General features: G+C 36.5%; 4 protein-coding genes and 1 pseudogene across 6 annotated transcripts in view; 3 read left to right on the forward strand and 2 right to left on the reverse strand.

Annotated features, from left to right (window-relative positions):
• Window positions 1-6,646: 6,646 nt before the first annotated feature.
• Window positions 6,647-14,618, forward strand: LOC107795766 (uncharacterized). Its single transcript, XM_016618449.2, has 5 exons — window positions 6,647-7,876; window positions 8,806-8,842; window positions 12,571-12,807; window positions 12,892-12,939; window positions 13,819-14,618. The coding sequence occupies exons 1-5, from the start codon at window positions 7,581-7,583 to the stop codon at window positions 14,218-14,220; spliced, it is 1,020 nt and encodes a 339-aa protein (XP_016473935.2). The 5' UTR covers window positions 6,647-7,580; the 3' UTR covers window positions 14,221-14,618.
• Window positions 14,619-16,500: 1,882 nt separating this feature from the next.
• On the forward strand, window positions 16,501-19,773 carry LOC107795769 (LEAF RUST 10 DISEASE-RESISTANCE LOCUS RECEPTOR-LIKE PROTEIN KINASE-like 2.1; annotated as a pseudogene).
• Window positions 19,774-19,784: 11 nt separating this feature from the next.
• Window positions 19,785-33,614, reverse strand: LOC107795767 (chloroplastic group IIA intron splicing facilitator CRS1, chloroplastic-like). Of its 2 annotated transcripts, XM_016618450.2 has the most exons (10): window positions 32,584-33,614; window positions 31,734-32,214; window positions 25,431-25,561; window positions 23,340-23,678; window positions 23,103-23,259; window positions 22,328-22,617; window positions 22,182-22,241; window positions 21,709-22,008; window positions 20,517-20,613; window positions 19,785-20,448 (listed from the first exon to the last, which is right to left on the reverse strand). In XM_016618450.2, exons 1-8 carry the CDS (start codon window positions 33,454-33,456, stop codon window positions 21,949-21,951), a joined length of 2,391 nt encoding a protein of 796 aa, XP_016473936.2. In that variant the 5' UTR covers window positions 33,457-33,614; the 3' UTR covers window positions 19,785-20,448; window positions 20,517-20,613; window positions 21,709-21,948. The 2 variants fall into 2 exon arrangements, with proteins under 2 accessions (XP_016473936.2, XP_016473937.2); XM_016618451.2 differs by lacking the exons at window positions 19,785-20,448; window positions 20,517-20,613 and having other exon boundaries at window positions 21,869-22,008; window positions 22,186-22,241.
• Window positions 33,615-34,496: 882 nt separating this feature from the next.
• On the reverse strand, window positions 34,497-37,744 carry LOC107795770 (delta(7)-sterol-C5(6)-desaturase-like). The gene is made up of 3 exons (XM_016618453.2): window positions 37,309-37,744; window positions 36,475-36,780; window positions 34,497-35,122 (listed from the first exon to the last, which is right to left on the reverse strand). Exons 1-3 carry the CDS (start codon window positions 37,523-37,525, stop codon window positions 34,830-34,832), a joined length of 816 nt encoding a protein of 271 aa, XP_016473939.1. The 5' UTR covers window positions 37,526-37,744; the 3' UTR covers window positions 34,497-34,829.
• A 34,105-nt stretch (window positions 37,745-71,849) lies between these two features.
• Window positions 71,850-72,089, forward strand: part of LOC107825869 (uncharacterized) — a 3,564-nt gene continuing 3,324 nt past the window's right edge. For both annotated transcript variants that reach the window (XM_016652787.2, XM_016652788.2), the window contains exon 1: window positions 71,850-72,057. In XM_016652787.2, the coding sequence (XP_016508273.1) occupies window positions 71,947-72,057 (111 nt within the window). In that variant the 5' untranslated portion in view covers window positions 71,850-71,946. The remainder of the gene's footprint in view (window positions 72,058-72,089) is intronic.

The following is a 72,089-nucleotide window of genomic DNA, read 5'->3' on the forward strand; positions in this document are numbered from 1 at the left end:
ATTCCTGTATTCCTTCTAAATATTTTAAACTGAAAACATCAAAATTGGATACATTCAACATTCTCATGTGTGTATTACTTTAGTGCTTACAGTTTAATAAAATAGCAGCTTGTCAAATATTCTAGGTGATTATATTCTTACCAAGTAAAGAAATGGTTATAATTCAATTATGTATCATTCTCTTCATCACGTTCATTATAGTGAGTAGTTAAGCATTATTCTCTTGATTATTCGGAGCTGTCGAGAGGACTTAATTGCTATGGCTAGCTAAGTTGCGCGGCGTAGTGTTTCTTTGCGTACAAGAAAAACATTTTTAACTTTTTGACGTCTTTCGAAGTTTCAATCATACGGGCACTACTTCTTTACCTGAAAAAAGTAGTAGTACTATATTTCTTGGGTCTCTTTTCCTTTTGATTTTCGTCTTATTGTGAAAGACTTAACCACCTCTTCCTGTCTTCCATCCGATTTCCTTTTCAACTCCGTACATACTACCATTACGTTGGCAGAGCACAAAAACAAAAATGTTATAAAATAAAGACCGTAAAGTAAAGACAAGTATAGAGAGAAATTGTTATATTATTCGAATTCAAACTGATGTACATAATAAACTGAAATTTCTTCTATTTATAGAAGAAAGGAAGCTGATGTGTAAGCTGCTACTATACCAGATATGGATAATCTTCTACTGAGAGCAATGTTTATCCATAACGGAGTACTGAAAGGATAAGTTTATTATACCCGATATGGATAATCTTCTACCGGGGGTAATGTTTATCCATAACTGGGTACTGAAAGGATAAGCTTATTATACCCGGTATGGATAATTTTCTACAGGGGGTAATATTTATCCATAACCGGGTACCGAAGTGATAAGCTTCTATTTCCAATAGAGTACTAAATAGATAAGCATATTTACGGTGGAGTCTCATATGGATAAGCTTCTTCAAGAAGCTTATTTACAACGGAGTACTAAATGAACATCCATAATATAATATATTTATAACACTCCCCCTTGGATGTTCATTAAAATATAATGTGCCTCATTAAAACCTTACTAGGAAAAACTACGTGGGAAAAAATCCCAGTAAAGGAAAAAGAGTACACATATTTAGTAAGACGCATTGCTAGGTGCCTCATTAAAAACCTTATAAGGAAAACCCCATGGGGAAAAACCTTAGAAAGGGAAAAAGAGTGCATCGCGTATTTTACTCCTCCTGATGAAAACCTTGTTTCAAATATTTGAGTCTCCGCATTCCAATCTTGTATACCATCTTCTCAAAAGTTGAAGTTGGCAAAGATTTAGTGAATAAATCTGCTGGATTATCACTTGAAAGGATTTGTTGCACATCAATGTCACCACTTTTCTGAAGATCGTATGTGTAGAATAATTTTGGTGAAATGTGCTTCGTTCTATCTCCTTTTATAAATCCTCCCTTCAATTGGGCTATGCATGCAACATTGTCTTCGTATAAAATTGTGGGTCTTTTCTCACATTCCAAATCACATTTTTCTCGAATAAAATAAATTATTGATCTCAACCATTCACATTCCCTACTTGCTTCATGAATAGTTATTATCTCAGCGTGATTTGAAGAAGTAGCAACAATAGATTGCTTTGTAGAGCGCCATGATATGATAGTACCTCCATATGTAAATACGTAGCCGGTTTGAGATCGAGCTTTATGGGGATCAGATAAATAACCTGCATCTGCATAACCAACAAGGTCTGCACTATCTTTATTAGCATAAAACAAACCCATATCAAGAGCTCCCTTTAAATATCGCAATATATGCTTAATCCCGTTCCAATGTCTCCGTGTAGGAGAAGAACTATATCTTGCTAGTAAATTAACAGAAAATGCTATGTCAGGCCTTGTAGCATTAGCAAGATACATTAGTGCACCAATTGCACTGAGATAGGGTACTTCGGGACCAAGGAGTTCCTCGTCCTCTTTTGGAGGTCGGAACAAATCCTTATTCACTTCAAGTGATCGAACAACCATTGGTGTACTCAATGGGTGCGCTTTGTCCATGTAAAAACGTTTTAAGACCCTTTTTGTATAGGTAGATTGATGGATAAAGATCACGTCTGCTAAATGTTCAATTTGCATACCAAGACAAAGTTTTGTCTTTCCAAGATCTTTCATCTCAAATTCTTTCTTAAGATATTCAATTGCCTTTTGGAGCTCTTATGGAGTTCCAACAAGATTTATGTCATCAACATAAACAACAAGTATAACAAAATTTGATGCCATTTTCTTTATAAAAATACATGGACAAATAACATTATTTATGTAACCTTCTTTCAGCAAATATTCACTAAGGCGATTATACCACATGCGCCCAGATTGCTTTAAACCGCACAAAGATCTTTGTAATCTGATTGAATACATTTCCTGAGATTTTGCTTCAGGGATTTTCATATAAATTTCATTATCAAGTGAACCGTACAGATAAGCTGTAACTACATCCATTAGATGTATTTCAAGCTTTTCATGTAGTGCTAAACTGATGAGATATCGAAATGTTATGGCATCCATAACAGGTGAATATGTTTCATCAAAATCGACTTCAGGTCGTTGTGAGAATCCTTGTGCAACAAGGCGAGCTTTGTATCTTTCAACTTCATTTTTATCATTCCCTTTTCGCACAAAAACCCATTTATGACCAACTGGTTTTATACCAGCAGGTGTTTGGACTACTGGTCCAAAGACCTCTCTTTTAGCAAGTGACTTCAATTCCGATTGAATTGCCTCTTGCCATTTTGGCCAATCAGATCTTTGTCGACATTCTTCGACAGATCGAGGTTCAAGATCCTCACTATCTTGCATAATATTAAGTGCAACATTATATGCAAAAATATTATCCACCACTATTTCAGATCGATTTAAATTAATCTCATCACCGATCGAACTTATTAAAAGTTCCTCACTCACATGAGCTTCGGGTTCATTGATTTCTTCAGGAATCTCAGAACTAATCAGATTTTGGGTCTCTTCAGGAGATCCCTTCATAGTATCGTTTTGATCATTTGTCGATTTTCTTTTTCGAGGATTTCGATCCTTAGAACCCAAAGGCCTACCACGCTTCAGGCGTGCTTTAGGTTCACTATCTCTCATGCTAGTAGATGGTCCTACTGGGACATCAATTCGGATAGGCACATTCTCTGCTGGGATATGTGACTTAGTTATCCTTTTCAAATCAGTAAATGCGTCTGACATTTGATTTGCTATATTCTGTAAATGGATGATCTTCTGGACCTCCTGATTACATATAGGGGTACGGAGTGAGATAATGATGAAATTTTCCACACAATTTCTCTTTTGATTTCCTTTTTCTCTCCCCCTAATTGTGGAAAATTTGTTTCATCAAACCGACAATCTGCAAATTGAGCAGTAAACAAATCTCCTGTCAATGGTTCAAGATAGTGAATAATAGAGGGTGATTCAAACCCAACATATATTTCTATCCTTCTCTGTGGTCCCATCTTACTGCGCTGTGGTGGTGTTACTGGCACATATACAGCACATCCGAAAATTCGTAGATGGGCAATATTTGGTTCATGACCAAAAACTAATTGTGACAGAGAATATTTATTATAATGTGTCGGTCTGAGACGGATAAGTGATGCTGCATGCAAGATAGCATGGCCCCAAGCAGTAGTGGACAATTTTGTTTTCATAAGTAGTGGTCTTGCTATCAATTGCAGGCGTTTAATAAATGACTCTGCAAGGCCATTTTGAGTATGAACATAAGCTACAGGATGTTCAACTTTTATCCCAACGGATAGACAATAATCATCAAAAGCTTGAGATGAGAATTCTCCAGCATTATCAAGGCGAATAGCCTTTATAGGATAATCTGGGAATTGTGCCCTTAATCGAATTATTTGGGCTAATAGCTTTGCAAACGCCAGGTTGCGAGATGATAGTAGGCACACATGAGACCATCTTGAAGATGCATCTATTAGGACCATAAAATATCTAAACAACCCACTTGGTGGGTGTATAGGTCCACATATATCCCCATGTATACGCTCTCAAAAGGTAGGAGATTCAATACCAACCTTCATTGGTGATGGTCTAGTGATCATTTTTCCTTGATAACAAGCATCGCAAGAAAATTCGTCATTTGTAAGAATCTTCAAGTTCTTTAATGGATGCCCACTCGAATTTTCAGCAATTCGTCTCATCATTATTGATCCGAGATGGCCCAAACGACCATGCCAAAGCACAAAAGTATTTGAATTCGTAAACTTCTGGTTTACGATAGAGTGTGCTTCAATTGTACTAATTTTTGAATAGTATAAGCCAGAAGATAAAGTTGGTAACTTTTCTACAATACATTTCTGGTCAGAAATATTCTTTGTAATATAAAGATATTCCCCGTTCATTTCATCTATTGTCTCAACATGATACCCATTTCGGCGGATATCTATAAAACTCAACAAGTTTCTTCGGGACTTGGAGGAGAACAATGCATTGTCTATAATAAGTTTTGTTCTCTTAGACAGAAATATTATGGCTCTTCCAGAGCCTTCAATCAAACTTATATTACCAGAAATTGTTGAAACATTTGCTTTTTCCTTATGCAAATAAGAAAAGTATTTCTGATCATTAAATATGACATGAGTTGTTCCACTATCAATAACACAAATATCTTCATGATTTGTCTTTGATCCAAACATAATTTGAGGGTTATCCATATTCTTCAAAATAACATAAATAAAATATATTATAGTAAACATCATTATCAAAGCATAACTTTTATTTATGTACAACAATTACATAACCATACTATCTATTACAAACAATAAAAATTAAATATTTACATTTCTATAGATTCACTACAGATTACATGACTTGTTTCTCCTTCTGGGAGTGCAAAGTAATCAGCTACATCCAAATGCATGAGGTCTAAATTATCTTCAGAAATAAAATTTGCTTCAACATTTTTCTCTGTCTTCTTCAGGGAGGCTTGATAAAGCTCAACCAGGTGCTTTGGCGTACGACATGTACGTGACCAGTGCCCTTTTCCTCCACATCTATAGCATGCATTTTCTGCATTTGGCGCTTGCACCGCTTCATGCTTTTGTTCCTTCCTTTTTCACTGCTGGTGGTGATGAGGCTTCTTTGGTGCATTATTATTACCATGATTGAGGTTTCTTCCCCGACCACGGCCATGACCACGACTGGGGCCACGACCTCTTCCACATTTAGCTTGGTGGAAGTTCGTCTCATTCACTTCAGGGAATGGACAAGAACCAATAGGTCGGCTTTTATGATTTTTCATTAATAGCTCATTATGTTGCTCTGCTATAAGAAGATGTGAGATAAGTTCAGAATACATTTTAAATCCCATCTCTCGATATTGCTGCTGCAGGGGCATATTCGAGGCATGAAAAGTGGTGAAAGTTTTCTCCAACATATCATGATCAGTAATATTATCATCACATAATTTCAATTGGGAAATAATTCTGAACATAGCAGAATTATACTCACTGATAAATTTAAAATCTTGTAGCCTTAGATGAGTCCAATCATAACGTGCCTGTGGAAGAACGACCATCTTCAGGTGGTCATATCTATCTTTCAAATTATTCCACAGTATGACTGGATCTTTAATAGTGAGATATTCCATTTTCAGGCCCTCATCAAGATGATGGCGTAGAAATATCATTGCTTTGGCACGGTCTTGGTTTGATGCCTGATTTTTATCCTTGATGGTGTCTGCCAGACCCATCGCATCAAGCACCCAAGATATGTAGCTTTTGCCCGATATATCCAGGGCTACAAATTCAAGTTTAGAAAGATTTGACATTATTTAGGAAAAGAAAGTTCTTACCTCTAATACTTTCAAAGTATTTGCTCGAGATGTCAGAGTCTCGTGCTGATAACGTGTTATAAAATAGACTGTAAAGTAAAGACAAGTATAGAGAGAAACTGTTATATTATTCGAATTCAAATTGATGTACATTTTGAACTGAAATCCCTTCTATTTATAGAAGAAAGAAAGCTGATGTGTAAGGTGCTACTATACCAGATATGGATAATCTTCTACTGAGAGCAAATGTTTATCCATAACGGAGTACTAAAAGGATAAACTTATTATACCCGATATGGATAATCTTCTACCGGGGGTAATGTTTATCCATAACTGGGTACTAAAAGGATAAGCTTATTATACCCGGTATGGATAATCTTCTACCGGGGGTAATATTTATCTATAACTGGGTACCCAATAGAGTACTAAATAGATAAACATATTTACGGTGGAGTCCCATATAGATAAGCTTCTTCAAGAAGCTTATTTACAACGGAGTACTAAATGAACATCCATAATATAATATATTTATAACAAAAAGGTATTTTAGGTACTGCTTTTTTCATTTGACTGACTGTTTTAACTTTAACTTGATGACGCAAAAAATGGGAAAGAAAATGTCAAATTATCTGAAAAAGTGTACAGATGGGATTATATTGACGTGTTCCATTAACTCTCTCTCATTCTTCTGTTTGACCTAATCGGACAATCTTGATAATTGATGCTCTCCAATTTAATAGTAATGCTTACGTTAGCCCTTTGTCATTCCCTCGGCTAGCAATTAGTGCAAAATTAAAAACAAGAAAGGAAAGAAAAGACTTTTATCGTACAACATTTTCTCTTTGGCTGGATCTTCCAACTTGCCGCACCTGTCTCATGCTTTTGGTCCGAACATTGGCAAGAATAACAACCTTCAATGCATATTCCTACCGAGATTTTAGCCCCTTTTTTTCCTTAAAAAATGCTTTTTCCTAACAAGTATCAACATTTCTCTTTCTTTCTCGTTTTAGCCAGCTGCAAACATGTCTATGATGTGTATAAAACGTGAGGAATATATAATATTTGGCTTTGGAAATCGACTATATTCTCGTCACAGTGGTTGGTACACCTTGTTACAATGTTTTGGGTTATCTTGAACTGTCTCTTTTTTTGTTTAAACATTCGGTGTTTGAAATTTACTATCCAGACTAATTTAAATTGCATTGCATAAATTTGTTGAAGAAATAAACGTGTCAAGTTTTCCACCTCAACAATCCAAAAACTCAAACTCAAGACTTCTAATTAAGGAGTAAAATCCTACCACACCATCTATTTTGAAGTTGTTGAAGTTACATAGGACCATTTCTACTTCGTGTATTTGTACAATGGTTAAAATAATCAAAGCTTCGTTACCTTCTTCTGTGGTTGGTAAACTATTTATGCTTTTGTTTGAATAACTGATTTTAAAAAAATGCAATTTATGATTTTTTGGACAGAATGTAGTACAGTATATTCTGGCACCCATAGCTATGAATGACTTTAAGGTCTTACATACTATAAAAAGTAGCCGTCAGTATTTTGTCGACATTTCACACACAAAAAACACACACTAAAAAAAACAAATCCGAAAACTCCAACGTTCTACAATATCCCTCTCCCATCTCTCCAACAACTTTCAATTTTCTACGCGCCTCCCTTATCCTCCACGCGCCGCCCTGAAGAAGAAGATAAGAAAAAGTGAGTTGCTTTTATGATTGGTGTAGTAGCATTTAGTTAAAATGGGGGGAGTGACTTCTTCTATCGCCGCTAAGTTCGCCTTCTTCCCACCAAATCCGCCGTCCTACACGGTGGTCGCCGACGACGGTCATCTCAGCATACCTGAGGTAGCGAGGAGGGATGAGGTAGACGTATTGAAACTTCGTACTCGCCGTGGAAATGAAATCGCGGCCGTTCATGTGAAGCATCCAAAGGCATCCGCTACTATGTTGTACTCTCATGGTAATGCGGCTGACTTGGGTCAGATGTTTGAACTCTTTGTTGAATTGAGCCTCCGTCTACGTGTCAATATCATCGGGTAATTAGAGCTTCCATTTTTAGCAGAATAATATCTGCCAATTAAGTACCTTTTTTTTTTCAAAATTTTTATCTAGTTTGTTTTCTCTTTTATTTTTGCTATCTGATCTTAAGCTAAAGTTTATCTCTTTTTTTTTTCGGATTTCTATTTCTATTTTGACTTTTTTTAGTTCTAATTTTCTGGAATCCAACTATTGGAAATACAGCTTGTGCAGTAACTGAGATGTTGTTCCATCTGTGGATCACTTTTTTCTTGAATAAGGATGAACTTAGGAATTATATGAATATGAAAGAAAAATACTTAAGTTTTGGAGCCAAGCACAGGCGGAGCTAGGATTTGAGACTTATGGCTTTTGATTTCTAAATCTTTTAAGTTATTATGTTCTAAATTAATAATTTGTACATATTCAATAAATTTCTTAAGACAAATACATGGTTCATAGTCGGTTCAGCCAAACCCGTAGGTTCTACTTTCCCTCCGCCTTTGGAGCCAAGGCATTTAATTGAGTACTAATAAGGAATCTAAGTAAAACAACATCATCAATTGTGAATTTTGTTGAGATGTAATAGCATTGAAGAAAGTTTGAGGAATTTTTTTGTTTTAATCTATCGTGCATGCTACGGTCAAACACGTATCTGGAACATATTTTCATGGGTATTCAATGTCTCAATCAGTATTGATGCTCTTTGCAGAGAATCTGGAATATAAGCACGGGTCTTCCTGATATCTTTTTGAGGAAGATACTCAGTAAAATGTTATGTTCAACAAAATTTTATTGATGAATCTCTCTCTCTCTCTCTCTCTCTAGTTTTATTTTAGTAACCATTTCTTGTGCTTCAATTCTTTTCTCTTGAATGTCAAATTAAATAGTAGGATTGTCTTTTGATGTCTCAGACTCTCCTGACTTTCTCATATGGTTTCTTGTTTAGGTATGATTACTCTGGATACGGACAGTCAAGTGGAAAGGTTAGATACCTGCTTCCTTGGTCATATAATTGACAGCTTCTTGTTTTCATTGTTCATAAACAAAGCTGGGACAAAGAGAAAAAACTTACTGCCTTCACCTGTTTCAGTTTGTTGCTTGTTTAATGACATGATTAGCAGGAAGAATATGTCAGCTGTTGTGAAAACTCACTTTTTCGACCAGCTCTAGAACTTGCATTGATACTTGTTATTGGAGGAGTGTGATAGTAGAACTTTAATTTTTACCTTTTTGGACTTTTAGTTCGGATTGGGTAGTGTGAAGGAGATAATAGAAGGACCCGTCGAACATAGTTCCGTCCTTCCAGGTCTTCCTGAGTCAAAATTTTCCCATTCAATAGCACACTTCTCGCTGAGCAGCCCCTCGATTTCCACTTAGTGCAAGGGAGACAGAGCAAGGGGATAAGTTCTTCCAACTGCTGAGTTTGCTATAAAAACGATGTAAATCGGCTTATGTTAAGTAAGGGGGAAGGCTAGCAAAGCTTTGGTTTAAGGTCCACTTGGTTATTAAATTTTCATGAAGATTAAAAGTTAAATGCTGCCAAGATATGGTATAAGTCAGCCTTCATTCTCGTCCCCAAGCTATGTAATTGTTGTACTAGTGTTGATTTATAAGTAGGCATTTCATATTTACTAAATTCTTCCGCAACTCTCATGTAAAGATTGAAGGATTTCTTTCTTAAATTTTTCGGTTTTACACTTTCTGTAGATTTCTTATTTATCAAAAGAAACAGTAAAAAAATTGGTAGAATATGTTGATAACATCTTAAATTTACATGTATATTTCATTGAGACACTCAAACTAAAACAGTTCCAATTGAGCACCCGAACACATGATAAAATGTTTCTATTCGACACTTGTTAGGAAGATTTTGGGAAAATGGCTCTTGTTTTTTTTTTAACGGAGCGGCTCTTTTGTTTAACGGAGTGGGAGTTTGTTTTTAATTAATTGAGTTTTTTTAACTGGCTTGTCTTATTATTGTTTATTATAGCTAAGGATTATATCTGATGTGTATAATTAAAAGACATGGCATATTTTTAGTGGTTAACTTTTCCGCGTAATGGGCGGTTGAGAACACCCGCATAAGCTTTTACGTTTGACCTGAAAGTGTCCAAACACTTTATCATGTGTTCAAGTGCTCAATTGAAACATGTCTTAGTTCAAGGGTCTAAATGGAATATACTGACAAGTTTAAGGGATGGTCAATGTATTCCGCCAAAAGAATTTCTCTAGATTCCTTACATGAAATTGTAGCCTTAAAGCCCATGCAACAACAACAACATCCCCAGTATAATCGCACATAGTGGGGTTTGGAGAGGGTAGTGTGTACGCAGACCTTACGCCTACCTTGTGGAGGTAGAGATGTTGTTTCCAATAGACCCTCGACTCAGGAAGCATAAGCACCACAATAGTAAAGAAGAAAAACAAGACGGGACAACACCGAGAAGCCATGTAAAAGTAGCATAAATAACAACAAGATAGTAAGATGATTGAAATGCAAAAAACGACAGGTAGTCAAAGAAACCTAATACCAACCAAATGCGAGAGTTCGTACTAATACTACCGATATGAATAATCTAGACTACCTAACATATTATCCTAATCCTTGACCTCCACACCTTCCTATCAAGGATCATGTCCTCGGTCAGCTGTAGCTGCGCCATGTCATGCCTAATCACCTCACCCCAACTCTTCTTCGGCCTACCTCTACCTCTCCTAAGGCCTTCCAATGTCAACCCCATACACCTCCTTACCGGAGCGTCTGTGCTTCTCCTCCTCACATGTCCAAACCATCTAAGCCTTGCTTTTCGTGTCCTCAATAGGGGCCACACCCACCTTGTTCCCGAATAATTTCATTCCTAATTCTATCTAACCTAGTGTGCCCGCACATCCATCTCAACATCCTCATATCTGCTACCTTCATCTTCTGGACATGGGAGCCTAAAGCCCATGGATGATGTCAATTTTATATCACCTCCCCTTCAGGCCTCAGATTAATCATTTGACACCATTTGTCACCCATATTGCTACATGGTCTTAAACTTTGAACTCCTAAGATTCTCTGAAGCTAAATCTTACGTTAGAGAACAAATTACTTCTCTTCTATACTTGCCCCGGTAATTTGACACTGGCAGCTTGGACAAAGATATATGGTAATATTGCCGAGGCAAATCAGTCTTCAACTGATGCTAATAATGCAGAAGAATCTTTTCCCAACCATAAGTTTGGAGGTTACCTATGTTGCTAGTGGGAGGTAGCAAGTATTCTGTGGAATTAGTCGAGATGTGGGTAAGCTGATCCGGAAACCACTATTATCACATCAAAAAAAAGGGTTTGGAGGTTACCTATACTGTATAATTAGAGATAGGTTTTCATCTATTTGACAACACCAGAAAGTCCATTTAGTATGGATATTGCTTGGGGCTTTGGTGATGTAGGAATAACCATAAAGACAATGGTTTTCTTTTCTGCGCTTGCAAATATACAAGGACTGTTCTGTACCTTCTTAGCAAGAACATACTAACATTGATTATTTAAGGTAGCATTGATTAGTCAGCAGTTATTTTAGAACACATCAAGTTCTTTCAGCACCACCTCATATGCTACCTAACCTTTAGCTTAGTTTCTCCTTTGTCATAACAACCACAAGTTGAAGCACCTTCTTACCAAATTAGTTTACGTAGTTGGGCCTGTGAAATCATCTGGACCCTGCAATGCACTTTTTGTGCTTAACTGCTAGTTTTGTTGTCTTAAAAGGGTAAAAGTCTCCTCCTTTGTTCCTCGAAAGGAATGCGCAAGGAGTAGTATTGGCAATGGACTTGTGTTTAGTCAGTAACCCTCTCTCTAATGACTAATCTCTGACCAGTAACTGCTCTATTACAGAAGCTGTTTGACATTGGCTGTCAATCAACTCTTAAACGCTTTAACGTACTTTTTTGAAATTCTCAGGGAAGAGTTCTCTTACCCCATTTGTACAATGACAATGATGTATCATTTAGTGAAACTTCCATGACAATCCGTTTCTAGAAAATCTTTTAGGCCTAACCCTCTTCATTAAATCCATTACCCATATATGAGTGAAATATTCTTCTGTTTTTTGCATCTTCTTCTGTGCTTACCAGTGCCTCTGTCGTGTGTGATATGTTGCAAAACGTATCAGATGTCTTGATTTTCTTACCAGATTTCGGTAGACCTTTCAGTAAACTTTTTGTTGCCCATTAAGTATTTTTTTGAGGGGATATTAATATTGCTTACCATCTATATCAAATGATAAGGTGAAAGACTTATGCCTTACCAAAGTTCAGATGATGGTGGAAGAGCTAAGGCCATTGTGGTTTCACCAATTTGGGTTGTACATTCTTAAAATTTATTCATGGGTTCCAAACCTGAATAAATTCTTTGCTTTTTACCCCATTTCTGTTTCTAGATGCTGGCAACCATCTAGGTGATTTGGGCATGTGAAACTTTCATTAAAATGTTGTTTTGGGCATTAAAACTTGTTTTTTTTTTCTTTATGTAATTTTTTGGCTTAATGTCATTAACAAATTTGTAAGAGACCTTGCACAGATATATAAGAAAGTTTCAGTTTGAAGTCTTGCATTTCTCATTCATTGCCTTTACTGGGAAATCGCGCGGGTTTCATATGAGTCTATTCTCTTGTTTGCTGACCACTGTTTAAATATATGATGAAATTATCCTTTCTCTGAAGCAGCCATCTGAATGTAATACGTACGCGGACATTGATGCAGTATATAAATGCCTAAAGGAGCAATATGGGGTCAAAGATGAACAGCTAATACTCTATGGTCAATCTGTCGGCAGTGGCCCAACCATTGATCTTGCATCACGAGTACCCAATTTACGAGCTGTTGTCTTACATAGTCCAATATTGTCCGGTGTAAGAGTTTTGTACCCTGTCAAGCGGACATATTGGTTTGACATTTACAAGGTGAAATACTCTCAATGGTTATCAGTAATTATTTTTCCATCTCCACATATAACATCCGATTTTGTTATTCCAATTTATTTTCAGAATGTTGACAAGATTTGTGCGGTGAATTGTCCTGTTCTGGTCATTCATGTAAGCTTTCCTTCTTTCAAATGTTTAATCCCTCTATTCTATAATTTTGAATCTCTTTCAAATTCAATATACTTACAAAGACCTTGCAGTGGAGGTTGGTCTGGGGAAGGTGGTGGGGAAGCTATTCTTTTACTGGTTAATACAATTACTGTAGACCTTTCCGCGTTTATACCGCCCAAAGGTTCTGCCTGTCTTGTGCGTTCAAGAATTAGTAGATAATTTCTAAATGAATAGAAGACTCTCAATTGATTGGTCAGTGTCATAAGGTTGTATAAATGTTCAGTGCAAAAGGCATGTAGCGGGACCACAGGATCTGATCTAGTAGGAGCTTGCCTGTTGGATCCCTGTGAACTGAGTTTGCAATAGGAAGTCCCGAAGAACTTTTACATGTGTGACATAAATTCTTCTGTTGATTATTGGAAATGTGAATAACCTGGTTTTGGATTAATAACAAATACTTATCATTTTTTTTTTTTGGGGGGTGGGGGGAGGGGGGCTCTTTGAGTGGGGGTGGATGCACTTCAACCTCAGCTAACGCTGATCATGTCGATAAGTTGCTAGAGTGTACTTTTCACAATCCAATAGGTTCTTAATTTCTGTTGACCGAAAGGATCAGCTGATGAATCTAGCCTACAGCTGATGGAACTATTTTTCTGGCAAACCTAATCTAATGAAAGACTTTTTATAGGGTAATGCATTCCCAGCATATCAAGTCAACTTTTCCACAAGGTTTCGTTCTGCATCAAGGATAGAATCTGATCCTACAGTGACTTGTTTTCGTGGTCACTCATCTGAACATAACCTTTTAGTAGTTTTCCCTGCAAGCTTCCCATCACTTTGAACCTTTTACTCAAGGGATTTTAACATTTACATGTATAGGGAACAGCTGATGAAGTTGTTGATTGCTCCCATGGAAAACAGCTGTGGGAGCTATGCAAGGAAAAATATGAACCTTTGTGGATAAATGGAGGTGGGCATTGCAATCTTGAACTTTACCCAGAGTACATCAAACATCTAAAGAAATTTGTTATTGGTCTTGGCAAACCAAAGCCTGCCGCTAATGGCTCCCAAAAAGCATCAACAGAGTCTGACAACCAGAGTAAACCTGCCGAAACTGTCGCCACAGACACATTTGACCTGAAAACTGATCCTCCTGAAATTTCAAGGAACAGTTTGGACAGTCGACTTGAAAAGACTAAGAAGTCAAACAAACCCGAGAAGTCTCGGATGAGCACAGATCGTGTTGACAGGTTCAGGAGAAGAAAGGGATTAGTGTGGTAATTCCTTAAATACACAGGGAAAATACCTTTAATTAATCATCAGTAACCCGCCCAAGAAGGTAACGTGTGCCTGTTTATGCAACAAGGGATGAGCCTCTAACTGCAGTCACTGTGAGTGTAATTGTAGCTGTAAATGGTTGAGTTATCTGTGTCATCAAGAGATGAAGTGGTGACGGAAAAATAAGGTAAGTAATGCATCCCTTTTTCCCATGTAAAATCAAATGTGACATTTTGACATGAAAAGCTTGTAGTTTTATTCTCTTATGAGCTTCCATACTTGTATATTTGCAAAAGGCTATGCAAGATGCGCAACTGTAAGTGGCATAAACTCCTGGATGCCTCATCACCAGTGAGTAACTGTTGGCTATGGAAACTCGTTCCATAATTTCATCACAGTCTCCTCTGAACTCTCTCAAATATTAGCTGTGACTTTTTAACTACTGTCGCTGGAATTATCTCAAAATTAGCTGCGTCATATTTTTCTTGCTTTTCTCCTAAAGCTGTATTGTATTGAGGTCGGAATTTGCTTCTGGTCCTGACTATCCTACCAATGCCACTTTTCTGTCATCTCCGAGGACTCTCCTATGGTATTAACATGATAATTAAAAGGCTTATGATATAAAAGAATAAGAAAATATATTCCATAGAAATACAGCTTGGAATATTTTTAGTGTGTCGCTGGACATCCTTTAAAAGTAGGTCATTGATTAAGTTTCCAACTATAAGCATTTTAGCTCCCTGCCCCTGGTAATTCTGTTTGCCTAAGGTTACCTTAAAAGTTGAAAAGGCACAGGTGTGAAAGTAGTTCATTCTATTCCACCTCGATCTTCATTACTGCCGATAGTCTAATGAATCACAATCATAGAAGGAGAGCCGGTGGAGCTGGCCATGGTTCAATGCGCGTGGAAAATTTGTTTAGAAGTTTGGACAAGCTAATCTTATCTCTTTTGGTGGCCACCTAAATTTTTGAATGAGTCATATTGAGTAAGAAAGCTGGAGAGAATATATTTGGTACTTATAATTTGTCGCATAATTTAATTTTCAAGAAAATGTTCCCTTCAGAAAAATCGTGTTATGGTTTTGGTTGTTTAAATTGTAAAGTTGTTATGTATATCATCAAATAGGAGAAAACAACTTACTCGCGGCCATTCTTGCCTATATCACCAATTACCATCGTCAGCCTCGATCGCAGCGTTTACTACGATTAAGAACGTACATCCAAGTGAATACAGAAAATGAGTGAGAAAATTATCTTTTATGCCGTGGAAAATAATGTTCTCGCCATAACAAACACGGTTTGACATCAAGTTCAGAAAAGTAAAACAAGTCAATTTTTCTGGGTGCCAACATTTAATGGTGCATGCATCGACTTAGGGTCACAGAGGAATCTTCCTAACAGTGCTCTTAATATGGAAAAAGTCGAGTGAAAGCAGCGTAGTCAAGGTGGAAGCAGAACATCCGCTGTCTTCATTTGGCGAGGGGGAATAGCAAGTTTTAAGACAGAAAAGAAGAAAAAAGACTTGAACAGAGCTTCCTCTAAAACGATGTGGTCAAATCTCCACTCAACTGTTATCCAGTTTATCATTCTAGGCCTTCTTCATATGCCCATATCGCTTTGTCAAGATGACGAGCGATTCAGAAGTTGTAGTGAGTAGAGCCGTCAATATGGGCCGGGCCGGGCTAGCCCAACCCAGCTTACGTGGGCTTTAGCAATTGACGGGCTGGGCTAGGTTAGCCTGCCGTTTTGATGGGCCTTATAATGGTCAGCCCACCCCAGCCCTATGCGGGCCCCCACGGGCCGGCCCATTATTTTAAAAAATATAATTTTATATTTTTTTCTTTAAGTTCTTACTTAAAAAAAGATAATTATTTAAAAGTTAAAAAATATCTTATTGAAAAAAATTAGCAAAACTTAATAACTTTTTACATTGTTCGAATATATCACAATAAACACTAAAAAAAGTAAAAGACAAGACTACATTTAATTCACTAAAAGTCAAAACTCAAAACAAACTATTCAAGAGAACGTTGATGATGCTTGTGAGATATCCAACACATCATCTTCATCAAACACATTTGAATCCGCTTGTGACAAGGTTGTCTTGACATCTTCACTTTCATCTACTTCTACGCTAAAATGGTGTCGTTTGTCAAATATTATTGCTATGTGTTGACCAAAGAATGACAAAATAAAGCACCCCATCTTTTCCTTTGAATTTTACATCTCATCTTCCTAATTGAATTTGGTGTTCTTCCAAACCTTTATATCTTCCTCTTCTCTGCCCCTTAGTTCCTCATCTCCTCCCCACCTCCTCTATCTCTTTTCTAGACGAGAAGATCGTAGAACTGGGTAAAGCTTTTCTACACTATTTCTAGTTGGTAACTCTCTTTCTAGATGCTAATTCCTTTAATCAGACAGAAATGCATCAACAACTCCATCCATACTTTTTGCTCTTTAGTACCTTAATCTTTGTCTTGATCAAAATACCGGGGTTGTTCTGTCAAGATGACGAGCGATTCAGAATGTGTAGTGAGCCAATTCTCTGTGGCGACATCGAAATAAAGTACCCTTTCTGGGGAGGTGGTAGACCAGAGTACTGTGGTCATCCAAGTTTCGAGATCAAGTGCGAGAGTAACATCCCGAATATTGCTATTAAATCAACAGCATACAAAGTGATAGCGATCGATACTCCTACTCGAATACTAACCTTGGCTAGAGATGATTTACTGAGTAATATTTGTTTGGACAACCCTGAGAACGCCTCCTTGGATTTTAACATTTTCAGCTATATTTCCACTGACCAGAATATTACTCTGCACTATATTGAAACGCTATGATATTGAAACGCTATGCGGACAGTGCGACAAGTCAGGTGGAAGATGTGGATCCAACCCAGATTCCGCAGCCTTTGCTTGCCATTGTGCCACGGGTACTCATGCTTTCAACTGCACCGACGCACAAAATCAAGATGGCGGTAATCTCTTTTCTCTACTATTCCCTCATGATTTTACTAGATTCGATGGATTACTTTGAGTGCTTAAGGTTAAATGGCATTGATACATAGGTAAGTTATCCGTATCAGTTTTCGTAGTTTGAAAACCATTAGTTTTCGATGGATTATGATTAAAACTAGGAAAATTGACTATGCTTCGATAGATTACTTTTCAATTTTCTACCACATGAACTAGAAAATTCACATACTTAAGATGAATCTGCTTTACTATATCCACAATCCTCCTCTAAACTAAATTCGGCATTTCATAAGCAGTCGATCTCCAAGGGCTTGTGAAGATATCCACAACTTGATCTTATGACTTCATAAACTCGTGCTCAATTTCTTTCTTGGATCTTTCTCTGCCTCATTCATGTACAGTCTTTGACGAGAGTCGCATTTTTCATCTTTCTTTCTTGAGGAACCCTTTGCTTGGAAAACAGATTCTTGTTTCGATTTAGTCTTCATGGACTTGCAAAGATCGAGCAGTTTATTAGTGGTCGTGGTGTCAGAGTCCTTCAACTCTTGTAACACGAGAAAGCAAAAGTTCAGGTACCTCTCCAGGATTGTGAATGACAAGCGATTCACCAATTACCTTGTATTTGGCTTTCACCAATTTCTTCCTCGATCGAGCTTTTCCTTCATTTTTGTAAGAAAAATAATCTGGCTTTAATAGTGTAATCACTGTCAATTTAATTTTACAAAGCCATTGAAATTTGAGTTGATATAGTATTTATAATATCTCCAGGACTTATCTCTTCATGAGAAGCACCTATTAAAGAAAAATAATCACCCAAATGCACAATCTTGACCATTAATAATATAGTCAAATTCCAATTTCCCTCCAAAACATGCTTCAAAATATTCAAACTATATAAGACAAAGAAGTGTTTTTCTACCTTTCTTTATTTTTCCAATGAGGGACAAAACAACCTCTTTGATAGGTTTTTGTATATCACTCTTCTCAAATACGTTCATCAAACACTAATTAATCTACCAATTTTCCCTTCTGTGGTTTCTCTGAAGGAAAACACCTTTTACTCCATTTTGAAACCCTGACACAGTTCCTTTGAGTTGTTCATTCATGATAGTCCTTTGTAGTTGTGCTCAGTATAAATCTCTCTCCGAAGAATTGATATTTTCAGCCATGAAACGAATCATGACTTCCTCAAATTTTTCCACCTCTTGCAGATTCTGGGAAAAGGTTCAGCATTTCCAGCAAACTTGCTATAGGTAAAGTATCCCAGTGCATTCCCTTAAATTTGCTCTTCTGCATTTGCACTTGACACACTTAACTTATTACCGTTAACTATTTGCAGGTGGCTCAGTTAGTATCACAGGGATGATCCTACTATCAGTTTCAGCGATCTATTACCTCAGAAGTCGACGCACGAATTGTAAGCCACTGATTTGCTGGAAGACCGAATCAGAAGATAACAAAATTGAAGAATTCATGAGAAGCTACGGATCTCATGCTCCGAAGCTGTACAACTATTTGGATCTAAAGAAAATAACACACACATTCAGCCACAAAATAGGACAGGGAGGTTTTGGTCAAGTATACAAAGGAAAGCTACCCGATGGTCGCAAGGTAGCTGTAAAGGTGCTGACAGAAACTAATGGTGATGGAGAAGAATACATAAATGAAGTTGCCAGTATAAGTAGAACTTCCCATGTTAACATAGTTGGGCTTTTGGGATTTTGTTACCAAAGGAATAAGAGAGCCTTAATTTATGAATATGTGTCCAATGGTTCATTGGACAAATTCCTCAACAATGGACCATCTGGCACAACTTGTCCCTTGGAATGGACAACATTGTACAGAATTGCAGTTGGCATTGCTCGAGGTTTGGAATATTTACATCGAGGTTGTAACACAAGAATAGTGCACTTTGATATAAAACCTCATAACATTCTTTTGGACCAGGATTTCTGCCCTAAAATATCTGATTTTGGCCTTTCTAAATTGTGTGAGAGAAAGGAGAGTATCCTATCAATGTTGGGTGCCAGAGGAACTGCTGGTTATATTGCTCCAGAAGTGTTCTCTAGAACGTTTGGAAATGTCTCTCACAAATCAGATGTCTATAGCTACGGAATGCTGGTTCTTGAGATGGTTGGAGTGAGAAACAATGTTAAAGTGAGCCAAACTAGTGAAGTATACTTTCCAGATTGGATCTATGAACATCTCGATCTGGGGAAGGACCTAGGTCTACAAGGTATCATGAACGAAGCAGATGAAGAAATGGCAAGGAAGATGATGTTAGTTGGCTTGTGGTGCATTCAGATTAAGCCGTCAGATCGACCAGCAATTGAGAAGGCAGCAGAAATGCTGGAGGGAAACCTTCACTCCCTACAAATTCCACCAAAACCTTTCTTGTTTTCTTCAACAAAATCCATCCCAGAGTCGTTTGCCTCCACATCCACATCCACAACAGCCTATGGAAAGGAGGCTTCAGTTCTGGAGTCAAATATCTCTTCTGAGTAAAAAAGCTTGATGCAAGCTTGTTATATTTTACTCTACTCAAATTCAAGTAATTGAGAAAGGAAGCGGGATATCTGGTTCCCTGAATCAGAAAACTAGCTTCAATGCATTAATAAAGTTATTGCCAACTTTCACCAAACAAAGAGGACATAAACTTCACTTTAGTTAATCTAGTGTCATACAATGCATGTGAAAAGGTAATGATGCCTAAGGTTGGTATCCAAATTATATGTACCATCGAGCAGCCACAACCTGACCACACATTTCCCACTAAATTACACTAACACCTATATCGTTGTCTTGTGGAAAATGAAGGGTAAATCCATAGGTGCACTACGCCCTGGATTGATAATCACCAAAATAACAATGAATCCTCCCAGTAACACTCATCTCATCCTGCATCGCAGCCACCTTTTGTTGCAGTGTGGACTTGCCACTTAATGAATAAGCTGAGTAACTAATTTTAAAAGTCAATGTGTGGTACGAACAGGACCTTACAATCCAATCTGCCATTCAGTAGAAAAATATGAGACATGTCTGCAGTAGTTGAAACATGGAATTGGCACACTATCATCAGTTGCTGTGATAGGCGGCAGAGTGTCCTTAAAGAAACAGCAAATCAATTAATTTTACTGAATCCATGCTGTATGGAACAAATCTCTATCGTACATTCATCTTTCTCCCTCCTCCAAATGCTGTTTTATTGCTTTCGAGTATAGCGGTCGGCCTACCTAATACTTCAATAGATATTTTCCTGTAATACAGGTCATGGGAGTTGAGGTCTGAGTTCTGGAAGTAAAGCAAAACAATCTTAAATCTTACCAGATCATGCAACAATTAGCAAAAAAGATTGACCATGCTGTAATGTTAGCAATGTTACTCTGTCAATCCAATGCTCTTCTGCAAGTCCACCATCAACCTGCCACACAAGACACGGATAAGTGAACTACACATTGGTTGAGAATTCCAATGAATTTGATCGTCCCAGTTATGCAAATATGAAAAACCGTTCAGAACAACAAAATCCAAATTGAAGCACCGATGAGAGTAACAGGAAAAGACAGCAAGAGAAATGATGGATATATTTATTAAATCCTAACCTGGAAAAGGGTAAAGGAGTAGAAAGTAATGAATTCTTGAATCTCTGGAGATTCTTTCGACACCCTGTAACATTGCAGGCCAAAATGGTCCTACAGTGGTATTTTACAGAAATCTCACACTGCGAGCATCAAAACTTCCTAAGCCATTCCTGTGGAAGGATATATCAACTCTCCCCTTTGTTAAGAAGGTGCAGTACTTGGCATCTTATCATTTACTTGCATTATTTAACGCATGATGCGAGGATATGTAGTGTATCTGCTTTAAAACTTGGATCTTCTGTCATTTTTGGGATTCTAAAGCCACTTATGGTATTGACCTCAGACTCCGAGTGAAAAAAAGTTGGAGGCTTAACTGCTAAACCTCAAAAATCATACCTTAACCTCATCAAAGGCATAAAATTTAGTAGACCAACACCTCTTCAAGTCTGGATTGGATTTTGCATTCTCACTGTCTCCTATTCCAACCTAGTTCACAGAACTGAAAAGTTGCTAAAACACAATAACTCAGTGGTGCTTTTTTTTGCTGTTTAGCCCACGAAATTTTATGTGACTAATTACAATCTGCTACCTCATTTTGAAGTTCAAACCTCTATATTTCAGACAGGATTTTCCAATCCAAAATTAATCTGAAACAATATGAGGCAGCTTCACCTCTTCTTTAACCAAACAAAGGAAAGAAAAAAAACAATCGGATGCAACTATATATTGCAAGGTTTAGCCAGAATGAATTGGGTGGAAGGAACAAAGATGCATGACTAAATCATTTTCTTTCAAGGAAGTTTGGTATTGATTTGAAATGTCAACAAGTCAATAAATTTGAGTGCTGCAAACCGTCTAGAATTGAAGTAAAAACAACAGCTAAAATTTCTGGATAACTGACAGCAAATCTTTATAGGTAACTGAGAATAAAATACCTGAAACTCTGCTGTCTCATCAAGGAGAATCACGTAGTTGAATGCTTCCACAAGTTGCACAGTTATCCCAAAAGTGAAATCCCAAGACGCATCTCAAAATTTAACAAGTTTAAGGTCATTAATCAAGGGCTCAAAGCAATAGTCCTTATTTCCCCATAATACTCAGCTAGACAATGGGTGAACTCTCTTCGTGCTGATGCATGTAGACCATGTCAAGATAAAGACCAAGATCAAGAGTAGTTATGCACCACTAGCTTTTAGATCTTCCCCCATTTGACCAATCTTTACTGTATATTCTACCTGTAAAAGACAATTATCCATCAAATTTCAGCTAAGAGAACTGAATAGGATTCACTTGAGATACCATTTCAAAGCCAAAGCTAATAGTCATGAGGTAAGTTAAGACATGAAAGGCAAAGCCCATCAGTTGGTATGTAGACAAAGAGGAACTTCAACAGTGAGACAGAAATTACCAACTTGCACTTAAGATCAGAGATTGCCTGCTCAGTTTGATTTGCATAAAACTTCAATGACTGACAAAGAACAAAATAAATCTTAGATCCAGGAATTATAAGAACTGAGGACCAAATAAACTAGCCATAAGACACAGAAGACTCACTCCAAGTCTCTGCATTTCAAGGGACCGACTTAAAGCTTGTCTTTTGTTTAAAAGATTTTGCGGCACCAATTCCGGGCGTCTGTAGTTCTTTCCCCGATAAATTATTATAGCATGGCCTTCTTTAAGTTTGTCTACAGAAACCAGTATTCCACCACTTTCTGCCTCCAGGAGATTTGCAGTATGAATGACGTGAGAAAAGATTTTCTGCATTGTGATCACCTTAACAACTTCTCTGTGCTTCCAATGCTGATGGAGACCCGCTAATACACCATCAAAAACACCGCGTCTCCCTGAAGTCAAATTGAAAAAGTAGATTTGAGCTGACCAAGTGATCAAGACAGTTTTATCATAGGACCAGAATTGCAACAATTCTCAATAATTAAAGATCCTAAAACTTTGAGCGATTAGAAATTATCAGATAAAGGCGTTATTGTCGAGTATTGGAATGAAATGGACCCAAATAAAAAAGAATGGATATGGAGGATCCATTTAGTAGGCCCAACTAGTTTGGGGGTTGAGGCCTTCTTGTCGAGCCCATGAATGATAATGCATTTTTTTATGCAAGCCCAACTAGGGAATATGACAAATAATAGCTAACTCTTTTTTTATGGAACTATCTAAGATGCGTAACCATATCAGAAATTTCAGAATCCTGGTAGATAATGGACAATTTATCTGTAGATGACTATGGAATTTTCAATAGCAACTCAGCTATAGCTTTCATAGTTTGACCACGAAATGATAAGAGAGGATAATATAGCAAAAGTCTGCTCACCAAGCACTAAACTCCTGTCCATCTTCAATCCTATCTGCCTAAGAGATCGTCTCTCTTCTTGTGTTAAGATTTCTTTATCGACATCTGGTTTGGCAGGTCTCCATGCAGCATCCAACTTTCCCAATGCTATAGATGATTTTTCAATCTTCTTCTTGAGCTGCACGATTGAGTAAGAAAGCATATTTCATTTGCTGCTGAAAACATTGAAAGTGGAAAAAAGAATAGCTGATATCTTACAATGTAAAGGCTGTGCTGTTCATCTCTCAGTTCTTTTTCTAATCTTTCTTTTTCTGCTACTAATTGAACTTCAGTCTCAGATTTCTCCCTTCCAGGTTCTGCAATTGTCTGGAATTCTGATAAAGTCCCAACATTACTACTGCTCATTGATTCTCCAGTAGTGATTGGAAGGGTTTCAATTGCTTTGAATCGTGCAGCTTCTTCCTCAAGCAGACATATTCTGAGTTCCACTTCCCTCTCAGCTACAAGGCTTGCAACTTGAGAAGGAAGAAAATCCTTACCTCTGTATAGGATTATAAAGAACTTATTCCGCAATAAAAGAACTCCTCCAGTAAGATACTACATAAAAAATTTGAGCATTTTATCAGAATCTGAAAGACAAAGCCGGTGATCAGTGATCTATACCCAATGTGCCCAACACTTTCTTTCTTTTAGCTTCTACCACTGCTTAGAAGAAAGCCGCTATGGCACTGGAGATTTTGTAGCTAGAAAAAGAGGCGAGAATAGAGGAAAAGATAGTCAACAATGCATAGACTAAAAAAAAATTCAGTCAATTCAGTAATAATGGAGCACTTTCAAGTAACAACTTCCAGGAAAGAGGTCTGCATTGGAATCAATTCTTTTAATTGATTAAAATAGTCAGGCTCCTCAAAGATTTTCCAAGAGTTTTAAGTTATACCAATGATGACATCATATCAGTCCAGAGAAACCAAAACCCAACACCAGAAACCACCAGCCAAAAATTCAAGTGTTGCTTTCATCACTACCAACTTCCAACACCAACCTCTGTAGCCTGAACCACAGTTCCACTGAATACTACCTAGACCACGTTCGCTTTAAGTGTTTTCAACACCAAAAAATTGTTTACAATGCCACACTCCAAACACTCTTAATCACAATGAAAGTGTTTTTGCTGAAACATTCACCACCAAGCTTCTTAAGCTCAACTCTAGGACCAGTGCCCTGACATATTCACCAACAAAGCTTCAAAACCATCTATTACCTAGCTGCTTAAGTCCTCCTCTGTATTTTGCAATTTTGATAGCTAAGTCAATCCTAAAAATGAGAATCGTTCAGACAACATCTGAAAATAGCTTTCTAAAATACTAGTAGAAAGTTCGAGGTGTGTTTTAATAGTTGTAGTATTTTTAAAAGACTTTTGTTGAAGTGAGTGTTTTGTAAGTAGAAAATTTGTTTCTCGAACAAGTTCTTTGAAATATACTCTCAAACCACAATTTCAAAAATTTATGCTTGGAAAATTCATATTTTTCTTCTTTGTAAAACTTAACAAACACGAATTTGAAATAAAATAATTGCATGTTCATAAAAAATTTCACTGACAAGCACCACCTAAATTTTAATCCATTAAATATATACTAGCTAAATTTGATTATTTTTATTTTTGTGTTTTGATAGCAGCGGTGTCGGGGCAAGCTTGTGCAGTTGTGCGTGCCTCGACTATCCTTCAAGTATCTATTAGCTCTCACTAGCACAAGTACCGGATAACTCTGTTCGCCAAGGGTTAGACAGATGGGAAGAAATCACCTAGCATCTTTTGCCTCGGCTGGGATTTGAACCCTAGTCTCCAAGGTTTTCACGCAGTTTATTGGGCGCTATGTCACATCCTTGGTACACTAGCTAAACTTGATCATTATGTATGAATAAGAAGAATTGAGAACATAGAAGGATGCAAATGGGTATTGAAAGTCAGCAACTTTAAAATTGAAAAACTTCAAGCCTCGCCAAACCCTGTGCTATCCTACTTCCATCCCAAATTTCATAGAGAACCAAAATAGTCTTTCAAACTGAAGAGGAGTAACAATTTTTTGTTGTTGTTTTGAGTAACTAGTTTTTGTATTATTACTAACCCTCAAGACAAGATAATTACATGAAACTGAGGGCAGTTAACAGCTCCTCTCCTCCCATTTTCTACTCTACTAAGATGCCTCGAAACATATCTGATGTCATGTAACAATAAAACAAGCTTGCTAAGAACTAATAGAACAGACTCATCTGTTGGTCCAGAAGTTGACTGCGATTGACTGAGAAAATATAAGGATGTTAAGTACGAATTGTTCCGACTAAACTTACCTTCAGCTCATTTGCCATTAGCTCATTGTTAGTATTTGGAATTCCCCACTTCAAAGCTATCTTTGCAATATGACATTTCTCCCACAATTTTATGACGGCTGCAGCCAAGCCTTGCAGTTTTCTGTTTCTCCCTTCATATTGTGTCATGGAAAAGTAATTACAATCTCAAACAGGACAAACATAGGCAAGTGTTGCACAAGGTGCATAACCTATTGCAACAAAGTGCTCAAAATTTTAAAATCATCCACGATACAAAACGCCAAATAAGTATAATTAGCTGATTTCTTATCCATGTGTTGCTACACAGTTGAGAGTGCACTTGTATAATGTTCTAGAGACAAGAGGGGAAAGGTGACTTCTGACTTGCTTTCTCTTTAACCTTATTCAAAACGGAAAAGGTCCAAATATGCCCTTGTACTATACGAAATTGAGCACATTTGCCCTTCGTTAATACTTTAGCCCATATATGCCCTTACCGTCATATAGTTGAACCATATATGCCCTTACCGTCACATAGTTGGTCCATATATGCCCTTTTCGAAAAGGAATCCGCCCTATTTCTTTAATTGTATTAAAGTGTATTACAAACACTATTTCCTTTTTATTAGTACTTTTTTTTTCTTTACCTTTCTCTTTTCTTTCTTCTTTTTTCTTTTCTTCTCTTTTTTTTCCTTTTTCTTTATCCCACATCCGATTTCCTCCATTGATGATGCCTTCTCCATTTCCGTCACCAATTTCAGGTAATTTTATTCCTAAAAATCAAACCTACACCACCAAAAGCTTCCTAGCAAGAAGGCTCTAGTTCTTCTGAAAAGAAGGAGATGAAAATTATCGGAGAAATTTTTTCGGTGGTGTTAATTTGGTGAAGATAAGATATGGTTATTCAAATTTTGAAGGTGTTGTTTTCTGTGGAGCTTCAGATCTGAAGGAAACAAAACCTTCAAAATCTGAATACCTATATCCTACCTTCACCCAATTAACACCACCGAAAAAATTTCTTCGACAATTTTCATCTCCTTCAAGTCAGAAGAACCTGTGGGGTTTGTGATAGTAAAATTAGCAAGAATTCTTGAGTTTTGTCAAGTGAAATTGGTGACGAAAATGGAGAAGGCATCAACAATGGAGGAAATCGGATATGGGAGAAAGAAAAAGGAAAAAAAAAAGAGAAGAAAAGAAAAAAGAAGAAAGAAAAGAGAAAGGTAAAGAAAAAAAAGTACTAAATCTAACCCTTCTCATTTGCTCTATGCAGATGACACTTTGATTTTCTGTGGGGCAGACAGAAGTCAAGCGCTCTATCTAAATCTAACCCTTCTTATATTTGAAGTTATTTCCGGTCTTCACATTAACATGCTTAAAAGTGTAATCTACCCTGTTAATGAGGTGCATAATTTAGAAGACTTGGCTGGAACTTTAGGCTGCAATACTGGATGTTTACCAACTTCTTACCTGGGACTTCCACTAGGGGCAAAGTTCAGGTCAGAAGCTATATGAAGTGGGGTCATTGAGAAATTTGAAAAGAAACTTGCTTCTTGGCAGCTGCAGTATTTGTCTAAGGGTGGAAGACTAACTCTAATCAGTAGTGTCCTAGACAGCATCCCAACCTATCAGATGTCACTCTTTCCAATGCCTAGTAAGGTCCTGAAGCAGCTTGACAAGATCAGAAGGAACTTTCTATGGGAAGGGACTAAAGATGGTCACAAGTTTCACCTGGTAAAGTGATCTAAAGTTATCTTACCAAAGCACCAAGGTGGACTAGAGGTCAGGGACTTAGCTTTGCACAACAAATGTTTATTGATAAAATGGCTTTGGAGATATACACAGGAGGAGCAGAGCCTATGGAAGAAAGTTGTCAATGCCAAGCATGGATCCCAAAGCCACTGGTGCACCAAGCTATCTAGAGCACCACATGGAGTTGGAGTTTGGAAGAGCATCTGCAAACTCTGGGAGGAGTTCTCGCAAAACCAACACTTCACAGTTGGAGATGGACAGCAAATAAAATTCTGGAAGGACAAATGGCTAGGCAACACACCCCTAAGGAATGACTACCCTGCTCTCTTTCAAATGGTTAGTGATCCAGACTCAACAGTTCATCAGTGCAGAGAAGGCAACTCATGGAACATAACATTTAGAAGGAACTTGCAAGATTGGGAATATGAGGATCTGCTCAGACTCCTTTCCTCACTCAACAATTTCTCAAGCAACACTCTAGTACCTGACCAGTTCAAATGGGGTAGTGCAGATGCAGGAAAGTACTCGGTCAAAGCAGCCTACAAGCTAGCAGGAACTCACAATGTAATGACTAACCATTGGCCTTGGAAGTTAATATGGAAAATCAAGTTGCCACCCAAAGTCATCTGCTTCAACTGGACTGCACTCTATGAGGCTTGTCTGACACAAGACAACTTAGCCAAGAGGAATTTTCAGATTGTGAATAGATGCTACATGTGCCAGAGGGAGGCAGAACTCACAACCATCTTTTTCTTCAATTCCCCGTTGCAACAGATTTATGGAGTATGTTTATATCACTCTTTGGACTTAGATGGATCATGCCACATAATATCAGGGATGCTTTTGAGTCTTGGAGTTACTGGAAAGTTGATAGCACCATCAGGAAAATAAGGAAGATGATACCTGCAGCTATTTTTTGGAGCATTTGGAATGAGAGAAACAACAGGTGTTTTGATGGAGTATCAACTTCTCCCCACAAACTCAAGGCTAGATGCCTCATGTATTTGTATAGCTGGGCTTATCTATCCCCTATAGACTCCCCTGATAGTTTTTTGAATTTTGTTAGCTCCTTAGTACTAGTATAACCATTTGTAAGGAGCTAACAATTGCTACACTCTTTTGTAATTTATGCATCTTCTTGATGCCACTAATGAAACCAATTACTTCATCAAAAAAAAGTACTAATAAAAAGGAAATAGTGTTTGTAATACTTTAATACAATTAACGAAAGAGCTAATTAGTTTGGGTGGATTCTGTAACGGTAAGGGCATATATGGACCAACTATGTGACAGTAAGGGCATATATGAGCTAAAGTATTAACGAAGGACAAATGTGCTCAATTTCGTATAGTACAAGGGCATATTTGGACCTTTTCCGTTTTCAAAATGAAGACTCTTTTAATAAATTTATCTACTATCTCCATGCAAATTTAATCATTTTGCTTCCTAGGGTCAATTTGACCAGATTTTGGGAAAAAACACAAGTTCAGGAAATAGAAATAAACCTAGGAATTACGTTAAAACAGTCTCAAGTCAAAACTCTTACATTGAGAATATTTAAAAATCAATATTTCAACAATCTTAGGCAAATGATTCTTTTGACCCTCACATGCAGAAGTGACAATTCCATAGCGATAAAAGGAGTACCTTACAAAAAAAGGCACCACATACAAAATAAATTTAAAACTTGTGAATGACAAACACCGTCAAAATTCTGAGTCAAATATCATTTTTCGTTATCGAAAGCCTTTCGAAATTAATTTAGATATTACATATCCACTTTTTAAATGTCTAGACAGTCAGACCGGAAGAAGCATATACCATTGCTAATGCACCGTTAGCAATTTTTCTCGCTTGATATAATCATATAATGGCATAAGCATCACACATACCAAACGTCATACAACAAGCAAACAACTGTGAGCACCTAATTTTTGACAATATTTAATTTTTTATCACTTCTTCTATGTAAATATTTTAGGGGTTTTAACCTACAATTTTTAGCTTTGTTACACTTTTTATTATAGGGTAAAAATACAAAATTTTAAAAGGTGAATTATTACTATTAATATTATTTTATTTTTATTTTAAAATAATAAAAAATTCCGAAAAATATTAATTTTTTTTAATTTTCAGGAGTGATTTAAAAAATAAGGAAAAGGGAAGTATTGAATAAAAAAAATAAAAGTAAAAGTAGGTGGAATTCTCTTTTAAAAAGTAAAAGAGAGTAGAAAATTACAAAAATAAAAGTAAAGTTTTGTGGAAATTTTAAAAAAATAAAAAGTAAAAGAAAGTTGGAATTAAAAAATAAATATAAAGGTATCTGAAAATTAAAAAAATTTAAAGTAAAAGAAAGTAGCATTTTTAAAAGAAAAGCAAAAGAAAGTGGATTGTTTTTTTAAGAAAAGTTAAATAAGTGGAATTCTCTTTTAAAAAGTAAAAAAAAGTGGGATTTTAAATAAGATAAAAGTAATTAAAGTTGGAATTTAAAAAATAAAAGTAAAGAAAGGTGGGATTTTTTTTATAAAAAAATAAAAGCAATTTGTAAGTGGGATTTCTTTTAATTAAAAAATAATAAAATATTTTTAAAAAAAAAATCTGAAAAATCTTGAAAATTTTGGTATAAATAGAAGAGAAAATTTGAGAAGAAAAAAAAGAAGAAGAGAGGGGGAGGAGAGAAATTTAGGTTGAAAATTTTCATTAAATTTTTCTTTCAACATTTCGGGCCTTAAATCTTGGGTTTGAAGAAGAGTTGATAGAGATTTTGTTGTTGCTGCTGTATTGACTCTATAACTTTCAGATTTTATTCATTTGAATTCACTCTCTTGTAGGTATGTAATTCAAGCTCTTGAGTTAAAAAATGTCGGAGCATCTTTATTGAAGCAGAAGCAAATTGATTTGGTTCTTTTGATAAAGTTTCTTTCGTATTGGATCTGTTCGCATGAATGATGTTTCTTTGATTGAGTGAATTGAGATTTGCAAATGTTAACGTTATTTTAGTATGTTCATGACTCTGTCTCTTTTTTGTTTTTTTTTCTTTATTTTTTTTTACTTTTTTTTATTTTTCTTGGCTCATGACTTGTAACCAGCAGGTATTGTTTTGTTTACATTTAGATTTCAAGCTCATGTAGCACCATGTTCATATTTTGAAATTTAAAGAAGTATGTGAAGTTGAACAATTTGTCAACATTAAGATGTAAAAAAAAAAATAGATTGCGTTAGTGGAAGGATCTTATCTTCAATTTATGTTATTGGTTGCATATTTTCTTAAATTAACCATGTGAAGATTCAACTTCCTCTGCTTCAAAATGGTACCGTAGAAGTTATAGCGGTGATACTACAACTTTCTCTTTAGCATAATGTTAAATAAATTAATTACTTTAAGTGTTCTTTGTTATAATCAAGTTTAAAATGCATTTTTGTATGTCCATGTTTGTTTTGTTCCTTCTGGTTCATCCGAATAGTTCTCAGCATGGTTTTTTTTTTTGTGCTCATATGGTCATTTAAGATTCATTATTTTGTTATAAAATTTTGTTAGTTTCTTTCTAGAATTTGAAAACGAAAGTCGGTCTTTTGAAGATGATATGGAGATGAACCCAAAGCTGGCACCTGTCTTTTGTTATTTTCACATAAATGTCAACTTCACCTTTCTGAATTGTAGTATGCTATAACAAAAGGCTCCAGTGATATACATGTAGCTAACCCATTTCTTTAGGCCTTTTGTACTTATCAATTTATACCACTCATCCACAATAAAACCTCAAAACTCATGACCCTCATTTAATTAATTTTAAATCCTTAGAATTTGAGGCATGTCATTTAGTGAATTTTCTATGGCCCTCGCAATTTGAAAAATGCGTAGTTGTTTTAGGCGCGTAATTTAAAATTACCTTCCTAAACTCGGGTGTGCATTTCATGTGAGCCAAATCCAAATCCCAACAACGTTAAATAAAATGTGTCGTGGACGGCGGGTGCATTTATGTGATGTGGTTCAAGACATATTTTAAATGACGTTGCAATCTTCCTAAAAATGAATAAGAGCGGTTAATAAGTTAAAATTGAACCATAGGCTAAAACATGTATTAAAATCAGATAATAGGCCAATTATAACAGTTGAGCGACCGTGCTAGAACCACGGAATCCGGGAATGCCTAACACCTTCTCCCGGGTTAACAGAATTCCTTACCCGGATTTCTGTGTTCGCGGACTGTAAAACAGAGTCAATCTTTTCCTCGATTCGGGATTTGAACCGGTGACTTGGGACACCATAAATTATCCCAAGTGGCGACTCTGAATTTTTAATAATAAATGAATCCCGTTTCGATTGTCACTTTAAGTTGGAAAAAACTCCCTTATACCCTTTCCGGGGTGTAGGAAAAAAGGAGGTGTGACAACAACAATTATAAAAATTAAAACAGGAAAATTGTCAATGATAAAGATAACTCGAGTCCAAGTAATCAGTAGAGAGACAGTATAGCGATCCAGGACATACACAAGCAGCAAACATATGCAGAATAAAATTCATGGAGCAATTCATCTGCACAAGATATGCATCATCAAGAACCAGAAACTTACCGAGGACAAAATGAGTTGGCAAAGAACGAGCAAGCTTTCTTAAGTGTGTAAGTTCATCATCAGTAAGCTTTGATCTTGAACGTGGTGGGCAAAGTCTAAATGGTGGCTTAAATCCAGGAACCACTTCAGGAAGCAAATCTGCATCCACAGGTAAAGGCTTTGGCCACCACCAATCAACATAACGAGGTCCTAAGTCATCCAATAATCTATTAGCTTCCCTCTCAAAGAGTGACTCATTTATTGTTAGGCTATCGTCTTCTGAGCTTTCACCACTTATCACATCTACACTTCTCCTACTTGAGTTCGACGACAAGAAAGCACTTTTCTTTTTAAAGGTGTCAGTAGATGAACTGTTTTGTTGACTACGGAGAAAATCATGAAGTCGTTTGGGGTCATCCTTCTGTCTCAAAGTATAATCACATCCTCTATAAACAACTAGAGCATTTTTCTTCCTCCAAACTACAAAGCCTCCAGTCTTCATCTGCAGTACAAAAAGAATAACACACAATTCTATCAAAAAGGACAGAAGATTAACAAAGCAACGTCTTCATTATTGAGCAAAAACTTCTAGAAGCGATGTTTGTATTCTTTAGCAACTATGAGGAATGGTTTGAGGATTCACACTTATGACCCAGTGACAGAACAACTCATAAGAAGTTGAATACAAAAGGAGAAATATTCCGATCAATCAAATACCTACTCATCCTTTTGAAGTTTGAGCTGAAGCTGAAATTAAGTCATTACAAATAACAGGTATCTGTGCAAGTTCTTTTCACCCTATGAAGCATCAAATATAGAAAGCTTATTTACGGAAATATAACAGTATATAAGACAGTGTTTATAGACCAACCTCAATAATTTCTTGAGCTCTGTCCATATTACGACATAAAGGCAGGTCAAATTTGAGCATTGCAAGTTCATTATTCTTCCAAAGCAAGTGGATTTGGTGAACAACAACTTGTGTCACTCCTGCTTTCTTAACCTTCACCCACTTCTGAATCTGTCCAGCCTCACCCCTCAATCTCTCAAGCAACACTGCATCAAGTTTCAACTCAGCAGCTGTTAAAACTTTCTCCTTCTTCATTCTCCTATATACAATTCTCTCCTCACTCTCCCATGGCATTTTCTCTCCACTTCTTCCTTCACTCTCTCCTGATAAAATATCAAATTCCACTCTTTCCACTTTGTCCTTTTTCACATATGGAGTTTGTTCATTAAATTGAAAGTTCACATCTTTCCAATTAGATAAAGAAGCAGGTGGGAACTGAAATTCAAACTTAGCATCAGTTTCCACATGTGTAAATTCCAAATTTTGTGTTTCTTGGAGCTTATCAATGCTTTGATAAATCTTCTTCATTGCCTTTTTACCTCTTCCTCCACTAACTTTACCAGAAAGTGCATCACTAGGATTTTGGGTTTTAGGAAAGTTGGCATCTTTCTTCTTTCTTGATTTGGATAAGTCCAAAACTTGATTGGGTTCAACAAGAAGAGGACCCCTCATCCATGGAGCAGTAGGGCCTTTAATTCCTGAACTTGAACGTGAAATAGGGTTTGATGTTGACCCATAATCTTGATTTTCAAATAAGTTTTTGTCGGGATGATTATTATCATTGGGTTTGGAGGAAAAGGAGGTAACTTTCGAACTGAATGAATTTAAAGAAAGAATTGTTTTGGGCTTGATAATAAAATTGGAATTGGGAGCTAGAAATAGAGTAGCAGACATGGATAAGAAGTTGCTAACTCTTGCACTTACTTTCCTTTTTCTCAGTTCCAAACTACTCTGCAATCCTTATTCCTTACCCAGGAATTTCACTTTATGTGGAGACTGGAGATGATGTCAAATTAAATCATAATCACACTTTCTTTACATTTTGTAAGAATACTGATATCATTTTATAGTATTGTTCTTGCAATATTTGCGAATCCAAATTATTAATTTTTCTATTTTTTAAACTCTGAATGGAGTAGCTTTTTTGTATAATTAACTTTTTGACCTAACTTTTCACTACGTCCAACTATTATTCACATTTCAACTTATATTTTAAAATTAATGTAATCAAATATCAGTCATATAAAATTGGACGAAAAGCTTCATTTATTTGAATAATCAAAATTACAATACTTTTGTTTGATATATGCAATATACTGTTTACTAACATTTCTCACAAATTAAAGCAATTTTAGAAGAGTTTTGTTAAAATTGCAGGAATCTTTTTTTATTGTTATGGTGTTGGTCTTTCTTATCGTAGTTGGCTGTTAATGCTCTCAAAATTACGATTATAAGAGGTTTCTCAAATGAATGATATATTCTTCTCATCAAGTCTCAGCCACATACTAAATATTCTTTGCAGTAAATTCTCGAGCAAAAAAATGAAGTTACATTCAAGCAGAGTCACCAACCAGAACCTAGAATTCAGCATATTTACTACATATAATTTAGTTTTAACTCATATAACAAATTGGATATTTGCCCAACATAACATGGTAACACGTTATATTCATGTGAAACATTTGGCTTTCGTTAGTTAATTACTACATTGTATATTTCTATAACTTTGTAATTCAATAATTACGTGGTCATAACAACTCCAATTAACTCTCAGTCCTGTCTTGTATCCTTGTTGATTACACATCAATAATGGAATGAGAAAAATGGGCCAGTTTATTTGGCAACCAAGCCCAATGTGCGAGAAAGTATCACATCAACAGTGTACGTTGTATAATCATAGCACAAACATATAACTTGACAGCACAAACATTTAACTAAAAATTAATTATTCTCCACGTAGTGTTTGTAGAAATCACAATGAGTTATCACAAGTTCACAACCAACATATGAACTATCAAAAACTGTGACATAGATTAGCCTGAAAGTTTCTGCCCCACTGATTTTATTAAATATAAAGGGAAGAACAGACATGAGATGACATAATCAGCCTACAGAATTGTTTTCAGTCTACAACTTAAACTACTACCAAAAAGCTTTACATCCATCAATGATTGGAAATACACGAGACAAATTCTAACATTCCACAGGTGGCCTAACAACTAGGACAATGAACAGCAAGGAACATCCTTGGGTGCAAATCAAGTACATTACATTTTCTTGGCATCCTCTTCAATGGGATCACGAAGAGTTCCAAACATCCAATCCATCCATATTGTGTAATGACCATAATTATGGCGGTATGTCGTATGGTGAATGGTATGATAGCCAGCACCCATTATAGGAAACACCTTCCCATGTATGCAGTCATGAATATTAGCCGTCCATAAGGCTTCCACAAAAATGAGTGCTATGTGTGTAGTAAAATGCATTGGCACCAGGAATAGAGCTACAACGTGTGGCACTGCCTGCAGTATTCCATCCAATGGGTGGAATGCCAATCCTGAGTAGCAGAACATGTTGATTATTATGAAGCTCTCGGAAATGAACTATGACTATGGGCAGATAACCATAAAAGAAGCTATGACATTCAGAGGTCAATTTGTGACAATTTAGCAACCAATTTCCTAGAATGGATATGCATTGCAAAGAACTGAGGCTTATAAGAAGTTCAGAATGTCAGAGATAATAGCATGGTTACAAAAGACAAAGCAGCGACAACTTAGTATTGTTTTACTTCCAGGGCTATGTATTTAGATTCTGAAACTCATTTAGATGGGAGGAAGAAAATCTATGGCTGAAAGCAAAAGTTTCAATTTTCATTTTGCAGAAATTCTTAGTATCCTATAGTTCTTGTTCAGGTTCTTGTGGAAAACTTGTTTGGAAGAACAAAGAAGCTCTCCATAATGTTGGATTTTTGGTTATCCTTTTTAGTAACTATTTCTCTTTATCTTTTATACCAAAAGGCATAAAAAGCATACTAGCTTTCTTCACTTAAAAGAAAAACAAGTGGATGTATATGGAACCATGTGTATTTATACAAGAAAAAGAGCCGAAGTTTGGTGTACACAAGTGGCTGTGCATGTGAGAAGAGAGAAGATAGGGAGGGTATTTTTTTCTGATGAAAAGGTAGGAAAGAGAAGATTGGGAGGAACTATGCTGCTGTGTGTGGGATTAGTGGCTGTCCTGCAGAGAGGAGATAAAAGAGTGGATTGGAACATACAGTTTGCATGTTGTGGGTGTGATTCGAATGGTCAATGGCATAGTTTGTAACATACATTATTTTTCTCTTTGTGGTGGAAACATAGGAAACACAACAACAACAACAGCAACATCATACCCAGTATTATCCCACAAACATTGGAAACACCTTTTAGCCATTTTTCACTCCTCAATCCTATCATGATTTCTAGTTTCCCACAAAATGGTAAGAGAAAATAAGAACATTTTCTTGACCAAACACTACTTTGCTCTTTCAAGTAATCTGGATTTCATACTAAAAGGTAAGAGATGAAATTCCAATGAATTGCTTTGTTCTCATCGTCTTTATTTCATTTCAAGTACTATTCATGAGAGACTTATAGTAGTCTTGGTAAAACGAGTCTAACCAACCACTTCAGTCAATCCTCTGACCAAGAAAGAAAAAGGTGATGACACAAGACTAGGATGTAAAAATTTACACATTAGTTTGTCCTCAGGACTAGCTTCCCAATATTATAGCCACCATACAGGAAATACAGCATTAGTTCGACAAATTATCAAGAAGTATCACAGAGAAACCTAACTGCTGCGCCAGCAACAAGCTGTTATCACAAATAAGCCACAATTATGAGATGACTAGACTTGAGAACTTACCAGCAAATGGGGAAAGTGTATTTTGCTTGTTGTAAATATGATGTGTAGCATGCAGATATTTGTACAGAGGTTTTATGTCATGCAACTCCCTATGCATCCAGTAGATCCCAAACTCCACTATTACAAGATAAATAGCCGCATAGATAACATAGGAAAGCCATCCAACATCACTTATTCTTGCATAACATTTTGTCCATCCATTTTCAATCATGTACTCAGAAAGTGATGGAAGGGCACAGTACCATGGCATCGCTTTCATGGCAACTGATATTTGCAAGAGCATTGCTTTGTTCGAAGGGATGGCATCTGCAATAAAAATGTTCATGAGCCCATAATTTCTCCTTTTCACCAAACGAACATCACAGGAAGAAATATGAAGTAAGATTTAACGTTACCTTTATCGAAGCATAAGAAAAATGGAGTTGTTACATCATTGAAAAATTGACATCCATATTTAGAACTAAAAGGACCATTAATTAAAACAAATATAAGATCAGCTTGTAAAATTCTACAACTACTGATATTGTCTTGAGATAATTGAGGAGATTTGCTCTGGAGATCATAAATAGCTATCGATGCGATCTAGTTCAGATTCATAGTCATCAAAAGCAGAATCACTACCTTAAAAATTGATAAAACAGAAAATTCGTAATTGTTTTTCAAGGTTATAAATAATTGATCTACATATACACAATGAAATGTGAATGCATGCGTAGCCTCTTTTCCTACTCTTACATATACACCTAAAATAGTGTAGCACGCAAAAATGACACATGTAAAAAGAAATTCAAAAAAACAAACATAAAGAGGGCAAAGAAAAAGAAAAATTCTTACCTTTGGGAATATATACATTGCGTTTCAAGTGATAGATGTAGAAGCACCAGAGGAAGCCGGAGATGAAGTAAAGCAGAACTCCACCAATGTAGTTACGGAGCCATCCCTGAAGCATGTGAGGAAGTGGTCCCCACCATGATTCCGGCAGGAATGCACCCAAAACCAGCCGATTGTAAAACGATGTCTCCTCCACAAACTGTTTCAAGTAATCATCCATCTCCGACGAAAGTGGTCGGGTCGGGTCGGGTTTGACCAGATTCTGACGGCGATAAGCCGGTGAAGAGGATGAGAAGTGGAGAAAACAAGTGGCTGTGTAGGCGACAACTATGTGTGTGTTTCTGGTCTGCGCCACTATTTTAGACAGAATAGATTCCCTTTTGGAATAATGAGCTAGCCAGCTTTCGCAAAGGATTCTAATATTAAATAATGAATTTTTTTTCATGATATTGTATTTCTTTGTAAAAACAAAAGAGAAATAAGGTACTAGGTTGTAGTGAAAGTAGTATATCAATTTTCAAGGTTAATTTCTTTAGCATTGACCAAAAAGATTTGGCTAAATTGTACGACCATATAAAGTACTCTAATTAAATATTTCTTATACCGAAAGACGAGAGTACTTTCCTCTAATTAATGTTCTGTCTAGTATTTAAAAGATTACATCATTTAATATGTAAAATTACAAATCTGTTAAATTATTTTTCTGAAAGCACTTTAGCATGCTTCATCTGTCTTGGTGTTAAGTACTATTTGACAATTGAATGTCTTGGTGTCAGTAATTGATCAGTCATCCACCTCAACTACCTTTGATTTTAGCTTTGAAATTATTTCATAACTGATCAGTATATTCTTTGTCTGTTCGATATTAAAGATTTGTACAATTTAATAGCTACGTCTATCTAACTTTAAGGAAACCACTGGAATAATGAAAGATAACAGGTTTTTTCCTTTAAACTTAGGGACATGTGGAGCTCAATCTCTGAAGAGTTATTATTGAGACAAACACTGTCTTGAATTAATGTCCTACCTCCCCTCCTCTTAAATGTTAACCTTTTCACCTAATTTGACAAAGAAATTATAGGTTCACTTGCACCATAATTTTGTAGGGTTAATTCGCTCCGGTAAGCACGTGATTTTTGTCCTATATGAGAATTACTCCCAAAAATTCAAAATAAAACAATTTTTCTTTTGTGTGCAATTTTGAGAATTTCGTGGCATTTTTGGATAATTATTTATATTTTTGTCCATGCATGTTTATTTGTTGAATTAATAAAAAATATACAAAAATATGCCGCATTTACATTTAGGATCTAATTCTACAATTAGAAGTAATTAAGTTTGTTTTACAAGGATGAAAATTACAAAAATATGCATCGTTTGCATTTTTAGCATTCAATGTCAAATTGTGCAATTTTGTTTTAATTGATGTTTAATTATGTATGATAATTGTTGCTAGGAATTAATTAGTATTTTTGATAAGTTAATTTAGTTTATAACTTAATTTAGAATTTTAGTTTTATTAATTAGAAATTAAAAGAAAAGAGAGCAAAAAATATAAAGAAAATCGGAATTGGGCCTCTTCTTCAATTTTAAACCTAGGCCCAAAACACCTCTACCCAACCCAAAACCCCTTGACCCAAGCCCAACCGCCCCCCGCCCCCAATCTGACCACACGACCCCCCCCCCCCACTCTTTCTCTCATTTTTGTTTCATTTGTTACTCAAAAAACCCTAAAGACCCCTTCTCTTTCTCCTAGCTACCGGACCCATGCACCCCCCTCTTCATCTTCTTCGTTCGCCCCTCCAAACCAACCCCCCATGCTCCAACGCCCCCCTCCCATGGCTGCCCCTTCCCCTTCACGTTGTCATCTCCGTCCTCACGTCCAAACGATCCCTCCAGTCGCGAAACGAACCAGTCTATCGCCACCCCCCCCCCCCCCCCCCCCGTCCGCCATTGACGAGCAGCAGCGCTGCTGCGTCGACCCCCCACGCTGCCTAATCGTCCACCAGCAGCAGCTCCATCTCATCGTCGAGGTCGTCCACCATGCAGCAGCATTAACCATCGTCGACCAACCACGAACAACCATCAACAAACAACACCCTGTCCGTCATTGACGAGCAGCAGCGCTGCTGCGTCGACCCCCAGCTTCACCTGCTGCTTCTTCTTCTTCAACAACCTCCCATGGCTGCCCTTCTGCTGCTGCTTCACCCAAACCACCATCGCTGCTGCTGCTTCTTCTTCTTCGTCCCCAGCTTCATCCATGAACAACCCCTCCAACTTCAACCAGTACGACACCTCCCTCCCATCGACCATACAGCCCCACAACCAGCTGCTCAACACACACAGCCTTACGTCCAAATAACCTGTTGTCTCGTCGTTTCTTCAGGTTCAATCCATCTAGGTCGTCGTTTGTCGTTCTAAGTTCGTCGAGGTTAAAAGAGAAGGTGGGTTTTCATTGAGTCGAGATCCGGTACGTCGAGGTTGCTATCCGAGTTTCTGTTCCGTTGCGGTCATTTCCGGTTAGTTGGTTTAAGTTTCATTTCTATCCGTATTTTGTTTGATATTCTCGGATCTGAAATCAGTATATGTTTGATTCTTTTCTTGTTCATTTCTTGATTATTTCTTCAGCTTGTTTTATGTTCTTGTTTAGTTTTAATATAGAAGTGTTTAGTTTAATCATGTTGTTAGATTTAATTTAAAGTTCAGTTGATTTGAGTTTGGTGATTTGAATCTACTTATTTGACATGTTCAATTTGTTACTGTTATTGAATCTGAAAGTATGTTTGTTGTTAAAAAAATGTTGTTCAGTCAAAATGATTTCAGTTGTTTCTTTATTGTTCATCATATGGTTTGGTTCCCTGAATCCTTAGTCTTTTTTGATGATATTAGACATAATCTGAGTTTCTAGTTTAAATTTGTTGTTGAAATTTGATTAGGAATTGGTTATAGCTGTTGTATTTTGGTTAATTGATTAGGTGAATTGGTTATAGCTGATGGGGGTAGAATGGTAAAATGGCAGTATTTTCAGGGGTAGAATGGTAATTTCAGTAGTTTCAGGGGCATTTTTGTTATTTTAAAGGAGTCTTAAAAAAATGATTAATTTGAGTGCTCCGTCCACTAGGTACTAATAATATTAAATTAATACATTTTTTATACGTAGTGGGGGACAAGACATAATGATGGAAATTAATATATTTGTTTAATATAGTGGGGGACAAAGCATGCGGTAGTGGGGAATAATGGAATTAAATAAAGAAAAGATATGTGTTAGTGGGAACTAATATATTTGTTTAATATAGTGGGAGACAAAACATTAAGTAGTGGGAAGTTAAAGGGGGATGAGTAGAAGATGGTGAGATTTAATTTAAGTGTTTAAAGTTTGGCTATAAAGGGGGGGGCTGGACACAAGAAAGGGGGGATTCGGAAATATTGAAGAGGATTAGAAGACGGATTTTTGAAGAGAGTTTGAGAAAAATTTTCTAAATATTAAGAGAGAATTAAAGAGGGGATTTTCTGAACATTGGATCAGAAGAAAAAGGTAAAACATTAACTGGTCTTTCAATCTAAAAAAGGTGAGTAATTTAAGAACTAAAAACTGAAAGAGTGAAGGATGGCTTTGACGACTGAAAATCAGAATTAGTGTTGTTTTTTTTGAATTGAAGTTCTGAGTTTCTTTCCTTAAGAGTCTGAAAGACAGAGAGTCAGAAATTGATTGTCCTATTGCATTCCTGGTTCACTTTGTTTCTGCCCGTTGATTGTTGTTGGTGTTTCTGGGCTTTCATTTGGTTTGTTCCTTGAGTTTGGTTGGTTATTTGTTATTGTTTCATTGGGGTGTTGCTGGAATTTTGCTGGTTTTATTAAACACTGTTACTGGGCTGTTCTGTTTCCGTTACTGGTGTTGTTGTTGTGTTGTTGCTACTGCTCCTGCTGATCCTTTTCTTCCTTTTCCTTGTGGTCCCTTTCCAGGTACACATTTCTGAGATTAGTACTGATGTGACTTCAAACTGCAAAAATGCTGAATTAAAAGGCTTAACAGATTGCCTATTAAAGTGTGTTCAATTAATGTATTAGAATGTACATTAGGAAATATTGTATATGTTTATGCTCATCTTAAACATGTATTTACATTGTACAACTATACTGAAAATTGGACTGTGCTTAGAACTATTCTAAGTAGTTTGAACTGTTTTTATATGCCTATGGGTACATGAATTGATAGATAGTCATTATTGGAGATTATTTTGATTTAAGAAGTATAACTCTGAATTCATGCAAACCGGAATAGAAATGAGTCAAAGCTTGTGAATTTTTAATCATGTTAGTAATGGAGATCTGTAAATATTAGGCAGAATCAAAAATGGCCAGTAATTTCGTATAATCAGTAGGCCCACTATATTTTAAGTTAGGATCGTAGTAGTAATTGCTAAGATCATTAATCCAATAGGCATGAGTTGAGTTCAAATAAGACGAGTTAACGATTAAGTTTAACAAACTTTCGAATAAGCATTAGTGATTAAGGTTAATTCCAGTTTCAAATAGTTATAAATAATTAATTCCAACTGTTCAATTCATCTAACAATGTGGGTTTAAATTAGTTAGAGGATAATTAGTTTATTTTGGTAATATTATTTGTAAATTCCGTATTCTATTTATAATTTCAATTTTAGTAATATTCAATTATAGAATAAGGCATGAAACAATCTCCCTTTGTCTCGATTGCAATTTTCAGTTTGCATTTGTCTTAATCCGATAAATAAGTAGCGGCCTTTTCAAGCATGTAATTAATTAGAATTTTTCTCTTTTTTTAGAGACGAACTTAAAATAGAAAAAATGTAGTCACTTTAGGATTATCCTTTTAAAATAAACGAGATGAGTCTCGCCCAATAAAACACACAAGTTGCGGGGCCCTCAATAATTGGTTAATAATTGTATAGACTTCGGGATCGGCCGTTTAGCAAATTTCACGGCCTTACCCAAAATAAAGATACGCTAGTCGCTTTAGGCGCGCCTTTAACAATTTACTTTCTTAAACTCGAGTGCACATTTATGTGACCCAAATCCAAATCTCAACAGAGTCGAAATGTGTCGATAACCATGGGTACATTGATGTGACGTGGTTCGAGATTCGTTTTTCACAATGTTGTAATTCTCGATAAAAATAATAATAATGATAAAAGCGGTTAAAAGTTAAAATTCGCACATATGTTCAACATGTATTAAATCAGATAATCAAGCCGAATATGACAGTTGAGCGACCGTGCTAGAACCACGGAACTCGGGAATGCCTAACACCTTCTCTCAGGTTAACAGAATTCCTTATCCGGATTTCTGGTGCGCAAACTGTTAAACAGAGTCAATATTTTCCTCGATTCGGGATTCAACCGGTGACTTGGGACACCGACTCTGAATCTTTAAATAAAATCTCGTTTTCGATTGTCCTTTAATTGGAAAAACTCCCCTTCGCGCCCCTTTGCGGCGGCGCCGGCGGAAAAAGGAGGTGTGACAGCTCTGACGACTCTGCTGGGGACCGAACCCAGAATCTCTGGTTCAGGGTTCAGAATTCGAGCTTAGATGAATTGTTATATTTGGCTTTGTTTATTATTTGATCTTATTACATGTTTTGGCCTAAATGTGCAAAATGATGCTTTTTTTACCACTTTTATATTATTTGAACTGTACATATAAACTGTGTTGAAACCTTCTCTTCTCACCTCCGGGGATGTGCTTACTAGTTGAGACTCCCTATTCTGTTAGTGTCATACCCTGAAATAAAAGAGGCTCGGAAAGTTTCTAAGCCGACCGGCCTTTTGGTTCCCGAAAAGGAGCTCCTTCCTCAACTCGAGTTGTCCGCTCGGGTACACTATCTAGAACATATACCCAGGTTGAACCTAGAATAATTTGACTTCATGCTGGATCCCTAGTAGGAACGTTTATTTGCATCATGTTGCATTTGACTTAGGGGACTCAACACAGGGGTTGGGTCCGTCTAGGACAAGCAACCTGAAACGAAAAAAGACCATCCTGCTGCATCCTGTTTGTTTTGCACATTTATTTGCTTCAGATCTGCATACTGACCGGCTTCTGAAATCGGGAATTTTTGAAAAAATATGAAAAGAGAAAAAGAAAAATAGCAGTGTAGGGAGATAACTACTTATTTTTAGAAAAATAAAACCAATGTCCAAGTAGTGTCAAAACCCTGACGAAATTTTGAAAAATGAAAAAAATTGTCTTTTTTAGTTTGATTTATTTGAAAAACAAAAGAAAGGAGTCTTGTTTACAAGTTTAGTTTATGTTCCTGAACTACGCGGGTTTGATTCTCACCGGATGTGAGATACGTAGGCAAACCTCTTCGGTTTCGGCCCACCATATTAAAAAAAAATCCAAAAAATATTTTCTTTCTTCTTTAGAACTTTTGAAATTTAAATCAAAATCAAAATCCAAACTTTAAAAAGTTCAAAATCCAAAAAAAAAAGTTGGTTTATTTACTTTATTCCAGATCTTTCCGAACTACGCAAGATCTGATTCATGTTCCCACATGATACGTAGGCAACCCACATCAGGTTCGATCACTATTAAAAAAAAGTAAAAAAAATGCAGAAATGAAAAATATTCATAATAATAAGGACCGACTGAGTCCATTCTAACATGTTTTGAATTGTGAAGAAAGCTGAGGTGGTCGGTTTGTGGTAAGATGGAAACACCAGATCCAAGGAAAATGATAACTGACATCGAAGCTGTTACAAGTGCTCAAGAGACTCAAGGTCAGAGGGTTCAACAAGAGTCTACTGTGCTGGAGAAAAATAGAATACTGAAACAGCAAATGACCGAAATGTGTCAAGCATGGGCCAGTGGTCAAGGACAGCCTCGTCATGAGTCACAATTTGCGACACAACAAGAGCAGTACCACTCTCCTGAGTATCACTTGTACTCGTTTGATCTTCCTGCAAAGATTGAGAAGCATGCCCGAAAGATGGTACAGGAAGAAATGACCCAAAGAGTGAAAAGCTTAGAACAATGGTTGACAAACATGCAAGGGTCGGCAGGTCAAAAGAGTGTTGCCTTCAAAGATCTATGTATGTTCCCTGATGTCCACTTGCCGCCTGGTTTCAAGACTCCCAAATTTGAAAAGTACGATGGACATGGAGATCCCATAGCCCACCTGAAAAGGTATTACAATCAACTGAGAGGTGCGGGAAGAAATGAAGAATTGTTGATGGCTTATTTTGTGGAAAGCCTTACGGGAGTAGCCTCCGAATGGTTTATGGATCAAGACACGTCTCGCTGGTATGTCTGGGATGACATGGCACAGGCCTTTGTCAAACAGTTCCAATACAGCATCGACATTGCCCCAGACCGCATTTCCCTTTCAAACCTGAAGAAGAAACCAAGTGAAAGTTTCAGGGAATATGCCATTAAATGGAGAGAGCAAGCAGCTCGAGTTAAGCCACCCATGGATGACCACGAGCTAATAATTGTCTTCCTTCAAGCGCAAGAGCCAGATTACTTTCAAAACATGATGTCCGCAGTTGGCAAATCCTTCTCGGAAGCAATCAAAATGGGAGAAATGATAGAGAATGGTCTTAAGACAGGCAAAATTATAAGTCAAGAAGTTTTTAAAGCCGCAACTCAGGCTGTCCGGGTTGAGTCTAAAAATTTTAGCGACACAAATGAGAAGATTGAAGAAATCATGATGACATTAGGGTCGAGAAGAGGTCCGAGGAGAACATCTCAAAGGTATGAGCAGCCTCCTCAAGTTTTCCATGAATCCCCTGAGCAGTATTATCCCCCTCAGAACCTACAACACTTTGTTGTTCCACCTCAGTATGTTGCCCAGCCACCAAAACACCCCAGAAGGCGAGCACGAGCATCACAAAATCTCCAGAAGCCTCCATAAAATTTTCAGGTGCCCTATAACCCACATCCAAGCCAGAGGTATAAAGGGGAACGAAGGTTGAAAGATAATTTTACACCAATAAGAGAGTCCTATGAAAGCTTATTTGAGAAGTTAAAGCATTATGACATGATTGCATCTATTCCTCCAAATCATATGGACCCACGTGCAAAAAGCTTTGACCCTTCTAAAAGGTGTGAATACCATTTCAATGCCCAGGGGCACAATGTTGAAAGATGTCGGAATTTGAAAAGAGAAATAGAAAGGATGATCCAGGAAAATCTGATTGTGATCCAAGATAGCGACACCCAGAATATCGCGCAGAATCCTTTACCTGCACATCATGATGCACACTTTGTGGGGAAGATGCCTGGTGACATAGAGTTTGAGAATCATCCCGGGAGTTTGCTAACTGAAGCTAAGGATGTTGAAATTGGAGAAGGCCCTACTGATTTTGATGAACAAATTTGTCGCTAAATGTCAAGAATAACAATTGAAAAGTCATTCCCTCCTCCTAGGAAGGAATCATGATAGCCTGTTTTGATTTTTTTTTGGGTTATTTCAGGGTTGTGATCCAGATTTTATTTGTTTTATTGAGTCAAACCCTTCTATCCTTCCATTCTGTTTGTATGAGTCTTGTCTGTCTGTTCTGTTGCTATTAGCCGGGTTATTTTAGGGTTGTACTCGGAATTTAAGTTGCTTGTTTAGTTGTCAAACCCTTCCATCCTTATTCAATAAAATACAGTTTGTCCTTTTGTGTCATTCTATTTCTAGTTCTTTTCTCGCTAGTTCTAATGACATGACATGAATGCGGAAATTTTGGCCAGATCTTAGAAACTGATTTAATCTGGAATTCGAGTAAAATTCACCTTCAAATCATTGTGAAGATCGGGTTTGAGGAAGAATCAATTGAAGTTTGTTGGAAAGTTTGACATTAAAGGATGAGAAGTGTCTTGTGACCACGACACACCAAGAAGACAGACATGTTCGTAAATGCTGGGATCGCGAAAAGAAAGCATGATTGGCATTCTCGAGGCTAGGAGGCATTTTTTCCGCTACCCAAACACTTTATGTCCTTTGCCACCCCTTTGAGCATGTGTTATTTTCTTTGGCCACCCTCTTTTGGAATCAAGTGTAGAGTCGGAAAAAGATGAAAAATGAAAAAAAAAAGGGAAAAAGATAAAAAGAGTCCATGTCCCAAGAGTACAAAGTGGGGCAATTCTTAGAAAGTTCAAAAAAAAAAGGATTGTCTGCCTCCAAAAAATAGAACCTGGGGCAATTTGTTTTGAAAAAAAAAAGGGAAAGAAAAAGAAAGAAAAAAACACAGAAAGAATGATGAAAATTGTAGTTAGGTCAGATGTTTGAACTACGTTCGACCTGATTCCTTAAAAAATAAGGATACGTAGGCAGCCTCACGGTTCGGTCCAACCAAATAAGAATTTAGAAGAAAAAAAATAAATAGAAAAATCCAAAAATCTCCAACATCTGAAACTGGGGCAAAAATTTTATTTCACTTTTGAAAGAGTCGATTCCAAGAGTTGTAAGTCTACAACCTCTCATTTTGAGTCTACTTTGAGCCTTCATATCGACCCTTCTTTCCAACCCTATCCAAAACCTTCCAAATAAAGACCTCTCGATATGCCTTCAAGAATGCCAAGAGAAGCATGCAATGAGTAATGGTTGTCACGCATCATATAACACTGTCAGGATGTTTGCGCAAGAAAGCAAAAGAAAAAGAAAAATAGAGAAGAAAAATAAGAGAGTCTTACTAGTGAAAACCCTCACGGGCACTGTAAGGCGACGGTAAGCAGAGATGAATAGATGAGAGAGACTTGTTGGTGAAAACTCCTCGGGGCACCATTAGTCGAAAGTGAGTCGTGAAGCTGATGCAAAGGATTGGCACGGATAATCCCGACTCTAAAGATCATAAGAATGGTAAAGGGGAAGATTTGGTCAGTTTGACAGATCGGCTGTTAAGTCCAAATGCATGTCATGATTATTAAGGCTAGTTATTGAAAGAAAAAAAATTTCTTCCTTCTGTCCTTCCGACAGGGGCATTTCTTGTTAATATTTTGTTTCTTTGCGTCATTGTGTCCTTCACCCTGAGTCAGTCCTTCTCAAAACAAGCAAGAAAAGATGTCAAAATCTGCTACCAGCTTTTCAGTTGTACAAAGTAATTTTGGCCAGCAAACTCAGTTGTTAATGTCAACATGCCTCGAGGATTCATACAAAGGCTCCCCTAAAAACTCTTGTCAGCCTGGTTGGTGCAAACAAAGATAACTTGTGATTCTCTCTGATAGACAAAGTGCTCAGATATCAGAAAGGATCATCTAAGAAAAGATCTTCAGTTGGGATAATGCTGATTAAGCCAGAAATACAAATGGTACCGGGTGTGAAACAGTCAGAGTTGGTGCAGAACAAAAGTGTCTTGAGACTGACTCAAGATGATCGAGCAAAAGCTAAGCTGCTCAAGACTCAAGGCCACAAACCGACCACCATTTTCAAAACTGACAAATTTTTCTTTGTGTGAAACAGAAACAAAGCAGGGCAAGGAAAATGGTTCAAAAAAAAAAGAGAAAGGGAAAAGACGAGAAGAGCCGACAAAGGGAAGTTTCTCAAATCTTTGCCTTTATTTGTCTTGCTACTATGCATAAAATCTTGCCGTTGATCTTCACATTTTCCCTCCTAGGATAAAAAGTCCTAGTCTGATGGATTTTCCTCCCAATATAAATCTTAGTCTGATGAATTTTTCTCCTAAGATAGAAAACCTAGTCTGGCGAACTTTCTCCTAGGATCACAATCTTAGTCTGATGAATCTTTCTCCTAAGATAACAAAAAGAGGACCTAGTCTGATGAACTTTCTCCTAGGATCAAAATCTTAGTCTGATGAATCTTTCTCCTCCTAAGATAGAAAACCTAGTCTGATGAATCTTCTCCTAGGATCAAAATCTTAGTCTGGTGAATCTTTCTCCTAAGATAACAAAACCTAGTCTGATGAATTTTCTCCTAGGATAAACGTCTTAGTCTGATGAATCTTTCTCCTAAGATAACAAATGAATCTTTCTCCTAAGATAACAAAAGTCCTAGTCTAATGGATTTTCCTCTCAATATAAATCTTAGTCTGATGAATCTTTCTCCTAAGATAACAAAAAGAGGACCTAGTCTGATGAACTTTCTCCTAGGATCAAAATCTTAGTCTGATGAATCTTTCTCCTAAGATAGAAAACCTAGTCTGATGAATCTTCTCCTAGGATCAAAATCTTAGTCTGATGAATCTTTCTCCTAAGATAACAAAACCTAGTCTGATGAATTTTCTCCTAAGATAGAAAACCTAGTCTGATGAATTTTCTCCTAGGATAAACGTCTTAGTCTGATGAATTCTCCTCCTAAGATAGAAAACATAGTCTGATGAATCTTCTCCTAGGATCAAAATCTTAGTCTGATGAATCTTTCTCCTAAGATAAAAAACCTAGTCTGATGAATTTTCTCCTAGGATAAACGTCTTAGTCTGATGAATCTTTCTCCTAAGATAACAAAAAGAGGACCTAGTCTGATGAACTTTTTCCTAGGATCAAAATCTTAGTCTGATGAATCTTTCTCCTAAGATAGAAAACCTAGTCTGATGAATCTTCTCCTAGGATCAAAATCTTAGTCTGATGAATCTTTCTCCTAAGATAACAAAACCTAGTCTGATGAATTTTCTCCTAAGATAGAAAACCTAGTCTGATGAATTTTCTCCTAGGATAAACGTCTTAGTCTGATGAATTTTCTCCTAGGATAAACGTCTTAGTCTGATGAATTTTTCTCCTAAGATAGAAGACCTATTCTGACGAATTTTCTCCTAGGATAATTTTAAAAAAAGGCAGTTTGAATTTGAAAAAAAAGGAGTCATTTTTAGTCTTCTTAAGATTATCAATGTTTAGTTTTCCTAAAATCAGGGAGCCCCCCCTGAAGAACAGAATGACGATTTATTTTTCGAAGTTGTTGTTGAGATCAGGGAACGCCCGCCTGAAGAACAGAATGGCGATTTATTTTTCGAAGTTGTTGAAATCTCGCCCGCCTGAAGAAAGGAATGGCGACTTATTTTCGAAGTTGTTGTTGAGGTCAGGAGCCCCCCCTGAAGAACAGAATGGCGATTTATTTTTCGAAGTTGTTGTTGAGGTCAGGAGCCCCCCCTGAAGAACAGAATGACGATTTATTTTTCAAAGTTGTTGTTGAGGTCAGGATCCCCCCCTGAAGAACAGAATGGCGATTTATTTTTCGAAGTTGTTGAAATCTCGCCCGCCTGGAGAAAGGAGTGACGATTTATTTTCGAAGTTGTTGTTGAGGTCAGGAGCCCCCCTGAAGAACAGAATGACGATTTATTTTTCGAAGTTGTTGTTGAGGTCAGGAGCCCCCCTGAAGAACAGAATGACGATTTATTTTTCGAAGTTGTTGTTGAGGTCAGGAGCCCCCCCTGAAAAACAGAATGACGATTTATTTTTCAAAGTTGTTGGTTGAGGTTGGGAGCCCGCCCATATAATAGAGGAATACATTTCAGTTTTTAAATTTCAAGTCCAGAAGTTGGGAGCTCGCCCATATAACAGAGGAATACATTTCAGTCTTTAAATTTCAAGTCCAGAAGTTGGGAGCCCGCCCATATAACAGAGGAATACATTTCAGTCTTTACATTTTAAGTTGAAGAAGTTGGGAGCTCGCCCATATAACAGAGGAATACATGGAAGTTTGAAGTCAGTAAAGCAGAGGGTTACAACAAAAAACCCCAACAGAAATCAGAAAGAAGACCACAAGTCGAGCCAAAAGTAAAGAAACAGCAGAGAGGAATACAACCAAAATCCCCAGCGGGAAACAACAAAAATCCCCAGCAGAGAAAGGAAGTTCAAGATTTGATGGAAAAATAATGCGAAGCTCCCAAGAAGGACATAAGCAGTTTGAGATCGGCAGTCAAGGGAGAATACAAGATAAATCAGAAGTAAAGAAATGCCAGAGGAGTCACAGAGACATCAAAGCAACAAGAGACACAAGAGCATGACTGAAGATCTAGAAAAGATTTTGTAATTCATAGACTATAGTTTAGTCTAGCTTCTTGTTTTCTTTCAGCATGGTGTAATAAGGAGGTCGAAAAGCAGTAATAACAGCATGCAACAGCAGTAACATTGCAGTCCCATGGTAGTTCCAGCTACCAAAACTTCCCGAACTACATTAACCTGATTCCCTTCTAGCCAGGGATATGTAGGAAACCTTTGAAGCAAAGGTCCGGTTAAATCTTTTTCAAAAAATGCTTCACACGAAGTACTCGGATGGGCAAAAATCGCTCACTTTATCTTTGTACGAAAACTCTTCGTGTTTTCGGACAAAGAGGGGCAGCTGTAAGCACGTGATTTTTGCCCTATAGGAGAATTACTCCCAAAAATTCAAAATATAACAATTTTCCTTTTGTGTGCAATTTTGAGAATTTCGTGGCATTTTTGGATAATTATTTATATTTTTGTCCATGCATGTTTATTTGTTAAATTAATAAAAAATATACAAAAATATGCCGCATTTGCATTTAGGATCTAATTCTACAATTAAAAGTAATTAAGTTTGTTTTACAAGGATGAAAATTACAAAAATATGCATCGTTTGCATTTTTAGCATTCAATGTCAAATTGTGCAATTTTGTTTTAATTGATGTTTAATTATGTATGATAATTGTTGCTAGGAATTAATTAGTATTTTTGATAAGTTAATTTAGTTTATAACTTAATTTAGAATTTTAGTTTTATTAATTAGAAAGTAAAAGAAAAGAGAGCAAAAAATATAAAGAAAATCGGAATTGGGCCTCTTCTTCAATTTTAAACCTAGGCCCAAAACACCTCTACCCAACCCAAAACCCCTTGACCCAAGCCCAACCCCCCCCCCCCATCTGACCACACGACCCCCCCTCACTCTTTCTCTCATTTTTGTTTCATTTGTTACTCAAAAAACCCTAAAGACCCCTTCTCTTTCTCCTAGCCGCCGGACCCATGCACCCCCCTCTCTTCATCTTCTTCGTTCACCCCTCCAAACCAACCCCCCAGCCTCCAACGCCCCCTCCCATGGCTGCCCCTTCCCCTTCACGTTGTCATCTCCGTCCTCACGTCCAAACGATCCCTCCAGTCGCGAAACGAACCAGTCCATCGCCACCAACGACCCCCCCTCCCCGTCCGCCATTGACGAGCAACAGCACTGCTGCATCAACTAGTCACGCTGCCTCATCGTCCACCACCAGCAGCTCTATCTCATCATCGAGGTCGTCCACCATGCATCAGCGTTAACCATCGTTGACCAACCATGAACAACCATCAACAAACAACACCCCGTCCGCCATTGACGAGCAGCAGCGCTGCTACGTCGACCCCCAGCTTCACCTGCTGCTTCTTCTTCTTCAACAACCTCCCATGGCTGCCCTTCTGCTGCTTCACCCAAACCACCATCGCTTCTGCTTCTTCTTCTTCGTCCCCAGCTTCATCCATGAACAACCCCTCCAACTTCAACCAGTACGACACCTCCCTCCCATCGACTACAATGCCCCACAACCAGCTGCTCAACACACACACACACAGCCTTACGTCCAAACAACCTGCTGTCTCGTCCTTTCTTCAGGTTCAATCTGTCGAGGTCGTCGTTTGTCGTTCTAAGTTCGTCGAGGTTAAAAGAGAAGGTGGGTTTTCATTGAGTCGAGATCCGGTACGTCGAGGTTGCTATCCGAGTTTCTGTTCCGTTGCGGTCATTTACGGTTAGTTGGTTTAAGTTTCATTTCTGTCCGTATTTTGTTTGATATTCTCGGATCTGAAATCAGTATATGTTTGATTCTTTTCTTGTTCATTTCTTGATTATTTCTTCAGCTTGTTTTATGTTCTTGTTTAATTTTAATATAGAAGTGTTTAGTTTAATCATGTTGTTAGATTTAATTTAAAGTTCAGTTGATTTGAGTTTAGTGATTTGAATCTACTTATTTATCATGTTCAATTTGTTACTGTTATTGAATCTGAAAGTATGTTTGTTGTTTAAAAAAAAATGTTGTTCAGTCAAAATGATTTCAGTTGTTTCTTTATTGTTGATCATATGGTTTGGTTCCCTGAATCCTTAGTCTTTGTTTTGATGATATTAGACATAATCTGAGTTTCTAGTTTAAATTTGTTGTTGAAATTTGATTAGGAATTGGTTATAGCTGCTGTATTTTGGTTAATTAATTAGGTGAATTGGTTATAGCTGATGGGGGTAGAATGGTAAAATGGCAGTATTTTCAGGGGTAGAATGATAATTTCAGTAGTTTTAGGGGCATTTTCGGGATTTTAAATGAGTCTTAAAATATGATTAATTTGAGTGCTCCGTCCACTAGGTACTAATAATATTAAATTAATATATTTTTTAATACGTAGTGGGGGACAAGACATAATGGTGAGAATTAATATATTTGTTTAATATAGTGGGGGACAAAGCATGCGGTAGTGGGGAATAATGGAATTAAATAAAGAAAAGATATGTGTTAGTGGGAACTAATATATTTGTTTAATATAGTGGGGGACAAAACATTAAGTAGTGAAAAGTTAAAGGAGGATGGGTAGAAGATGGTGGGATTTAATTTAAGTGTTTGAAGTTTGGCTATAAAGGAGGGGGCTGGACACAAGAAAGGGGGGATTCGGAAATATTGAAGAGGATTAGAAGTCGGATTTTTGAAGAGAGTTTGAGAAAAATTTTCTAAATATTAAGAGAGAATTAAAGAGGGGATTTTCTGAACATTGGATCAGAAGAAAAAGGTAAAACATTAACTGGTCTTTCAATCTAAAAAAGGTGAGTAATTTAAGAACTAAAAACTGAAAGAGTGAGGGCTGGCTTTGACGACTGAAAATCAGAATTAATGTTGGTTTTTTTTGAATTGAAGTTCTGAGTTTCTTTCCTTAAAAGTCTGAAAGACAGAGAGTCAGAAATCGATTGTCCTATTGCATTCCTGGTTCACTTTGTTTCTGCCCGTTGATTGCTGTTGGTGTTTTTGGGCTTTCATTTGGTTTGTTCCTTGAGTTTGGTTGGTTATTTGTTATTGTTTCATTGGGGTGTTGCTGGAATTCTGCTGGTTTTATTAAACACTGTTACTGGGCTGTTATGTTTCTGTTCTTGGTGTTGTTACTGTGTTGTTTCTACTGCTCCTGCTGATCCTTTTCTTCCTTTTCTTTGTGGTCCCTTTCCAGGTACACATTTCTGAGATTAGTACTGATGTGACTTCAAACTACAAAAATGCTGAATTAAAAGGCTTAACAGATTGTCTATTAAAGTGTGTTCAATTAATGTATTAGAATGTACATTAGGAAATATTGTATATGTTTATGCTCATCTTAAACATGTATTTACATTGTACAACTATACTGAAAATTGGATTGTGCTTAGAACTATTCTAAGTAGTTTGAACTGTTTTTTATATGCCTATGGGTACATGAATTGATAGATAGTCATTATTGGAGATTATTTTGATTTAAGAAGTATAACTCTGAATTCATGCAAACCGGAATAGAAATGAGTCAAAGCTTGTGAATTTTTAATCATGTTAGTAATGGAGATCTGTAAATATTAGGCAGAATAAAAAATGGCCAGTAATTTCGTATAATCAATAGGCCCACTATATTTTAAGTTAGGATCATAGCAGTAATTGCTAAGATCATTAATCCAATAGGCATGAGTTGAGTTCAAACAAGACGAGTTAACGATTAAGTTTAACAAACTTTCGAATAAGCATTAGTGATTAAGGTTAATTCCAGTTTCAAATAGTTATAAATAATTAATTCCAATGGTTCAATTCATCTAACAATGTGGGTTTAAATTAGTTAGAGGATAATTAGTTTATTTTGGTAATATTATTTGTGAATTCCGTATTCTATTTATAATTTCAATTTTAGTAATATTCAATTATAGAATAAGACATGAAACAATCTCCCTTTGTCTCGATTGCAATTTTCAATTTGCATTTGTCTTAATCCAATAAATAAGCAGCGTCCTTTTCAAGCATGTAATTAATTAGAATTTTTTTCTTTTTGTTAGAGACGAACTTAAAATAGAAAAAATGTAGTCACTTTAGGATTATCCTTTTAAAATAAACGAGATGAGCCTCGCCCAATAAAACGCACAAGTTGCGGGGCCCTCAATAATTGGTTAATAATTGTATAGACTTCAGGATCGGCCGTTTAGCAAATTTCACGGCCTTACCCAAAATAAAGATACGCTAGTCGCTTTAGGCGCGCCTTTAACAATTTACTTTCTTAAACTCGAGTGCACATTTATGTGACCCAAATTCAAATCTCAACAGAGTCGAAATGTGTCGATAACCACGGGTACATTGATGTGATGTGGTTCGAGATACGTTTTTCACAATGTTGTAATTCTCGATAAAAATAATAATAATGATAAAAGCGGTTAAAAGTTAAAATTCACACATATGTTCAACATGTATTAAATCAGATAATCAAGCCGAATATGACGGTTGAGCGACCGTGCTAGAACCACGGAACTCGGGAATGTCTAACACCTTCTCCCGGGTTAACAGAATTCCTTATCCGGATTTCTGGTGCGCAGACTGTTAAACAGAGTCAATATTTTCCTCGATTCGGGATTCAACCGGTGACTTGGGACACCATAAATCTCCCAAGTGGCGACTCTGAATCTTTAAATAAAATCTCGTTTTCGATTGTCCTTTAATTGGAAAAACTCCCCTCCGCGCCCCTTTGCGGCGGCGCCGGCGGAAAAAGGAGGTGTGACAGCCCCGCATCCTTATAAAACATTTAGTTTGATAAATAGACTATAGGTTCTTGTGCACCATATTTTGAGTAATGAATACGTGGTCCTTTACCTCTTTCAGTTTTCATGCATATATTTACGGCTTGAAAGAATCTTCACTTTGAAAGAGATATAAGAGCAATGTTTGGTGAAGTGATTAATGCACATTCATTCTATGTAGATAGTATCAAGATGTTACAATTTAAATTGTAATGTAATGTTATAAATATAAAGCTGGGAATTAGCATAATGATGTGGCAGTCCTCTAATGCCAACATTCTTATTTATCTTTTTTCCTATTTTTTTGGACTTTCATCCTATTTTTAGTACAATCTCCATTATTAAATTGTTTTTCCTACATAAGTATTGGTATGAGTTTAAATAAGGGAAGAGGAGGAAATTTTGGAATTGAATTACATCTTTTATTATATACATTAATTATGAATATTAAATAAGGGAGAGGAAGACATCATTTTTCCCATTTTTTCTTGTGTTTCCCCTATTATTTTCCATTTATTTATGTTCTCTATCATAATAGGAACTTCAATTTAGTATTGCTATTATGTTGTCAAAATTCATGTTCTTCCAAAAGGAGTGAAACGGGTGCAACAATTAATACAAATAATGGTTGCAATATGAAACGACACCTTCTTGGTTTATGGGAAAGTTACAACATTTAACATAATGGTGGCAATTAATCTGCATTCATTTTCTTCTTTAAAAAGCTTAGCATGAATAAGCTGCTAAGTGATCAGAAAATTCAGGGGATCCAAAAAAGGCAGTGATAATAGGCTAAATTCAGGTAATTTTGCGACTGTTTATGCCCCAGCTTGACTATATTTCACTGTTATAGGATAGTTAAATGATGATAAATCGACTCTAATTATGAATTTCATATTTTGCAGGAGCGAGTTGCGCGTATGAGGACTTAGAACTGTATTTGGAGCTAAAATGAAGCAAGGGAAGCCCCTCGAAGCTGAGTACGTTGAAAGAAGAGAGAAAGAAGGGCTGAAATGATGACCCAGACTAGCGCGCCCACTAGCGCGACCGTGCTAGCCCAGGAGTTCGAGGAAGAATACTACGCCATATGCGCGGTCAGTAGCGCGCCCACTAGCGCAACCACGCTAGTCCAATTCGGAAAAATATAATTCAGGGGTAAACTTGGAAGTTCTGGGCTAATTTCACTTAACCTATAAAAGGTCCAGCTCGCCCAAAGGAACATTATCAAGGTTTTTAGACTGAATTGGAAGGCAAGAACAAGTGTGAGAAGAGCAATCAACCATTTGAGTTTTTCAATCTTCTCTTTGTTATTTCAATTGCACATTATGAATACTTTTGCAGTTTTATCTTGCTTTGCTATAAGTAGCTAAATATTTAGTCTAGGGTTTTGATGGAACCTATTGAAGGATGAACTTCGTGTTATGTTAATATAGTTTGCCCAGTTAATCTCTATTTGTTCAACTACGTTTTTGCTGTAGTTAATTGATAGGATCCTCAATTAGCTGTGCCTATTTAGTACGTATTACTCGGGAGTGAGTGCATATTTAGGTAATTGTTGAACAGCACCACTCCCAAAGTATATGAGGGATCAATAAGCGAGGGTTTAACGGCGGGATTAGGGATAATAAAACCTTGGGTGTGATCTAAAGGGAGCTATAATCAAGGCCATCTAGCGTAACTCGGGAGAGTGCGTCTAGTAAATTGTCGTAATTACTCGGGAGAGATTTAGGTAGTAAGAGTGCTCATGATCGATATAGATGATTATGCAAATCTGTATGAAACATAACAGAAAGGGATTACATCAATAGGGGAAATCACAACCTTAGATCCTTCTTTTAATTGTTTACAACTTAATCATAGTTAGTCTTTAGTTACTTCATTCCAGTCAGTTATAGTTAGTAAAAATATCTTCAATTGTTATTCAAAACATTTAGGAAGTTGATTACGTAGAATTTAGTGAATCTAACAAGAGTAATTGATAGATTAATTCCTTGTGGGTTCGACTCTGGGCAAATACTCAGATTATATTTACAACGTCCGCTTATTCCTTTTTATAAGGTATAGTTGGGCATTATCAGGGAGTAAATTGGAAGAGGTATCTACCACCATGGCGAGAAACTATGTGTTCTTTCCCTGAAAGAAGTGTTACACCCCAAGTTTTTATACATGAGAGTACGTCGTAAGTCATTGATGTAAGCTAGGAAATGAGATTATATTTGGAAGAAAATAAAGTAAGTTAATCATGTTACCTTGGAGGTTACAAATATTTAAGATCATGAATAACGAGTACCAAGAGGGTTGGAAATCTTAGAAGCTAAACCAATTGAAGAAAATAAGTTTCGTCGAAAGTCGACAAGTTTCGAATGTTATAACATGTACTTTGGGGTGAGACTAGGGTTATTAACATGATAAGTAGGTTATTATATGAGTTATTTTATTCGTATGATATTCATTTTCTACATTTTGAAGGCAAGCAAATTGTGCAACAAGAGTTGGCAAAGGTCATCACAAGTTACATTCATAAATTTGCTGAAATTTAGGTCAAATGTATCTGAGAATTTCTCTAAATATACTTAGAATCATGGGTTGTTGTACCTACCAAATTGAAGGTCAACGAGTCTAGTTTCTAACTCATTAAACCGTTTATCAATACGACATTGGAGTAGAGAGATATTCGCGTTTTCGCGAGACCGCGCAAGCAGCTCCCAATGGGACCCACTTAGGCGGTGGTTGACCTACTTCAATTTATAAACGATTTGGACGCCTATTTTTGCTCATTTTTCAACTACAATTCATCTCCAAACTTCTCCTAACCCTCCTAAACATATACCACAAGGGTTTGAAGTGATTCCAAAGTGATTACACCATATTTCAACATCAAAACTTAGTTCTAGTGAAGAACAACACCTCTTTGAGGTTGTGTTGTCATTGAGGATTGTTGTGGGCTGTATTTGGATGAAATTCCAAGTTTTTGCTGCTGTCTATGGTGAGTATAACAGCCTACTAATTGTGCTTAATCTTTCTTGTATGTTGGTTAAGTTGTTAGGATGATAAACTACAAGATAATACTTGGATTAGCTTAAGTCACTTCTATGGTGTTGTATTGCTATTAAGGGTTGTTGTAAACTGAATATAACTTGGATTTTGACTTGAAGTTACTGTATAAGGTATGTATATTGTGATCTTGCTTGTGCCTAAGGTTATCTTGATGTTGATTAAGTTAAATGGATGGGCTAGACATGAACTAGTGAATAAAGTTGCTAATTGAGGATAGTTGAAGTTGTGGATTATTTTCGTTGTTATAAATATATGGTTTAAGGCTGGAATCATTGATTAATGACTTCATTATCATGTTAATGATACTTTTATGTTGAAGTAAGAAGTCTATAAGGACTGATAAGGGGTATACGGATTCCAATCGGAGCTTGCCGCTCGTCGTAATGTAGTTGTGACTTGTTGTTGTTGTTATATGGTGTCTTGATATTGATAATTATGTATTGATGGATTGCTCTGGTAATTGTTGTTGGTATATGGTATTGGAGGAGGCCCTTGTTACAAGGGAGATACTGCCCAAATTTACGTAAACGAGCTACTAGCTTAAGTTATAGACTTAGCCTTTGCTCAGCACTGATTTTGAATCTCCTTATACTATGATAGATTGAGTTGACTTGTTTGAAGAGTTGATTGGAAGGGATTAGGGACTCAACGGGTTTAAGGTATGTTAAGGCACTTTCTTCTTTCTTTTGGCATGATTTAAAGTGAAATGAATACGCTACTTCATAACGGATCTACTCCTAGCAACTAAGGTTGTCCATGATGTTCTTTCCTTATAAAATTATTCTAAGCAAGTGTGTATGATCCTTGAATCCTACTAAGGTTCATATTGAGGGTATGGATGTCCATAGTGCTCTTAAGTCACTCCAAAAGGTTTAGAAGGTGATTCCATGAGTTGAGTATGCATTATATATATGTATTTATTTTACTCCACCGAGTCGCGCTATAGTCGGTCGGGTATGGCACCTATTGTGCAACCACTGATCAGTTGGGTTTACCGAGCTCCACGTGGCCGGGTACGATTCTACCGAGCCTTATGATGGTCGGGTACGTTTTTACCGAGTCCTCTTTGAGGCCGGGTACGATATGATGATGATGATGCCCACAGAGGCGAATGTTTTAAAAAGTTTATGTATATATATGTATTATGCATTTCATATCAGTAACCCCCAGAGGCACTCAGATGTTACAGGTTGTATCTCCTCTATCTCTCTCTTTACATTACTGTTCTTGTTTATGCTTTCCTGCCTAACATACTCGGTACTTTATTCGTACTGACGTCCCTTTTGCCTGGGGACGCTGCGTTTCATTCCCGCAGGTCCCGATTGATAGCTTGACAGTCCTCCTAGTAGGCTATCAGCTCAGCGAAGGTGTTGGTGCACTCCACTTGCTCCGGAGTTGCCTATTTGGTCAGTATGCTTTGGATATATATTGATTGGTATGGCGGGGCCCTGTCCTGACCTTTATGATTTTATGTACTCTTAGAGGCTTGTAGACAAATATCAGGTGTATGGATACTTGTATGGCCTTGTCGGCCTATGTTTCGAGTTTACTAATGGTAATGTCGGCCTTATAGGCCCGTATGTCACATATATAAGTTTGTATATCATGGTGGGTCTTCATATGTTGAGTATTCCCTTATGTTTTATTCTTGTTATCTCATGACGGGTTTTCTGGCTCATTTACTCATGATAATATGATAAGAAAGATATGTTGCGTTGGTACTCGGTTGAGTAAGGCATCGAGTGCCTGTCGCGGCCCTTCGGTTTGGGTCGTGACAAGAAATTTCCATGATGAGTTTATTCTTTTGTGCAATTCTATATGAAACTTCGAAATCATCAATTATTAAATTTTTTTGGGCTTCTTTTTTATTGTGTTCTTTTATTTATGTTTACCATATTATGAAGAACTCTTGTGCTGGGAGACTTTTTTCTTTCTTTTAATAATAATAGTATAATTTATATTTTAGGTCCATGAGGTGGTAAATTGAACTCGATTTAGTGAAAGGAAGAAACTACAGGCCATGTCCAAAACACGAACAAGGTAAGTTATTCTTTGCCTATATGTCTTTGTTTTCTCTTTTGAGCCACGGTGAAATTTTACTAATTTTGTGAATCATTTTATGTTCTTTTGCAGTATTCCATATGTTGGATTTGTTTCTTTCTCGCCCGCTGTCAACTAGCAAATTATTTAGTTTATTATGGTAACCTTGCACATTCATAAAATGTCAAGAGAACCCAAATTTAGCACTGCATTTTTCTTTGAAGGTCATGCTGGAATTTGCAAGCACGTGTATATATGTACTTTGTTCACATTGTTAGTCTTGATTGTTCAGTCTTCAATGAGGTAATTGAGACTTTCTGCATTTATTTGTTATCATAAGTCTTTATTATCTCTTAATTGGTGAATAATATATGTAACATGTGTTGGAATGCTTCACCAGCCCGGTTATTTCTGGTATCTCTAATTGCAAGCTTGGTAGCACACCGTTTATATGATAGCCAAAAGTCGATGCTTCAATGATATCTCTTGTCTTGGTCATTCAGTTAAATTTCTTCTTCTTTTTCTGCTTCTATTTTATAGAGTCTATATGATATTGAATTAAGCCAAAAAGATTTCAAACCCATGACAATATGTTGAATGTCACAGTTTTGTTATACGGATTCTTTAGGTTATTAAAAATCTCATAATGTACTTCATAATAGTAATACATTATCATTACTATTTAATTTTTAAAAACTAGAAGACAACGTGTTTTCCCTATTTTACAGTTACCTTACTATTTACATAGCACAAACGTCTCTAAATATGATTACTCAACTTTCCTCTAACACTATAATTGTTATTTATCACGTATTAATAAAACATCGATTTATGTCTTCTTTTATGGCCCAATTTTTTTATTCGATACTTTACTTTAGTACTTGTAACATGGCACTCTCTTACATTGAATACCTATTTGTTCTTTTGACATTTTTATACTTTCTTATTTTTAAAATATCAAAAGTCTCTGAATACTATTACTGAGGCGAGGGCTTATGAGTATAGTTTATAATACAATTCTTCTGAGTATAATTTATGACAATATTTAAATAGGTATGGAGTGTTTCTCTTCCAGTTGAGAAGATTTCTCCCCAGCACACTGTTATCATAGAGCTACAAAAAGTGCGATACTTCCTCTAGATTTATCTTTCTATTTTATTTTTTCATATGTAACTTTTCTTTAGTGATTTTTTGTTTATTTTTTTTCCCGTATGTATGTCTTATGTTACATCTATAAATTTTATCTTTGTGGAATTATGAAAATTTTAGCTCTTCTCTTAACTAAATTTATAAAAAAATTATTTAGTTGATTCATTTTTAACTGCATGAAATGCGGATAAGTTAACTAGTTATATATATAAATTTCATACTCCTCTCTTGTTAACTATTTAGAATGAAAGTGCAAGGCACGCTTATTTTGACAAGTTGACGTACATAAAGAGTTTAATTGGAAGGGTTAATTGATATTGAGAAACTTTGAGGAGCAAAAGGTACTTCCAATACATGATTAAATATATTAATGGCGGTCACCTATATACCTTAGAGGAAAAAGATATTATTATTATTGTTGTTGTTGTTGTTTGATCTGTGCCGTTCTTTATTCAAACCGCTCAGGAAAACCAAATACCATTGAATAATGAATATCCTGTTATTATGATATTCAGGAGGTGGTTGTCTTCGTTTTGGTAAATTGTTTGGTTTTAAACTAAATTACTTAACTAAAATCAACAGTACTTATAAGTTTCACACCTACTACATTGGCCACTTAAAATTTTAGGTGGTTGTACGAATAAATAGGGAGAAACGTGGTGTACATTGTTCTTGGCCACAAAAATGACACATTTAGACGACAGTGCAAAACAAGCAAAGAAAGCTGCTGCACCAATGGAAAAGTCTAGCCTTCGAGAATGCTACTAGCTCGATCGACCAAAGGCAAGATTCACTACCAACTGCAGAGAAGACTACTAACCTATGATAGGCTTGTTAAATGGGGATTAACTATGATATATATTAAGTTGTACATGTGTTCTGCTGATGCATCTATTTGTTCAATGTGTGTTTGCGAGGAATATATATATGGAACAAGCAGTGGTCGAGATACCTATGCACTGGGAACAATTTGTGGAATGGGCAATCAAGGGAAGAACTCAAGCATATAAGATGGTGTATGGCGAGTGTATCCATGCCATTTGGATGGAGAGAAACCAACGAATATTTGAGAAGCAGATCTAGTGCCAATTGGGAGAACATTGCGAAGCAGATTGATTGCTTATGTCTGCAATGTCCGAGCTACTCCAGTATTGGACTTTAAGCCATTGGGCTTTAAAGACGTGAATTGAAAAATGGTGAAAATAAAATAGAGGGAAATGAAAAATTTGGAAAATTTGAATCAAGTGAGTTTTGTCAAATGAACTTTGTCCCTCATTGGTGAGGGACAATTACACTTGTGTGTATATATATAAGATCACTTCTTAGAGCTCTTAAAAGGAGTTGAAGAGAATGAAGCCTCGTGCCGTCATCGATCGATCATTTGACAAATCCGAATCCGAAGCCGAGCCGAGCGACGACGACGGCGCGAGGCTTCATTCTCTTCAACTCCTTTTAAGAGCTCTAAGAAGTGATCCTATATTTATACACACAAGTGTAGTTGTCCCTCACCAATGATGGACAAAGCTCACTTAATTCAAATTTTCATTTCCCTCCATTTTATTTCCCACTATTTTCCAATTCACACTTCTAGTCTTTAAAGCCCAATGGCTTAAAGTCCAATAATCCCCCACATGAATGAGAATGACTGTAACAAGAACAAACATAGATGAAAGCTGTGTAATTTGCAAGTAAGGATTAATTGCATTTGGATAAGTAGGTTTCCCTTTGAACTTTCCGTAGTGAGCATATGTCGGATATACTCGGTCAATTGATAGATTTGATATCTTTGAATCGTTGAACTTTAGTGTATACCTAGACAACCATATGTCACACAACCAACCCTTAACCGTCTTTTGGGTCTCATTATTGTGTTCATTTCAGCCATGAACACTGTCTGGTTTCATAAGTGCGTAGAGAATTGGCCTTACAGAATTCTCATTGAAGCAGCTTCCACTCCACACTTACATATGTGATTCCTAAACGTGTAATCCTTTAGATTGGCACTATTTGATAAATACCACATCAAACTTAGGTAATCATTAAAGAACGTGTAAAGTTCTATCCTTGTTACTGAACATTGTCTTCGTGTAAAGAAGAGACCAACGATTTTTCTTTGACAATGTTGAATCGGTCAATCACAACTTTGTTTGAGCTCCTTGAACCTAGATCTCGGAATATCCAAAATTCTAGGTAGAGTTACCCCCATGATGACTTGTCCTCGGCCATAGTCCCATTCCCTTAGATGATTTCTCAACTCCCTCTCTAGTTAGGCCTTTTGTAAGCGGATCTGCCACATTATCCTTTGATCTTACATAATTAATAGTGATAATTCCACTAGAGAGTAGTTGTCTAACGGTTTTATGTCTTCGTCGTATATGACGAGACTTTCCATTATATATAACGCTCCCTGCCCGTCCTATTGCAGCCTTACTATCACATTGTATGCATATAGGAGCCAAAGGTTTTGTCCAGAACGGAATGTCTTCTAAGAAATTTCGAAGCCATTCAGCTTCTTCGCCGACCTTATCCAAAACTATAAACTCTGATTCCATTGTAGAGCGAGCGATGCACGTCTGTTTGGAAGACTTCCAAGATACTGCTCCTCCACCAACAGTCAAAACATATCCACTTGTGGATTTTGTTTCTGTTGAGTCGGTTATCCAATTTGCATCACTATATCCTTCGATAACTGCAGGATATTTATTGTAGTGCAAAGCATAGTCTTGGGTATATTCCAAATATCCCAGAACTCGTTTCATTGCCACCCAGTGATGTTTGTTGGGATTACTTGTGAATCGACTAAGTTTACTTATTGCACAAGCTATATCAGGACATGTAGAGTTCATGATATATATTAAGCTTCCCAACACACTAGCATACTCCAATTGAGACGTGCTTTCACCTTTATTCTTTACAAGATGATGGTTTAAGTCAATTGGAGTTCTTGCACTTCTAAATTCCAAGTGTTTGAATTTTTCAAGTACCATTTTCATGTAATGTGATTGAGACAAACCTATACTCTGAGGAGTCCTCTGGATTTTAATTCCTAGAATTACATCGGCAACTCCTAAGTCTTTCATATCAAACTTACTAGCAAGCATACACTTAGTAGCTTGAATGTCGACAATGTCTTTGCTCATTATTAACATATCATCAACATATAAGCAAACAATGACTATATGATTTGGAACGTTTTTAATGTAAACACATTTATCACATTCATTAATCTTAAAGCCATTTGACAACATTGTTTGGTCAAATTTTGCATGTCATTGCTTGGGTGCTTGTTTTAGTCCATAAAGGGACTTAACAAGTCGTCACACCTTCTTTTCTTTTCCCGGAACCACAAACCCTTCAGGTTGGTTCATGTATATTTCTTCCTCTAGATCACCATTTAAGAAGGCTGTTTTTACATCCATTTGATGGATTTGAAGACCATACAAGGTGGCTAATGCTATTAGCATCCGAATGGATGTAATTCTTGTTACCGGCGAGTATGTGTCAAAATAGTCTAGACCTTCTCGCTGTCTAAATTCTTTGACAACAAGTCTTGCCTTGTATTTGTCAATAGCACCATCGTCTTTCATTTTCTTCTTGAAAATCCATTTAGAACCCAAAGTTTTGTTACCTGGAGGAAGATCAACCAATTCCCAGGTGTGGTTGCTCAATATGGATTCTATTTCACTATTGACAGCTTCTTTTAAATATTGTGCTTCTGAGGAAGACATTGCTTCCTTGAAGGTTCGAGGCTCATTTTCTAGTAGGAAAGTCAGAAAATCAGGACCGAATGAAGTAGATGTCCTTTGACGTTTACTTCTTCTCGGATTTTCCTCATTAGGCATACCATCTGTTGTTTTCTCCAGAGGTCGTTTTGACTTTTGGTAGGACAATTCACTTTCCTTTTTATATGGATAAATAGTTTCAAAGAATTCAGCACTATCTGATTCTATTATCGTATTAACGTGGATCTCAAGATTTTTCTGATTTATGAACCAGAAAACGATATGCCTTGCTATTGGTTACATATCCAATAAATACACAATCAACCGTTTTTGGACCTATCTTAACCCTTTTAGGTTTAGGAACTTGTACATTCGCTAAACACCCCCACACTTTGAAGTATTTCAAGTTGGGCTTCCTTCCTTTCCATTTTTCATAAGGAATGGATTGTGTTTTACTATGAGGTACACGGTTGATTATTCGGTTAGTTGTAAGTATAGCTTCCCCCCACAAGTTCTGTGGTAAACCAGAATTTATCAACAATGCATTCATCATCTCCTTCAACGTTCGATTATTTCTCTCTGCAATTCCATTAGATTGTGGAGAGTAAGGGGCAGTTGTTTGGTAAATAATGCTATTTTCCAAACATATTTCTTTAAAAGGAGATTCATATTCGTCACCCCTATCACTTCTTATCATTTTGATCTTTTTGTTTAGTTGTGTTTTAACTTCACTTTTGTATTGCTTGAAAGCATCAATTACTTCATCTTTACTATTAAGTAAGTAAACATAGCAATATCTCGTACTATCGTCAATAAAAGTAATGAAATACTTTTTCCCACCGCGAGATGGTGTTGATTTCATGTCGCAAATATCTGTGTGAATTAAGTCTAAAGGAATTGAATTCCTTTCAACGGACTTATAAGGATGCTTAGCATACTTTGATTCCACGCATATTTGACATTTGGAATTAATGCAATCAAATTTTGGCAATACTTCCAAATTTATCATTTTTCGCAATGTTTTGAAGTTAATGTGACCTAGGCGTGCATGCCATAAAGTGTTTGACTCAAGTAAGTAAGAAGAAGCATTAACTTTATTGATAGGAATTGCTATTACATTTAGCTTAAAAAGGCCCTTATTTAGGTAACATTTTCCTACATACACATCATTCTTACTTAGTACATTGGTTTAATGTCATAATTTTTCCCGACGTCATCTTCAACGCAATCTTGCCAACTCCTTCAATTTTGGCTGTAGACGAATTTCCCATGAAAATTGTCTTGTCGGGTCCTGCAGGGGCATAGGAAGAAAATAACTCCTTGTTAGCACAAACATGGCAGGTGGCTCCAGAATCAATCCACCATTCTTTAGAATTTCCTACCAAGTTGCATTCAGACAACATGGCACACAAGTCCTCCATTTCTTCAGCATTTTCAACCATATTAGCTTGATTCTTCTTCTTCTTATTCTTTTGCACATCATTCTTTGGTGCACGACAGTCCACAGCCTTATGCCCAAACTTTTCACAGTTGTGGCAATTACCCTTGAACTTTTTCTTGCTTGGGTAATTCTTTGGTCCAGAAGCCTTCTTTCTCTTCTTATTTTGTGGCGCCTCCTCAACAATGTTAGCCCTTATTATTGTCGAGTTTCCACGTGACTTCTTTTTAGCATTTTTGTTGTCTTCTTCTATCCTCAAACGAACAATCAAATCTTCAAGTGTCATCTCCTTCCGCTTGTGTTTTAGATAGTTCTTAAAGTCCTTCCACAACGGAGGTAACTTCTTAATGAAAGCGGCGACTTGAAAGGCCTCATTTATGACCATACCTTTCAATAATAAATTCATAATTAATAACAAGATAAATCTTATTAATACAATTATTGATTCGGGTCATAGCTTCAGCAAGGAGGTCATGTACAATGACTTATAATTCTTGGACTTGAGTTATGACCGACCTAGTGTCAACCATCTTGAAATCGAAAAACCTTGCAGCCACGAACTTCTTAATTCCGGCATCCTCAGTCTTGTACTTCTTCTCAAGCGCATTCCATAACGCTTTTGAAGTTTCCATGACAATATAGACGTTGTACAAGCTATCTTCCAAACAACTCAAAATGTAGTTTTTGCACAAGAAATCAGAATGTTTCCATGCTTCATTTACAACAAATCGTTCGTCATTCGGAGTGCCTTCAGCCACGACCGGAGGATCCTCCTTGATGAATCGCTGCAAACTCAACGTAGTAAGATAGAAGAGCATCTTCATTTGCCAACGTTTGAAGTCAATTCAGGAAAACTTTCCGGGTTTTTTTGCTGGTGCCATAGCATGAGCAGGAGTTGAACGGCTCGACGAGGCAACAACACTCATAACAGTAGCACCCGTTCCATTAGCATTAGTTTGGTCCTCATTTGCCATTTTTCTGTAAAGTTGGCAACAAACAGAACTTTTTAAAATCAGTGAAGGTTTTATATATTCAAACTGAATACCAAACCAAACATTCAAAATATAAACGGTGAAGTTTATTATATTCTTCAAACCGTATTCAAATTTAATACCCCGGTAAAGTTTTTATGTTCTTTAAACCGGAGTAAAAAATATAGCGGAGTAGAAAGCACCAAGGCTTTAGTCTCCAAAACAGTATACAAAATATAGATAACAGTTTAATATAGATTTCAACACAGAAACGTTAATTAAAATTCCTTAAGCTTGTTGTCGCTACTGTGTTAAAACAGAAATTAGAAAACTGTTAGAAGAAACTGGAAAAACTGTATACGATAAGAAATATTCCGAGTCCACAATTTTCTTTTGCGTTCTTAAGGAATTTTAACCCCCTCACAAGTTGCCAAGGTAATGGATTAAATCCTCCCAGGATGAAACAAAATAAACCTTCCTGCAACAATGGCAATACAAACTGCAGGATACCAACAAATTCAAAGAACGGAGCAAAATCACACTTACAAATTTGAAAGAGAAACTGCGAAGCAGAATGCATGATTTTCAGAATGAAGTTCTGTATTTTTCAGTATGTGAAAAGGAAGTCATGCCTCGGAATTTATAGGCAATTGTCGGAAGAGGTATGATTTCTGTTCGTAATGTGAACAGATATTTGAAAGGAAGAGGTGTCTGTTCAAAAGGGAAAACCAACGTTCGGCATTTTAGATTTCAGTTAATTTCGTTAACTACTGACTGACACTTAATTAATTCTTAAATAATTAATTAAATAAACGTGTCAAAAAATTAATTTTGCTACTGTGTTAAAACACTCCAGTAATTAATTAAAGCTATGCTACAGCACTGTATTTTCTAAGAATATTTTAGAATATATGTTTAAGCTAAGCTCGCTATGGGCCGGTTTGTAACTTTTCTATTGGTGATTAATGAAAGATTTAGTTACCTAAAAAAGAAGAAATTAAAAAACAAGCAAAGAAAATGACATATCGACTATTAATTAATTCTCCTTGTATTTTTCAATCTTTGTTTTTCTCTCTTGAATCTTACGGAACCAAGCACCAGAATAGCACAAGAAGTTAAATGCAAATCTCCTTACAAATAGATACCAAATGGATGGAATTTGATTCAAAAGCTCATGATCCTTAATTCAACCGTTCCTAGGATGGTGTTCTCTCACTCATTACTTAACCCAAGTGATGTTGTTGCTAGCATCTGTTGGAGCCAAGTAATTAAAGAAGCTTCACTAACGTTGGAGAGTAGTCCTTCCGGCATCTGTTGGATCCTAAATTAATATAGTAGGTTGAGTTCTTACTACTATATATAAATGGTGAAATCTAATAGCGCATGGTTATCGCTTTATCACATAGCGTAGTGCAAATCTTTAATTTGAGAAGTCGAGTAGGGAATTGGCTTCTTTTTTTCTTTCTCTTTTTCCATAAGCAAGGAATTGGCTACACATCCTCTTTTTCATCAATCATAAATATGATGACCCGGTAAACCTGCTATTGGAGGGACAACTAAATTGAAGGTTAAACGTGCAACATCTACATATCAAATTGTGTGTGCATTAGAAAAATAAAAATAAATAAATACTACTACTATTAATAATAATAATAAATAAATTTGCATGCAGGTGCATGTCCATGTGCATTGGGAGCAGGTCTTCCTTTTAATACAGTACGATGTTAAATATAAATATAAGATAAAGTAAGGAGTAAAGTGTAAATAGTCATTCTTGTTATATTTAGTGTCTCGTTTCAGTGTTAGGCAAAGGCTTTAACTAATATGCTGGTGTTGAACCTTATCCGTTTCATTGTCGGTTCTTTAACTGCTCAACTTCAGTTTGTCAAGTTTCTGCCTGCTATAGTATTTTTGCTTCTCTTCCACGCCTAAATATTTAACATATATATACAAACAGTAACACGCCTTTTTGGGTATAACATTATTTGGTGTTCGATATCCACTTTGAAATTTGACTAATCCAGATTTGTGCCAAATATTCCACGCTATAACAATACGCATACGCATCGTTCGTCTCATTCTCTTTATTTTGCAAGGTTGGAATGCGGAACATGAAAACTAAATCGGAGGGTCGAATAAAAAAAATCTAACACATCCTTGGAAGTCCAACTGATATATTTTTTTTTTTTTTTTTTTTGCGTACTTAGTCCATATGATGCTAAAGTTACTTATTCAAACTAAATTCAAAATGTTGCAAATACGTATTTTCCCAAAATTTTTCTATTCTTTTTGCATTTTTACTCGGCAATCCTAAAGAAGACAATAGATTTTAAACTCGTAGAGAAAAATTTAATTGTCTTGCATAGAAGAGAATAAAACAAGGTAAGATAAATTGAATAAAATATGAATAAGATAATTTGGGATAAGGAGTAAAAATAGCTGTCTGCGATCTACACATAAATATTTCGGAAAAGGGTCAAATATGTCCTTATACTATTAAAAAGGGTCTAATATTACCCTCCGTTATACTATCAGTCCAAATATACCCCTAACGTCATACTATCGATCCAAATATATCTCTGACATCATGAAAGTCGTACAAACCTATCCTTCCTTCGTTAACTGCCTCCCCTATGAACACATTTTATTGCTACCCCACCATTTCACCTTATTTGCAGCTACCAAGTTCAATTACTTTAAAGTTCTATCATTATTTTGAAGACTTCACTGCCTTTATTTCCTGTTGCTTTTCAAAATACATGTTGCTTCTCCGGCCGATCCTGGAATTGTACGTACCTTTCACTTGATCTTACAATTTTGTGTTTTATTTTACATTTCCTTGTGTTGCCGCTGAATTTGTAAGACCTGTTTAGGGAAAATTTAGTAGCACTTTTATTTTAACATAAAACGTAAAGAGAGAAAAAATGGTAGCCTTCCAGAAATTTGGTCGAAGAGAAAGAAACAAAAAAAATAACTCTCGTGTCTAGGTTAATTTTCTTTTTCACCATGGTCAATTTTGAAACCTTAAACTAGTTTGCATATATCTTTGCTTAGTTTTTTATATAAAACAAAATGTATTTTCGTTCGTATAAGCATGAATTTTGAATAGCAAAATCAGAATTTTCTCGGTTCACGTTGTTTTATATTATCTTTAGCTATTAGCATTTCTTTTGATATAGTTTGTTTGTATATCTTTGATCTGTGATTTTCTTCAAATGAAAGAGAAAGAAAGGTTGTGGGGAAGGGATGAAAATGAGAGTATAATGGTGAGGTAGTAATGAAATGTTGTCATAGGGAGGCAGTTAACGGAGGAAGGATAGGTTTGTACCACTTTTATGATGTCAGAGATATATTTGGGCCGATAGTATAACGAAGGGCAATATTAGACATTTTTCAATAGTATAGGAACGTATTTGACCTTTTTCCGTAAATATTTTGGACCACACAGAGTACTATTGATCCGAAAAAAATAGGGAACAATTGATAAATAGTCACTTTTTAGCTACCTTTCAAATTGTATTTACAAACTAGCCACTCATTAATGCAAAGATACAAGCTGGACAAAAATTACCCCTATCTAAAACACGTAAGAACTCCAGTAATTGATATCGAATTTCAAATTTTTTTAGAGGTGAAACTCCAACATAATACACTGGAGATTGAAAAACTTTCTATCTGTGAAATTTCAATAGAAATTTCACTTTGATGAACAACTTAACAGATAGGTGGAGAAAAATATAGCATCAGCTCTACCAACTCAGTAGAGAAATATCTGAAAAATAGAAGTATGTCAATCTGATAGACTTCAGTAAACAACTTAAAAAATAGATAGAGTAATAACAACATAAACTCTATCATTCGGTAAAAAAAATCCTAAAGAGCAAAAGTATGACAATTCGATAGACTTTAATGAATAATTTAATCAGGTAGATAAACCCCCGAAGAACTATATGCGGTTTCGAAGTTATTTTTTAAATACCGCTAATTTTGGGATATTCAGCTAAGACCAGCTCCCAAAAGTTCCTTTTGTGTAAATCACCCATACAGTCTAGGGGTGAAAATAGCACAGGCTAGCCAGTTTTTGGACTGGTAATTGACAAATAGTCAGCGCTTGCAAAGTCATTGAAAAATAACCACTATTTTGCTGCAACACGAAAAGTTCCAGCATAGCATACTGGAGATTGATGCACCTGTGTATGAACTTCCAATATATTATGTTGGAACTTCATCATACAGAAAGTTCTAGTATAATATACTGAAGATTAGAGCACCTGTGTACTTCCAGCATATTATGTTGGAAGTTCACATGTAAAAAATTCGAACTCCAGTGTATTATGCTGGAATATTTTTCGAATTTTGAACAGTATTTTCGTTCAGATTTATCTTTACATTAAAAATGACTAAATTTCGATTACTTTTGAAACTATATTTTTCAATTACCACTTGTGGCATTTTTAAATTCACCCGGTTTGGGATCTCTACTATCGAGGCCCATTATAGTAATTGAACCCCAAAGGCCCGAACAAATTGCCACACGCAAAACGGGTTAGAGTCGGGTCTCCACCTGGTTGATGATCAGCAAAAATGGAAGAAGACGACGGAAGGAGAGAAGCTGCGATAGCATCAGCACCATCTCTACAGCCCAATTTTACCTCCAAAAAGGGTCTCAACCCTGCTCAAATTTCCAAGTTTCATGTAACCCCTTTGTCCTTTGCATCACTTTAGTC

This window comes from Nicotiana tabacum, chromosome 3 (assembly GCF_000715075.1).
Source record: "Nicotiana tabacum cultivar K326 chromosome 3, ASM71507v2, whole genome shotgun sequence".
NCBI lineage: Eukaryota > Viridiplantae > Streptophyta > Magnoliopsida > Solanales > Solanaceae > Nicotiana > Nicotiana tabacum.

What these genes read in the sequence shown, in the direction of transcription:
- LOC107795766 (XM_016618449.2), top strand. Translation starts at nt 7,581, where the DNA reads ATGGGGGGAGTGACTTCTTCTATCGCCGCTAAGTTCGCCTTCTTCCCA. An exon ending in CTACGTGTCAATATCATCGG is followed by an intron (nt 7,877 to 8,805) that starts GTAATTAGAGCT and finishes TTTCTTGTTTAG; the next exon opens with GTATGATTACTCTGGATACG. An exon ending in GTCCTGTTCTGGTCATTCAT is followed by an intron (nt 12,940 to 13,818) that starts GTAAGCTTTCCT and finishes TTACATGTATAG; the next exon opens with GGAACAGCTGATGAAGTTGT.
- LOC107795767 (XM_016618450.2), bottom strand. Translation starts at nt 33,456, where the DNA reads ATGTCTGCTACTCTATTTCTAGCTCCCAATTCCAATTTTATTATCAAG. An exon ending in GCCAACTCATTTTGTCCTCG is followed by an intron (nt 25,562 to 31,733) that starts GTAAGTTTCTGG and finishes CACAATATGAAG; the next exon opens with GGAGAAACAGAAAACTGCAA. An exon ending in TTGAAATGCAGAGACTTGGA is followed by an intron (nt 22,242 to 22,327) that starts GTGAGTCTTCTG and finishes GTTCTTTGTCAG; the next exon opens with TCATTGAAGTTTTATGCAAA.
- LOC107795770 (XM_016618453.2), bottom strand. Translation starts at nt 37,525, where the DNA reads ATGGATGATTACTTGAAACAGTTTGTGGAGGAGACATCGTTTTACAAT. An exon ending in CAATGTATATATTCCCAAAG is followed by an intron (nt 36,781 to 37,308) that starts GTAAGAATTTTT and finishes TTTTTATTGCAG; the next exon opens with ATGCCATCCCTTCGAACAAA. An exon ending in TACACTTTCCCCATTTGCTG is followed by an intron (nt 35,123 to 36,474) that starts GTAAGTTCTCAA and finishes TCTGCTACTCAG; the next exon opens with GATTGGCATTCCACCCATTG.